Source organism: Sebastes fasciatus, chromosome 2 (assembly GCF_043250625.1).
Source record: "Sebastes fasciatus isolate fSebFas1 chromosome 2, fSebFas1.pri, whole genome shotgun sequence".
Lineage (NCBI taxonomy): Eukaryota > Metazoa > Chordata > Actinopteri > Perciformes > Sebastidae > Sebastes > Sebastes fasciatus.
In genome coordinates this window covers 15,454,525-15,517,502 of record NC_133796.1, presented here as the reverse complement: position 1 = coordinate 15,517,502, position 62,978 = coordinate 15,454,525, and the positions used below count along the sequence as shown (strand labels likewise).

General features: G+C 41.7%; 2 protein-coding genes across 5 annotated transcripts; both read right to left on the bottom strand.

Moving 5' to 3' along the window:
• Positions 1-2,374: 2,374 nt before the first annotated feature.
• atosa (atos homolog A) lies at positions 2,375-38,483 on the bottom strand. Its single transcript, XM_074610868.1, has 12 exons — positions 37,633-38,483; positions 14,221-14,405; positions 13,291-13,487; positions 12,914-13,039; positions 10,772-12,635; positions 9,087-9,212; positions 7,388-7,476; positions 5,257-5,347; positions 5,006-5,164; positions 4,774-4,842; positions 3,786-3,979; positions 2,375-3,681 (listed from the first exon to the last, which is right to left on the bottom strand). Exons 1-12 carry the CDS (start codon positions 37,661-37,663, stop codon positions 3,528-3,530), a joined length of 3,285 nt encoding a protein of 1,094 aa, XP_074466969.1. The 5' UTR covers positions 37,664-38,483; the 3' UTR covers positions 2,375-3,527.
• A 12,461-nt stretch (positions 38,484-50,944) lies between these two features.
• onecut1 (one cut homeobox 1) lies at positions 50,945-58,251 on the bottom strand. 4 transcript variants are annotated; one of them, XM_074610921.1, is made up of 3 exons: positions 56,989-58,251; positions 52,446-52,511; positions 50,945-51,380 (listed from the first exon to the last, which is right to left on the bottom strand). In XM_074610921.1, the coding sequence occupies exons 1-3, from the start codon at positions 58,100-58,102 to the stop codon at positions 51,091-51,093; spliced, it is 1,470 nt and encodes a 489-aa protein (XP_074467022.1). In that variant the 5' UTR covers positions 58,103-58,251; the 3' UTR covers positions 50,945-51,090. The 4 variants fall into 4 exon arrangements, with proteins under 4 accessions (XP_074467022.1, XP_074467030.1, XP_074467037.1 ...); XM_074610929.1 differs by having other exon boundaries at positions 57,004-58,251; XM_074610936.1 differs by lacking the exon at positions 52,446-52,511.
• Positions 58,252-62,978: the final 4,727 nt, after the last annotated feature.

Sequence of the window (62,978 nt, the reverse complement as noted above, 5' to 3'; positions counted from 1 at the left end):
GGAATTCCCATCACTAATTCGAGTCCTGCAGAGCGCGCACTCCCGCACAAAAATATACTACGTCATATGCGGGAGACACCATGCGCGTCCACGTGTTAGTGCACTCTCCTGCCGTGCACCCGCACATCGTGCTGGGGTCGGATTTACATTGATTGCGTAACATGCTGATCAGCTGTTAGAGCCATGTGCTGCTGTTGTAACACAAATCCAGATTTCAGTCAAATAATCCTCAAATCTGGAGGATGATGACTGATGTTGCACACACTGATGTTGCACACACTGATGAACACAGTGTAGTTCACGTAGTGTGTTGTGTGTTAGCGGCTTCTAAAAACCATCTCTATAGGCAAGCCTTTCTATAGGCCTCATCCACATGTGTGTTTGTCTGTTTTTGTTTGACCTGTTTCTCATTGTTTCTGTGTTTCATATTGTAATTTTTCCTTGTTTTCATCATTGTATGATGTTTCATTTGTGTGTGAAGCACTTTGTAACGGTGCGTTTTAAAAGGTGCTATATAAATAAAACTTACTTACATTAGAGACTGAAATATGCCTGTTGCTCTGCTCACATCAGGGCAGGCTCTATAGCTCTTCTCTAACCACTAACTGTCGAGATTTTATGGCCCTCTGACCCTAAATTTGTGATTTTATATTTTATCATGTCTATCCCTGTTCTCTTCCCCAGTTCCTGTTGTTTTTTATTTCCTAAGCCTAACTTTAGCCACTTTGACTAAAACCTTTTTGTTTCCTAATCCTAATATTTGGCTTTTTTTTTTAGGCCCAGCCCTGTTCCTTAACCCTTATCCTAACCAACCACTTCTTGTTTTATAATCCTAACTGTACCCTTTTTTTAGGGTTAGAGCGCCCACTGGCATTTATTTTAGTTTTTGACCACTAGTAGCGCTATGGAACAGCGTGATTATGAGTGGGTCCTCGTTTTGTCTGTATCGTACACACACACGAGGACGCACACGCATAAGCATGTGGGCGACGGGATGCATCATTTTCCCATTTTGTTCTGTGTTATTCTGCTGATTAACGGTTAGTGGAGGTAACTCACCAACAAATGTAGAAATGCGCCAACAAAGACAGTGAAGAAGAAGACTGCTAGTCAGTAAACATGGATGAGAACACTTTGCAAATGTTTTACAAGGGAGGAAATGCACTCAACATGTTCCTTACACCTCAAGGATGCACACCTAAACCTAACTTTAGCCACTTTGACTAAAACCTTTTTGTTTCCTAATCCTGATATTTGGCTTATTTTAGCCACAGCCCTGTTCCCTAACCCTTATCCTGACCAGTCACTTTTTGTGTCGTAATCCTAACTGTACCCTTTTTTTAGGTTTAGGGCGTCCACTGGCATTTATTTTATTTTATTTTATTGAGAGGTGCTCAGAAGGTTGCACCCCTAGGCGACCGCCTATATGGCCTATGCCTTAAACCGGCCCTGGCTCACATTGTGCTAAATAACATAGCATACATTAAAACAAACACTTCCGGGTCATAAACACACCTACAGCCCGACTTTGTCACCATGCAAAAAAATAAATAAATGATGCATTGAACAAATGTGCAGGTGCATTTAAGGGTCCAGTGGCCGCCATATTAAATGACTACCACCTACTGTATTCGCAGCTTTGTGTGCCAAACTGACAGCAGCAGTACTCTCCTACTACTGTCAGCTGTTGATGGCTGTTTATAATCTCATGAGTGTGAAGTAGTGCTGGCTTCAAGCTGCACCACCTGTGCTACACAGACTATTCATACCACTGAATATTAATAAAGTACTTTTAGGGGTGCAGTTTTGTCTAATAAGAGAATTTTCCCCCACATTTAGGTTTAATATTTTGGACAAACATGGTATTTATTGGTTTTCTTCTTTTGATCTTAAAATGTGTCAACTAAAAGCATGTGAAATTGTAAAAATACTGTATTTATACTCTAAAAATATTCTTATGTATCCATATGTTTACCAACATAACTCCCAAATGCCATGATAAATATGTTTAGTGTGGTGTGAGATGGGTTGCCTCATTGTTTTTTCCACTTATTGTGTTAATTATGGTAATAAAACCTAGACAGTTTTGTAACTTTTGCTTTTTAATTGAAATATCATCTGTAGATAATGAACCATTCTGGGCCTTCTCCAAAGTCAACCCTGTTACCTATTTCGGTCCCTTATCACAATCTTCTTCGAGTTGATATGTTTTTATAATTAATTCCAATAACCCAAAGCTGTGCCACAGCCCTGTTGTGTTTTTCATAATTTGCAGTGTATGACCAAATTTGAAAGGAGCAGCAGAAATCAGCATGTGACTGTATGGAGATGTGGTGGTGGTGGGAAACACAAATAACAACACAAAGAGACAAAGCAGCTTTCAAGATTGCTTTAGAAGATATATAGATATATATTTTTTTCAGATTTGAATATTAATGTCAAAAATACATACTATGATATACAGTTTGCACTACATCATCTTAGCATGACAGACGTCACAAGTAGTAACTGAAATATTAATTTAAATATTAAATAAACTGATGGTAAGTAAACTGAAAGTGAATGTGTAAACACTAAACTAAGATTACTCTTTCTATTGCAACACTTCCAATAAAGTGGTTCTGTAACAGTACAAAAGTATTAGAATATTACTATTTTCTGTTTCATTTCCAGTTATAATGAGAAAAAAAAAATCCACAGTGCACTTTTGATGTTCTGCTGTGATGCTTTCAGTTGAAAGCCTGATTGCTTGTTCAACTTCTTTAGTGGTCCATGGTGTGTGTTTTTTTTTTTTTTTGGGGGACGAGGGGATGGCGTTGCACCACAGTTCGCCACCCGCTTCCTCTTCCGTACGCGCTCCCTCTGCTCCGAGCTCATGAATCACAGGGTCAAAGCTGAGTTCACTTTCGGTTCAATCAATCTTATCTTCAAGGATTTAAAACAAAATATTTTACCAATAAAAAGGGGCCTTGTATTGTGTTTATAACTAAATTAATTCCGATTGAACACGTATTCATCGTGTCGAGTACAGGTCCGATTAAGGTTTTGATTTGAGCAAACAGAGTGAAGTCGCCTAAACTCTGCTGAAATAATTTAAGGGGTCTAACTGCTTCTGTAGACGATCACTGGTGTCTACTCTCCTGCCAGACGCTGGAGGGGATACAAACAACAGCAGGAAAAACAATGACCTATCATATCCGGTAAGGCCTTCGTAACCAGGAGAACACGATCTGAGACACACTATAACCGTAACCTTTGACCCAACCCTTTTGATCCAAGGTTGTGCACTTAAGAACATCATTTCTGACGAGTCTCCCAGGCTCTTAGCCCCCCCCCCCCTTGTCAGTTCTGGGTGACAGAAGGGATGAAACATGCCAGGTGAGTCTTGTTGACTGCTGTCCTTAAACTGCTTCTCTTTTAGAGCTGTTTATCCAGCCGTGGGCTGCGTGAGAGTCTATAGCTGGCATCAAGGTGTGATTGAAGCTTCGGTAGTCACCTGCCGGGTGGAGGAGGGAGGGAGTCCGGCCTCAGCAGCGTGGAGAGAACGCTGGGTCCATAGGGGAATCTGTGGAGGACTGGAGCTCGTAGGCAGCTCCGCTGTCCACCTCCATGGACTTCCTGGAAAACAGCAGACGGATGTCCCTATGGAGGTAGATCTTCCCAGACTTAGAACTCTGGAACCTGGTCAGGATTGGAGAGGACGGGAGACGAAGGACAGAGAGGATGAATAAGGGAAGAGAAACATCACCGCTGCTGGATATATTCCAAATGACAAGCCGACTTACCTCAGATGAACGAGGTAGCGCAAGGTGCGTGTCTGGCCGTGGGGCTTCCTGCTGGTCTGATTGTTTGTGTCACGGCGGACGGGAACAGAGAAGGTCCTCTGGCGCAGGAAGGTCTGGTGTCCAGCTGGCATGGCTCGTAGGTCGTACATCACAACAAACATCTTCACCACTGTCTTGTTGGGATTGAATAAGGTCTGAAAGGTATAACCAGATAGCATGGCAGGATTTAGACTTCAGGTTTCAAACTTTTTGTGACCCGAGTTCATCGACTCCATGCTGTGAAAGATACATAAAGTAAGGAAGGAGGTTAAATAATGCTCCAAAGTTACGCTAAATTTTGGCGAGGAAAAACTGGCATTGCCATTTTCAAAGGGGTCCCTTGACCCCTGACCTCAAGATATGTGAATGGAAATGGGTTCTATGGGTACCTACGAGTCTCCCCTTTACAGACATGCCCACTTTATGATAATCACATGCAGTTTGGGGCAAGTCATAGTCAAATCAGCACACTGACAGCTGTTGTTGCCTGTTGGGCTTGAGTTTGCCATGTTATGATTTGAGCATATTTTTTACGCTAAATGCAGTACCTGTGAGGGTTTCTGGATAACATTTGTCATTGTTTTGTTAATCGTTTTCCAGTAATAAATACATATAATTACAAGAGTATTAAATACTTGACAAATCTCACTTTAAGGTACATTGTGAACAGAAAAAAAACAGATTAATTTGCGATTAACTACGGACAATCATGCAATTAATCGCAATTAAATATTTAAATCAATTGACAGCCCTAATAAGCATCATTAAATGAATACAAATATGCCCTTGTTACATGATTCATTTCCCTCTATAACCACTAGGGGTTCCCCTTTCCCTTTGTTACTTGATGTAATTTGCTTTGTTCTCAGCCATGTGTGCACCATGATGCAGATATTTTATAGAAATAAATATTTTTAGAACATTTCATTTGCGGGAAAAAAACACTCACCACTTGAATGGTTCCTGATGGAGGTACGCGGTAGCCCCTTTTCCCCAGGGACTCCAGGTTTATCACACCCTGTAAAAAACACATGACAACCGCTGTGTCACTAATACACACCAGAGCTCACACACACACATACAGTATAAGGACAGTTGCAGATACAGCTTTTCAGCTCAAGGCTCAGTCAGACAGGCTGAAAACAGTATTATTGATTGACTAAAAAAAAACATCATCTCACCATATATGGTGAGGGAGCGTTGTCGTCGGATACACTGTAGAATGACACCTCCACAGGTAAGGTCAGGTGACTGGGGCAGAAGGACCCGCTGGCTCCAACCTCTGCTGTGAAACCCTCCACTAACCCTAAAGGCTCCAGGCGGTAGTTCAGCACACACTCCTAGGGGAAAGTTCAGTATTTGAATGACATTATATATTTTGTTTGATTTGATAACTGTAATTGAATTACTGAGTGTGTTTGTGTGTTTATACCTCAAAGTTTCCCAGCAGACTGAGACTGGCAGGTGGAGCGCTGGCACTGAACAGCTGCTCATCGGTGTACCCCTCTACCTTTGGACACACCCTGAAGGGTTAAAACACACACTGTTGATCAACTTGTTTTCATGATGAGATGTATGAAATAGCATCTTAAGTAGGTTTACGTGACAAGCATTCCTGTGTCTGAATAGACCTGTGTCCAGGGTGAGAATTTCATTTGTGCGTAAACAAAAGTAACATCAGCCATGACCTCAAGATGTTTGTTACTCTGACATCTTAATTTCCTGAAGGAACCGGCAGGCATTGGTCACACAAATCTTTAGTCACATATTTCTTAATCAAGCAAATTTCCTAGAATAAAAAAAAGAAGAAAATAATAAATGGAAGCATGACAACGGCTTTTACCAGCCGCAGCCAGTGGCTAAAATGAACTTTACACCCTAAAGCCAATCTCTCTAAAAACATCTGCTTTTATCAATAGCAGCACTGAGCTACCACCCACATTTGCTGTGTGTAGGCAGTGCCATGAAGCTCTGTGTATATGAAGCCAACTCACTTCTGTCTGCCATTTTGAGAAGAATGTGTGTGATTCTAGATGCAGCCACAGTACAGCAGAGCTTCAGCAGGTGGCAGCGTGTCAGCAGAACGGGGGGCTGACCTAACCTTAGCACTCAGAACAACGCTCTTTTTGTCTGATCTCTCAACACAGACAATACTTCTAAAAACCTGTTGCTGATTCGAGGCTATGTCAGCGTGTTGGGGTTTAAATATGGTAGCTGTAGCAAACCTCCTCTCTAATATAGATCTCTTATACACTGGTCCTGTGACTTTGGATAGCTTGATTATAACTGGTGGTAAAAAAACAACAACAATAATAACAGTGCTTGAAGTGGAAAAAAACAAGTGCCAGTACTCCCCTTATTCACATGTTGGCGTGTGTATCGGCCGGTATCTTATTCCTAGTTATTCATTATTTCTTTAAACATGTTATACTGTGTCAGTCATAATCAGCTGTGGTTTTATTGCTATTATTATACTTGGGCTATGCATCTTCTATAGGAGGCCTATAATACTCATTATTGAACATTATTGAACATTATAGGGTTAAGGTGGTGTGTTTAGTGTTAATAGTTAAAGTGCTGTCCTGTGTTATTTGTAGCCTATAGTAGGGCATCATTCAGGTTTTAGGTGTAGTGTCCCAATCAGGATGCTCAGGATGGATCAGCAGGATAAAGAGACACATTCTGAATTTCAGTGGTGAATAAAAGATACTAGGAGATATTGGGTTTGGGGGTCCTCCCACAAGAAAATTGACTTAAAACGATGCAATTTTACATCATTTTGGAGCACTATTATTACTAGTTAAATGATAATTTTATTATCTACACATATTATAGCCTTCGTCTGAACATTGAATTCTTCTGGAAATGTTTGACCTAAAATAGCAGATTCAGAAAACGTTTAAATAATGTTTCATTAATTATATTTGTTCACAAATAAAAAAAAAGATATGACTAACAGTGTACTAGTTGTTTTACAAAAAGGACGTGAACATTGTATTGATAAATTACAGCACCCCTCGTTCTCACCCCCCTCCCCCGAGCTCGTCCAGATGCTCCCTACATAGTTTTTATGTTCATATGGCTTATGAGGCGCGGCGCAAATACGCTGGCGATGCGCCGTTATGGATCGCCATTATAATGAATCTCCCAGAGAACCTGATATAGAGAGGGCAGAAAAGAGCACCGGCAATTTGTGAGAAGTGTCACGGTATGCCAAGGAATAAAAATGAAGAAATGCTGGTACTGCGTACCGGGGAGTACCGGCCCACTTCGAGCACTGAATAATAATAATAATAATAATTCAAAACCAGTTTGCCTCGCTGGCACTTACACATAGTAACAGCTGAAATGTTGCATAGTGAGAAAAACAAGTTTTTAAAATGATGACGCAAAGTATGAGTAACTTGATCCAGATGGTACTATAATAAACAGATGATGTGGGAGTTGACTGTCCTTTAACTGTTACTAAGACTCCATTAAACCTGTGAAAGTATCCAAACTGACAAACTGAGTTGGAGTCCGGTAGCTATAGTAACAAAGACCCCAAGTGAGAAAATGTGTACCTTTTCCCAGAGGCCCAAGGCAAACCCTTACAGCCAGCCAGAGAGGTGTCCAGATCAAAGTAGCCTGTTTGATTTTTCCTCTGAGGAACCTGCGGCAGACACACAAGACACGATTAACACAGAGACACTGTCATGGTATCCCATGTTAGAGCTTGGACAACAAGATATCTTATACAGTGGAAACCGCTTACAGAAATCACGTTTGACCGGGTCAAATTGATCACTATAAATGGATGATTATTATAACCGAATTTTCGTTGTTGTGCATCATTTCTAATGCAGATTACCATCTAATTGACATTTGTATATTTAGTGCATGAATACAAAGTAATGAAACAGGCTGCCTCACTATTTACTGGCTCGCTGCCAATTCTTCTGCCTTTTCCCTCACCGAGGGTGAGGCATTGACGTTTTTTGGCCGGCTCTGCGGCGCGATCGTGCATGCAGAACGGCGCCCCTTTACCGGGGCTCCTCGTTCTCTCACTCAGTAGCGGCATGGAGGGAGACGGGCGCCAGCCTGCATGAGCTGCCAGTGCTGCATTGCCGAGGAGCTGGTCGGCGGAATTTCACTTTGGGGGCATTACGTCACGAGGCATTATCAGCCCACAGGTGCGTTCCCCTGTGCGCATTTGTTTTACATTCAGAGAAAATTACTTCCCTTTTCCCGTCATGATATCAATGCGCACGCAGCATCAGCCTCAGGTATCCAGCCGGAGAGCAGACGCTCCGCGAGGCAAAGTATCAAGGGAGTAAAGTAAAAAAACTAAACTAAAATTTAACTATCGCTAGCTAACGTAGTTTTAAAATGTTTTTCCAGATGTTTTCATGTATGAAAAGTCCCAAAATAGACACTGTACGCAGACTACTTGATTACTATAAGCAAATTATTTAAACAGCATTTTATATAGGAGTGATTCTGTCCCAAGCTTTTTGATCCATATAAACGGCTGATCACTGTAACCCCAATCACTACAGGCAGTTTCCACTGTGTATTGAAAATGTAGGGCACACAATTATACAACAGGTTTTGTCTATTGTAAAAGATTCAGAAGGCATCATAAAGATAAACTGATTTCAAAATGTTAAAGTATGACTACATTTTGTGCAATGTTCGTAATGATGTGTGTGTGTGAAAATAATTCAGCTGTTCAGACTGAGAGCATCTGTGTGTACATTTTAGTGGTTACATGTGCAAGTGAGAGCGATCAGATCAGAAGGCAGGAAACTGTGATGATCTAGAAGTGTGGTAATCTGACTAACTCGGTGAAACGACTCACTGTGTGGTCGATGTGGCACAGATGAGTCACGTGCCTCACCTGCCTGTGTGTGTGTGTGTGTGTGTGTGTGTGTGTGTGTGTGTGTGTGTTTTAGTGTGTACATTAACCTTGGCTAACAAGTCAGTGGCCCAGCAGCAGCAGCAATAAAAACAGCTGCCAGATATTTCAAAGTCTCTTTACGACAAACATTCACAGGCTCTCCTTCTTACGTTGGTGAAAGCACTGTGAGTAATGCTTCAGATGGCGTGAAATAAAGGGTAGTGAGTGTGGTGTTATGGCAAACACAACCACATGGACAGTGACGACGACTGATTCAGTAAGTGTTTGTGACTGTGAGAAAGTGTCCTCTTAACAAATGCACAAAGCAGAATCTGACAATGACTGCGAGTTTCACTGTGAAGACGGGTGCGTGTGTTTCTTACAGGGCTGGAGAGCAGAGGCAGGCCAGTACAGGGGTGGAAGGCCTTGGTCGCTGTGGCGTCTAATGAGTGGCGATTCTGCTTCTTCCAGCTGTTGCAAGGGCGCAGCGGGGAGGGGCTTTGAGCTCGCTGGAGCGCAGAAATGGAGAGACAGTTAAGAGAGTTTGCAAGTAAACAGAAATAATCTGTATTTATTAAATCATGTTCTCATATATCATATGCTGTCTAGATTACCACACCAGTCCCATCTGCTCCCAGCAAAACACTCATTAAAACTGAGCAGTGTGTATAAATGAGGAGGTTCCGTCCAGTTTGACGTTCAATTTGAAAAATGTGATGCCTGTAGTGACCTATAATTTCTGAAATGAAGTGTGTAGATAATTCATTTATACCCTAGTTGGTAACACTTTATAATAACCATCATTTATAAATGGTAAATTGATAGTTAATTCAACTTAGTTAATAGTTATTTAACTAACATAATTTATGTTATTTTAACATTTTATTGTTGCATACATAACATTTTATATACAATATAAGTATTTGTTAAAGGTTAATAATTGGTTTTTAAACCATATATAAACATTATTTGGATGGCTATTATAAAGTTGCAACTGATGATTATAATACCTGGTTAATAAGTACCTTGTAGGGCATCTATAAACATTTAGATAGATAGTTAATACTTGGTCAATGGTTAATAATTGATTTCTGGTCCATCTATCTATGTGATGTTTAAAGATGTTTTACAAACTATTTCTTAAAGGTTTACAAATAATTTGGTAAATCACTAACCAACACCTAATATAGTATATAAAGTGTTATAATGTGTGCAACACTGAACTGTTAATAGGGTACTAATGTAATCAGAATGTAATTATCGTCTTTTATCAGCTATAATACAATATATCGTTTTTAATTATTTCATATTACACAAACTAATGATAAAAATAATATTTATTATAGCATTCCTAATAATTAGTAAACATTATTAATTATCATTTCATTGTTTGTTAACATTAAAATAACCATCAACTAAGTTTAATTAACTATCAATTTACCATTTACAAATGATGGTTATTATAAAGTGTTGCCATATAATTTCATTTAGGTTTCTTTTTTTAAATTTTAGAATATAACTTAAATGGATAGTTAAACATTTTTGGAAATAAGCTGATTCGCTTTTTTTTGCTGAGAGTTAGGAGATTGATATCACGATAAATATGAGGCTACCGCCAGCAGTCGGTCAGCTTAGCACAAACACTGGAAACTCTCAAGAAATCACTGCTCCCGGACAAAAAATAGTCGCGCACATAACCCTCGTAAAACCACAACTTTAGTTTTTCTAAAGATTAAACAAACAAAGTATTACTTATTAATTTGTGAGCTTTAAAGGTGGGGAGGATTAGGAGGATTTCGTTACTTTTGGGCAGAACTAGGAAGCCCCGTTTCCAGTCTTTGTGCTAAGCTAAGCTAACTGGCTGCTGGATGTAGCTTCATATTTACCGTACAGATATGAAAGTGGTATCGATCTCCTCTTCTAACCCAGAAGAAAAGCGAATAAGACTATTTGCCAAAATGTTGAACAAACCAAGCTTCCTTTAAACAATGGCATAATTGCACATTAGTAAATGGGATTACACTTAAAAGTATATAGATGAACAATGCCCGTTAAAAGAGTCCCTTACCAGGACAGTAGAAGGGGGTGTCATGTCTGGACTGGAGGCGATGGAGCATCCCGACATCGAGGGGGCCTGGTTCTCATCCTGCAGGGCAGAGGCCTGGGCTGGTGCACAGAACTGCATCTGGGACTGAAGCTGAGGCTGAGGCTTGCTGTGGTTGTGGCTTATCTTACAGTTCATGGCTGGACTGGCATCACTGCTAGTCCAACTAAAGATCTGAGCATTCCTTGGGCTGTTCTCGAGGACAGGGGAGGCAGGGGGGGTCTCATGGCTGCTGGGTGTCCTGACTCTGAGCTTTTCCTGCGGGGGAGTTCGTAAACGCTGGCCAGCCTGGGCGTGCGACTGGCCTTTGAATGAGGGTTCTTCAAGTGTAAAGTGAGCACCATTTTGGGCCCGGGGAGAATGGCATTCGGCCCCCGGGTCGACCCGGGGCTTGTCTGTGCAAACGGGCGCGTGTGTGGCAGCGGTGCAACTGCTGCCTCTGTGAGGTTCATGGCTGGGTATGTGGCCGTTGGCGTAGCCGTTGGTGGCAGTGTGTGAGGCTTGTGGGATGTGTGAGGTGCGTGAGTATGTGCGGACCGTGTGTGTGACTGTTGTCGTGTGCGTGTGGTGCAGATGGCTGCCGCTCCTGCTGTGCCTTGGGGACAACGAGGGGACAGACAGTCTCTCCTGGATGAGTCTAGTTATGTCTTGTACTGCCTGGGCGATCAGGGAGCTGTCTCTCTCCCCATCTTTCTCCTTCTCTTTCTCTCTCTCCCTCGGTCCATTCCTCTCCTCCTCTCGGTCTCTCGTCTCAGTCATTCTCAGCTTCCTGCATGCTGCAGGTTTAGGGGAGGAGCCCTCCCGTTTGCTGTAAGAGGTGTCAGTCATGGGTGTGTTGAAGGGGCTGGGCCACACGCGTCCCACACACTCATAGGGCGGTACCTCAGGCTCTTTGGTCTTACTGGCAGTTATGTCGTCATGGTTACTGCCCCACATGGCTTTGGGAGGGTTGTCAGAAGCAAAAAGGCCGGGAGGGAGTGGCGGTGCTGTGGGGTCGCAGAAGTTGAGCCTCTGTGCAATGCGGGCAATAACTTCCTGTCTCTCGTGCAGCAGGGATCCAATCAGGGGGTTTGTCTCGGTTGCGGACCTTGGGGAGGGGCACCGGGGCGGCTCGGCCAAGGAGAAATTCTTAAAAGTCCTCAGTGGCTCAGGGATGGGCTGCTTTGACTTATCGCTGCTGTTGGTGCCAGACCCATAGTCCTCTACTTGTGTGGGGTCAGATGAACCATTGAGAGCCGAGTACAGCCACTTCCCCGCTTTACTTGTGGGAAGTGGAGAGGGGGAGTGGGAGCGGGAGGGCGTTGGGGAGTGAGAGGGCCTGTGGAACAACGGGGAGCCCTGACGTTGGGGGATGTTGACCTGCGGAAGCTCTCCATTCTGATATGTGTGGTCCTCGCCAGGCTCCTGGCTCTTCTTGCTGTATGGAGGGAGGACAGCAGTGTGGGGAAGGCTATTGATGGGGATGTTGTTGATGGGGAGATTAGGAATGGGTAATCCATTGAGGAGAAGGCCAGACATGGAGTTGGAGCTCTTGCTGTACATGGTAGAGTTGTGAAGCAGGTTGTCTTTGCTGGGGTCTTGGCTCTTTTTGTGGGTGGGCAGGCCACCATGGCTGTTGAGGTTTGGGTTGAGGCTGGGGGTCTTGCTGTAAAGAGGAGGCAGGCCGGTGTGGATGCTGCAGGCCAGGGTGGGGTAGGTGGGTTGACGGGGGAGTGACTGGACACGGACCTGCAGTGCAACACTCTGGGATACATTGGGGACGGGGAAAATGTGTTCCGAAGGCGGCTGGGAGAACTTCCACACCAACTCCTCATCAGCAGCACTGATCCTGTTTGACAGAGACAGTGACAGAGAGATTCAATTGACACCCCATTGTTAACTCTTAAAATATTCAGGACTTGTCAGAGCCTCCAGAGATTCAGTTTTACTTCCTCTGATTCAATTTTCAAAACAGCACTGCACACAAGGTTTACATCTATATATAAACCTGAAAAGAGCACAACTTTAGATCAAGGTTCCTGCAGCGTTAATAATCTGGTCGAACAGCCGCAGTGAAAAGCCTTCAACCCACCAGAGTCAAAGTCTTCAGCGAGTGTTATGTCTGACCTGTACAGGATGTTTCTCGGGACGATGCCATGGGAGGCGCTGAGCCAGGCGCTGAGCTGGGAGAAGAAGACGTAGGAGCGAACAGCCAACAGCAGGGTCTTCTCCTCAATGAAACGATCGCCGCTTCTATTAAAAACACAGTTAAAAAGAGGTGGAAATGTGCCAGTATGTCAGGTTAATGAGAAAACAGTTCAAGGATGTGTGCGTTCCCTGTTCCTACACGTCAGTGGGAAAGTGGGCCAATTTGTAAGGCTAATTAACCATCTGACTGCCAAGCCAATTATCTGTATTTTTTCTCTTTTTTATTGTTATTTGATTTTTTTTCCTATATTATATTTTCATTTTTATGTGTGCTTGAGTGTGTGTATGTGACTTACTGTCTTGGAACTGGTTGCAGGGTCCATCTCTCCAGCAACAAAGCATCTTGTTTGATGACCGGGTCGCTGATGGGGTCACTCGGGGGGCACTCGTCACCATAGCAACAATCTGGCAGGAGCATGACCTCGATCATGATGGGGATGCTGTTCCTCCAAAGCAGGATCACCTCCGAACGGGTTCGCCTCGCCTGCCGACACTGGACACACGCACACACGCAGACAAAGGTGGAGGGTTAGTGCTCATTACTGAATGTCAACACCAGGACCTTGAACTTCAGGGGCAAAGCAGATGGGACCCACAAAGAGCCTCACTTAGAGCTGAATGTCTATATACACTGAGTTGCCAGTGTATCTTATTAAAACTAATGCAGTCTAATACAAACGCCCTGTTAAAAATCCTACCATTCATGAAGTATACAATGTCCAGTTGTTGTTAAAACTGTTTTACAGAGGTGTTGATTTGAATGGTCATTTTAGAGGCTTTCATTGCTTTGTGTTGTTAATTGATTTCCAATAATAAATATATACATACATTTGCATAAAGCATATATATTATTTGCCCACTCCCATGTTGATAAGAGTATTTAATAATTGACAAATCTCCCTTTAAGGCACATTTTGAACAGATAAAAAATGTGTGATTAATTTGCGATTAATCGCAATCAACTATGGACAATCATGCGATTAAATACTTTATATCACTAATATCTCAAAAACAATGAACAATAGGTCAAATGTGCATCCCATTTCACAAGTGGGCCTAAAAAAAAACATGCTCATGACTTGAATGACGCAAATGAAGCAACAAGAACAACAACAACCTCTATTGTAGGAAATTGTGAAAAGACTGCCTTCTGTTCACACTTTAGGTGTACATAGATGTGTGTGTGTGTGTGTGTGTGTGTGTGTGTGTGTGTGTGTGTGCGCTACCTGGGGCAGTTTGTCGCTGCATTCGTGCTTGTGAAGAGGCGGCATGGCCGACTGGGCTGGTGGACAGTGCAGCCCCTCGGTCCTGCCTTTCACAGAGTATTCCGGTGTCCTTCCCTCTGTGATGAGCAAGGTCAGGAACACCAGGAACTCCTCCGCATCATACTCGAAGAACTCCTCCGTTGCATCTAGGCAAGGCAGAGAAACAGAGGGTCAGCGTATCTTTTCAAATCATTTCACATCTAAAACAAGGAGCCAATCGAGGGTAAACTACTAATTTGCCTTTGCTGTGACAGATGCTGGGGGGCAATAAAAAATGCAATCAGAAAGCCATCTGTGTTGACATGATAAGCACACGAGTGCCTGAATGGTTTTCACCTAAGTAGATATGGCTATTTAACTTTGGCCTGAAAGATTTGTTTAGAGAAGGGGTGTGGGGGAAGGCGGCGGGTGGATGACACAACTTTTCCAGTTTGGCCACTTCAGAGGAATATATTTAGACCTCCCGTGTCAGCTGAGCAGAGGGGTGAAGCCTCACACTGTCTGCTCTCTCTCTCTCTAATACAGTACACACACATGCATGTACAATACTGACAGTGACGTCATTGACATAACAATTGCAAACAAAAACTCAACCAGAACATTAGGCTATTAAAGAACAGAGGAGTCATGCTGCACCACCCCATGCTCCACCAATTTTGCCAGGGTGGGGTTAGGCGGGACTGCCACGGTGACCAGGACCTGGCAGGACAGAGAGCTGAGTCAGCCATTTCACCATTCAAGAACAGACTATTCCCTTCTAAATCAACAGCAAGACTCAAATTATGTGGAAGCAGAAAGACGACTAACAAGAAATACTCAGCTGGCTGTCCCATTCAAATTACAGCTCATGCTGAGCCACGCCGCTGTGCACTATTATTCACAACAACCAATTTAATAGTGTTTTTTTACAAGGGGCAAGACGGGGGCTGTTGTATATTAAGCCACCAGTCAAATACTACTAAACTGTAGCTGCTGTGGCTCGTTTGTTCGTCTCCTGCCACAACAAAATAAACAAACTCCTGCTCCGTTTATGTTGTAATTGAAGCTTAAGATCCAAAGCAGGGGTATTTTTAGCAGAAGGTTGAAGAGCCCGTCTTAGCGCTCTATCTCCTGTGCTCCTCCAGAGAAAACTCCTAGAATCCCGCAGGAGGTCAGCTGATACACAGCAGCACTGAGAATCACAGCTTTCTTTCTTTGCAGCACACAAGCAAAAATAAAACACTGACGTAAAGAAGCTACCTGCCCTACAATCTCAAGGCCTCCTTCTGCCTTCATTTGGGTCAAACAAATATTAGGTCACAATTACGTTTTGATCATGTTGAGGATGTCAGGTCCTCGTAAAGCTACAAATACAAACACACACCCTGTCCTCCTCCCACCAGAGCCAGGCTGGCTAGAACAGATTCCCTCTCAGCTGGCTCTGCAGAAGTGTGAGCTACGAGCTGCTGCTGCATGTGTGTGTGTGCGTGTACATATCGCAGTCAGCCAGCCAGTCACGCACATTCCTCTCAGGGAACTCCTCCTACATGCCTTTGAGCTGCTGCTGCTGCTGCACGTGGAGAGAGGCGCAGTCCAACACAAAACATGAGGGAGGGAGGGGAGCGAAGGAGAGGGTAGGGGAGGGAGAGGGAGCGGGGGTCTGTTAGCCAGCTGTAGGCTGAATAAGCGCAGGGTGAAAGAGATGGAGGCTACATTCAGGGACAATCTCCTTTTCTTTACGGGCTGGAATCGGAAAGGCTTGAACAAAAGGGAGCAGGAGACCAACCGTGGAGGGGGGAAAAGGTAGCAAGAGGGAGTAATATAAGACAAAGGTCAAGACTCAAGGTCACAGAGTCCATCACCTTTGCATGATGGTTGGCTTGAATGAACTGGATATACAGCAGTGGGCGGTATAGAGAGGCTAAGTCACGCCCCTTCCGGTGGACCCCATGGGACCTTATTTCAGAGAAAATATGAACGGTAGTCAACGGAGAGAGATATATATAATAATAATACTTTTTTGATCCTGTTTGAATTGAGCCATGAATCACACATATGATGTTTGTCAATTTAAAACACAATTTTGCAAGCCAAGAAAGTCGCAGTTTGTCATTTAGTTTTGTTTGAAACCGCTCAGTGAACTACATCTCTCGTCTCGGACAATATACGCCACCAGCACTAGCTAGCTAACGTAGCTATAACCAGGCACAGATTAAACGTTATCTTACCAGATGTGTTTTATCCAGCAACTCCTGGTCTTTTTATCACCCGGGAAAAGACAGAACGAGTGAGACCCGTTGCTGGTGTGAGTACATCCCAGTAAGAAACATACAGGCATCGTAGCATCAGAGAGAGAGACGTCACTTACATGACTGGATTGGATGTGTAGTCTTTTCTAATTACGTATTTTCACAGTCTGATACTTCAAAAGTTTTTCAACAAACGCAAATGGTGCAATTCAAACGGGATAAAAAAAATATGTATTGCTCTCCATTGACTACCGTTCATATTTTTTTCCAAAATAAGGTCCCATGGTGTCCACCGGAAGTGGGGTTACTTAGGCTCTCTATAAGGTATACTGTATGTATAAGGCTCCAGTTCCTGGTCCTATCAGGGGATTTGGGCTCAATGAAGGAGGTGAGGAGCAAAAGAGAAAAGGAAGCATGGATGGGTGAAGGGAGGGATGTAAAAGAGTGATTATGGGAGCAGCGGAAAACAGCCTCTGAGAAGTGGTGTCCTACATATACCCCCCCCATTCTTGAACGTATACACACAGAGACCCAATTATGTGTGCATAGTGGGTGTCGGATTGCTGCTTTCTAGGAAAGGCAAACCCAGGAATACCCTCCTAAAGCACACATGAAGACACAGCAACAAACCCACCATCACCAAACACGTGAACCCACTGAAAACATACAGACACAAGCACACACACACACACATATGCAATGCAGGACAAAGGACTAGTGAAGGAGGCTTTGGTTAAGGGGCCCAGCCCATAGATGAGAGCTGTCATTCTTTAGGGCGTCGTGACTGAAAAGAACATTCCTATGAAGCCTACACATACACACACACACACACACACACACACACTAACACACACTAACACAAAGAAACACAGCCTTAAGCTGGGAGGTGATCAGGATGCAGGACAACACATGAAAGGCAGGGAAGTAGGAAACCTTTCCATAGACATGAAGAGAGAGAGAGCTGTGATCAACGTAGAAGCACATTATGTCCCTTTTCAACAACTTGAAATAATCAATCTGATTGTAATATTTAAGAAAAAACAGAGGAGTTTCAGCTTGATGCAGGGATCTTTAGAGTCAAACCAATGGTGCAAGTAGTTAATATCATTTGGCAATTTATTTATGTAACAATCTGGGTTGCTTACCAATCATTAAGCCTCACAAGCGGGGCTCAATGTTCAATCCTGCCTTTTGCTCCCCCTCCTCCTCCTCTCTTTCCCACTGGACCGTGCCCAATTTATTCCTGCCTCTCAATCGCTTTAAAATGTGAAATCTGTCTCTCATTAATTAATTTTTGTGCTGTTTGAATTAATGTGTGTCTGTTGAGATGTGTTTTCTTTCTTTCTCCAATTTGTTTTTGAGCTTTCTATGTCTGCACTGCACTGTGTGTACTTGATGTCAATTTAGTGTCTATTTTTTCAAACCTGTGTGTAAAGTCTAGTTATGTTATGTTAGGTGCTGTACCGAGGCTCCGGAGCGTGTGTCGATTAATCCAGGAAGTTTTCTGTGAAGCGCGTATCGAGGCTTGTATCGTCTTAGAAGAAAATAACGTAATTGAAGACGCCCAAAGCCGAAACATAGTTGAGAAATTATTGTTCCTGCATTAAAACAAATTAAGTCTCCCGTCTATCATTTTCCTCTAGTTACACAAGCACTTTCACTACCCTCTGCGTGGTTAAACCGCTGCCTCACATCTGTGAAATATCTGCCCGTTTTGATCAATAGGTGGTTTTGTGCGCACATGAAGCCTCGAGAGATGAACCCTCTTGCAAACCAATTTGCTGGAGAACTTCAATGCTTAATGAAGCTTCATCTCGCCATCACTAGTAAATTCACTAGACAATGGGAAAGAGTTTAATCATATACTTATAGGGACTTTTACTTTGAAAAATATCTAAATTAATAAATTAAAATGTTTGATTTTCAGCATGTATGCAGTCAAAGATGTCCTGAAGACAAATATATTAGTCATTATTTATTACATTTTATACACAGACCCTACGCTGTTTTGTACATCCTCATTGCGGCCTGCTGCAGTTTGTTTTGGTTGACAGATACGCAACGGATATGACGTCACATTATTCTTACTACAACAATAAAAGCGGTAACTTCCTTCTACCTCGGCATAGACTCAAATGAAGCAAATATATTGACTCTGGCATTAAAAAATCTCAAAATCGTAAAAAACGATTTGCGATACAGAGGGGAATCGTTTTTTCCCCCACCCCTAGTCCCCATGCATTCAGAGAGTTAGAGAAGTATCATAGCAAATACTAGCAATGCCTGAGAAATAATGCAAACAGAAAAAAAATATTTCACTCAGGAAAACATAATCAGGTTTAGGTCCACTGTTTGAAATAAGAGGCTTTGTGGATACATCCCGCACTTTACTGACCCAAACCCACGCACATAACACACAATGCAACACCGATCTGTCTCTTCTCCGTGTGCGTGTGACCTCTACTCCATCTCCCGATAATGTGTGATGTGAATTATGTAACAGGTCGGATTTAGATTCAGGCATCTTATTATTAGACCTGTGACTGCCTGCCACCAAGTGCAGCTGGAGTCCCGCCTACAGACGGGCTGGTTGGGCCTGTATACCCACACACACACAAACACCTCGGGCCAATAGATCAGTATAGAGTCATGTGGGATGAAAAAAGGCCTACAGGACGAGAGTGGAACGGTCAGCCTTGGTAGCAAACACAGTGTTCAGAGTAAACACGCCACACTGACACACACTTAGGAGTGATTCATCATTACCTAAGGCCTGTCAGAGAGGCAAATGAACAAGTCAAACATGTCAGTGCCTGGTCGAAATGGTTACGACAGTGATTGTGATTCTGAAGCTTGTAATTTGAATACATGGTGCTGGATTCAAATGTTTTACATTTTGTACGCAGTCTGTTTTAACAGAGAGACAGATGGGAAGACGGACAGAAGGAGAGAGAGAGAGGGACACATTCATATAAGCCGACCCATTAATCTGTGCTCTGCGGCCACACAATCGCTGCATGGTTGGCCCTCTTTCTATAGGAAAAGCTGCTCTGCTCTCTGCACACACACACACACACACTCAAACATTCACATATACTCACAGCTAATTTGAATGCTGTGTAAGTACCCATAAGGCAAAAACCACTCCCATCCTGCTCTGTTCAGCCGGTGCGGCTCATTATCATTTGTTTGTGACCATGTTTCATTCAAATGAGGCAGTGAGAGCACAGCTAGAGTCTTAGTAGTCTTTACTCATTAGTGTGTTGGTGGACTGGAGACAAAAGCCAGTGGCAGATGAGAAAAAGGGAGTCACAGATCAAGGTCTCAGCGGGAACAAAACACTGATGAGCTCACCTACGGCTGGGCGACTGGTTATCAAAGACTGAAAAATACACACACAGACAATATGAGGTAATATGCTGCAGGGCAGCAGCCAGGGAGAGACGAGACATGCTTCAGAGGTAGAGAGAGACAGAAGGTCTACACAGATATTGGATAAGACAGATGAGTAGTCTAAAGGGCAGATAGGAAACACACACTGTTAGTTGAAAAAGGCAGACAGGACGTCATATTAACGATGTTTCCAGTCTGTCACGTGAATTTCATGCAAATGTTTGATACCTTGCAGAAAAAAAAGTGAATTAGGTTGCATTTGCATCAGCAAAACTAATCTTTCTGAATGTCAAAATACATCCGCAACAAAAATAGTTTGCTAAAAAAACTACAAGTTGTTTCTGTTCTTTTGGGACAGCTCTTAAAGATGAAAACATAAAAATGTAACTTGGCAATACCAAGACCATAAATCACCCCGTCTGGCAGATTGTGGAGGACAAATGTATTAATTACAGAAAAGTCTAAAGCCAACTTTGAACTGTTGTACTACGAAACTGAACAAATCGTGACTTGGCTGTGGGGGTTTTCTTATTCAACATTTTGTTTTAAAAAAAACCTGCTCAAAGCAGACTGGAAAACACCAAGACAGACCAAGAGACAGAAGGATGAATAAGCTGAGTTTATAGGGACAGATCATCAACCAGAGGGTGTTCAAATTCCACTGAACTGTTGTATAAAATATCCAAGCCTTAAATCTACTGTCGAGCAAGACACTAAAGCCCCGGACTGCTCCAATGGGCAGGAGTTCAATTTCTCAAGATGAATAAATAATAAAACTAGAGAGAGAACAAAAGGTCTGTATAACTGGACCGATTCCTTAATGAAAAACAACGCAGCAAGGACACAAGGGGATTTTTAAGATATGAGGCTTAAAATTCTATTTTGGTCTCCGAGTTTAAAATCGTTTGAGGTCTTAAGTTGATATGATTTAAGACATTTGAATTTTTTGGGGGGGACCTGCAGACTCTAGATAACCAGCCTGCCTGGAGGCTGTGTGTTAAAGGCAGCTTCAGCGCAGCAGTGGCAGCAGTCTGCAGAGCTCGCTGAGGTGTGTCGGCTTAACACACAATGATATATCTGGCTCCTTCTGAATGGAACCAAACAGTGAAGATTCAACCTTCCCGACTGCAAATTCCTCATTCTGATCAGGTACAGCAGCACCGGATGTCCTCGATGGGAAACGACTCGGAGCGAAAGCTTTTTTTCTGCACTCGCACATCATTGCAAAATTGTGATGTTGTAATGACCTGACCTTGAATCATGCGTGGAGATGCATATGTAAATGAGCCTAAGTACATTTATGGTACAACAGGGCTGCGTGACACTGGAACTGCAATTTTAACTCATACCTCTATGCCAGTGATTCTGAAGTGAGGTCCGGGGACCCCCAGGGGTCCGTATCATTGTGCCGCATCATTAAAATAAAACAATTTAGCTTTGGGCCAATAGAAACTCTGATATGATTGTGACACATCACGTCAATCTGTCATGAATCAGTCACTTCACTCAGGGCGTAACAAACCGTTCCTGCTGCTGCTTAGCTTAGCTTATTAGCGAGCAAGCTAGCTGGCGAGCATGGAAAAATATTGGAGTCAGTTCACATCGTCAAGTGACGCTAAGCCCAGACTAGCAAAATTGAGAAAATAGGACAACAGTTATATCAAGCGACAGCGATGGGAGACCAAAATGTGTCACGTGTGTTCAGGTGCTAGCGAATGAAGCCATGAAGCCAGCCAAGCTAACGCAACATCTGATTACAAAGCACCTGGAATATCAGTGCAAAACAAAGCGGTGTTAACATGATTCAAATAGAAATGTGTTTCTGTTTATCACTATGAAACTGGACTGGAGTATTTAGGTTGAAAGGTTTTAGAATACAAATAGTTCCAATGGCATCTAAAAGTACAAAAAGTAAGTATTATGCTTAATTGGTGTTACGATTATGAGGGGGTGTTTGGAAAATGTTATCCCCTTTAAGGGATTCCTGGCCCCAAAAGGCTTGAGAACCCCTGCTCTATGCAACATCCTTCAACGATTCTGCCATATTTGCATTAGCAGGAATCTCTATTTTCTTCCCAAGTTGTTCCACAAATGACAAGATTGTGTTCTTCTCTTGAACTGTGCATAAGTAGAGGGAGCAGAAACGGAAACAAATCTAAATTTAAACACCAGTTCTACTTATTATTCTGTTGTGTGGGACTTTGTTGGATGAAAAGAGTCAAACACACTAATGTTCATACTGGTTTGCCATAATTGGAGCCAAACCAGCAAAAGTAACCACAAAATACAATATGGTGAAGCTGATGCACTGCATAAGGCTGCATAACAGTGTGCCATCATACTTATCGAAATTATCCAGGGCTCACGAAGATTACAGAGGCAGTGTTTTTATTTTCAAACCCTAAGAATAGTGAGACAAAATCAAACACTCAACTTTGAGTGAGAAATTTGAGATTTCATCACGAATTGTGCAGCCCTAACACACGCACGTTTTCGTACATACACACCGCTGCACTTCTATAATGAATACACAGAGGCAGAATGAGAGATTACACTGACAGTTCTTCCATACCAAATCTCTTTACTGCAGCCCCCGGTAAGATAAATATAGACACAACTTGGTAGCTCTCATTTTCTGTCTCTCTCTCTCTCTCTCTGATTTCAAAGGGAAGGTTCTTACAATCACTTATTTGATGACTTTGTGATGGTTCTGCCAGCAGCGGCCATGTTCAAAAAAAGGCTAATGTGGTGAATGCCTGAAGTCATACACTTTGGAACGATAAAAATAATTGCAAGACTGTGAGAAAAGTTCCAACAGCCACACGTAACCTGCTTAAATGCTGACACATATGCCAAACTGTGTCTCTTTGATTTCTACGTACGGTACTATAGTTAGTAGGCTAAGCTAACCCGCTTCCCATAGCACAGCACAAATAGCTCATGGATTATTTGAAAATCAAAAAGGAGCTCCCCTAAAATCCACCTGGCTGTGCTTTTGAAGTCTGCCTGATGTCCAGTCCACCATGTAGCTATCCCAAGACTATGAAAGCACATAGCCAGCTTCAAAGTATTCAAATGCACTGGTAGCAAAAGCAGGTGGCAGATTTGAAGTGTCAGCAGCTCGGGCCACTGCTTTTCACCACCATGGGAATTGTTTGCAATGCCGTCTTTTCTGTTTCAGGGCCAGTTCTGCAGTCTGACTATATTTGGAGACCAGCTGGTCTGTATCTCTTTTTATCCTATACATCTGAAGGATTACAACTGCGTGCTTATATTTTTCTTAAAGTACATGTTCCTAATCAACTCTCCATTTCTATGAGCAATTCACAACAAGAGTGTGGTTCCAAACATGCTGCATGTCCTGAAATATGCAAGACAATAAAACTTAACGGCCTAAAGAGAACGAGCGGTCTCACCATCAGTATGTATTGTATTTATCCTTTCACAACGCACATATGAACAATGTGTGCACAATCTGGTATATGTAGAGCAGCAAATTCTGTAATGTTCTGAGTATTCATTGACATAAGTTCATCTGCTTTTCAGGGAATGTTGTGCTTACGTAACACTCGGTATTTTGCTAGTTAGCATAACATTTTGTACTTGAGTCATAGCACCCTGAACTGACATCATGTCATGTGGTACATACAGATGCCCACAATACATGAGTGTTTTGAATGCAAGCAAAGTGTTTTTTGCTTTTCGGATTTCATGCTAGAATCTAGTGCACGATCTTCTAGACTGACATGGTGTTTACAACTCAAGTGCAAATTGTGATAGTTCTGAGGTAAGCTGACCACAGCTATTGTCTAGTCTTTCCATGTTCCTCATAGTGGTGTTAAAAGGCAGAGGAAATAAATCAGTCACCATTTTTGGCAGCAGACCAAGGAGGGAGAGGTCTTGCGATGTCTATTTTTGTAGTCGGCTGTCTGACAACGGCGTTGTCATGACTTCAAGCATATTGTGTCTTCAACTTCCCATGTCGACAACATGTAGACAGGCCAGCAATGCCCACAGGTTTGGACAACTGAATACATGTTAATTAGGTACAGGCTAGAAGATATATTTTAAGTGGGCAGATGGTCATCAGCTAAAATAAGAAGCCTGATATTATATTTGATCTCAACACCTGAGTTATTTTCAGCAACTATAGACATATTAGGCCATTTCAAAAAAAAAAAAAAATTGAAACTAAGTACGTCTGCGGAAAAACACATTAACCCCCACAAGCTACTGAAAAAGCATGAGAGTTATAGTATACTATCAATATGGCAAAGATTCTGACATAATATTTAGCAAACATGCTGACTACACTGGTAAATCCAAACAAAACATTAGGGGTTGGGAATCGCCAAAGACTCACGATACGATATTATCACGATATTTAAGTCACGATACAATCTTATTTAGCAATATGCTGAATATTGCGATAAGATATATTGTGTTATATTGTGATTTACTACCTTTTTTCAAGTGCAAATTATGCAGTTTGTCAGCATCTGTTTTATTTAATAAGATACAGTTCATCTCAGGGTTTTCATTCACAGATCTTGAGGTCAAAGGTCAAAGGTCAAGGGACCCCTTTGGAAAATGGCCATGCCAGTTTTTCCTCACCAAAATATTGCGTAACTTTGGAGCATTATTTAGCGTTCTTCCCGGCAAGCTAACATGACATGGTTGGTACCACAATTCCTTAGATTTATGATACCAGTATCTTCCCTCTAGCTTTAAAACGGAGCCCGCTACAACCTCTGAAAGACAGAGTATCCGAATCCGGCTGGCCGTCGGATTGTTAAGAGGTTAATAGTTATTAATAGTTATATAATTAAAGATCGATACTTGACGTCCGTGTAACCATATATTATTGCCACGCAAAATATTGTGATACTATGCTGTATTGATTCCCCCCCCCATCCCTACAAAAAACATCCACTTATTCAATGCACCTATGTGGGTTTTAAATGTTTCAATATTAATACATTTCCAGTGAAAGCAGAAACCGCAGTAGGATTTAAGACACAATTAAGTGAGCCCTGTGGCAAAGCACAGCAGCATCACTTGTCCTTTTTAAGTCCCGATATAAAAAGGAGGTGTTGCAGTAAATGAAAGGGGATACGTGGCCTCGGTCATTTCTCTCCCGGCTCACTGACCTGGGACTACGGGAGAACAGTGATCAACGATCACAACTGTTGGCCGGGGAAGAAAGGGGGGGAAAAAAAAGTGTTACCAAGGCAACGGAGACATTGTGTTAAACATTCCCGTCACGGTAATTGAAGAGTGTCTGTCTATAGGAATGAGCTGCACCAATATGCGTCTTTGTATGTGACAGTGAGCTGCAGCTTGACAAGAAAGAGTTTGAAGACAATTAATGCTCCTGTTGTGCTCTGCGAGTGTGACGTGCACTCGGTATACACAGCATAGGACTGTTTTGTGTTAGTCTATTGTACTCTGACTGTCCTTGCATTGTACAACGATACTGCCTGTTGTTTGTCTGTTTATGTGGTCATACTCGCTCTGTGGGTATGTTGAGCTCCATTTGTGTAGGTGTGTAATGTTGTTGGAAGTGTGTCTTGAATGTTTTGTGTCACTCTTTTGTTCTCCCTCTCTGTGGCAAAGCAGCGCAGGTTTGCTGCTAAATTACAAGTGTAATAGCAGCGTCAGCTGTGTTTCCATTGCGTTTCTTACCAGGTCACTGCCAGCTCACCTTTCCTGTTTTTGTCTGCCTTGTGTTACAACATTAAAAAACAATGGAAGTGATGGCGAAGTATGCCAAGAAACTGGTGTGTTTTTGCCAGATTTTAAAGAATGGTACGGGTCACTGGTAAAGAATGATTAATATTCAGTTTGAGGTGCTGAAATTTAACTGTTGTTTTAAATTACTGCTAAAAAACCCTGAGAATTCTACTTTTAAGTCGACTATCAGCACGTCTCATCGGTAAACTTAGGCCTTTATCTGTCAACACAGGAAGTTTTGTTATGGTCCAATATGATTTAACATAAGACGCTGCCTTACTCCAAACTTTTCCAGCTTCCTGCCGCTTGATTAACTCAAACGTTTCTTCAAATCTATGGACTTTGGATCTATGATGTGTGTGTGTGTCCCTCTCTCTGCAACACAAAAGGGGCAGATTCACAGCAGACGTAGCAACAAGCCCTGATTGGCTGAGAGGCCTTAGTACAGCTGAGGAGAACCCTTCCTCTGTTTTGTGAACTCAGCTGCTATTATTCTCCCACTGCCAACAAACAAAACACACACACACTCGACCCAGACTGACACACCACCTTGCCCTCTCTCTCACACCCATCATTGTCAGCTGTGAAGAAAGGCTGTTGTTTAGAAGCTGAGCAACTTGCATACTAGTGAAGTCACATGGTAAACAAGCTCTGGGACTCTGGAAAAAACTTTTCATCGTGAGGCAGCACTTAACAGACAAAACTCATCTCAGCTGATGTGGAAAAAATTAAATTTTAAGGCTCGGTCTGACCTAGGACCTGACTTAAGAGAGCAGCTATGTGCTATGTCTATCAATTAGTACTTCTTACGCTTTGACATGTCCTTGTCTCCCTTTTCCATATAATTTTCTGGTAAGTAAAAAGACAAATTCCTGTTATTGTTTTGTACTTGGCTTTCGAGCAAAAACATCTGATGTTTTTTCTAATATAGTTGTATGTAGCATTAGTAGATCATCTATTTTAAATCCACACTTACTGCAATAAACTTTTGTTGAGTTCATGCACAGAAATCCCCCTTAAATCATGTGTGCTGTTCAGCTTTCGAACAGTATTAGGTCAGTTCTGTATGATGAAAGCACCAGCAACAATGGCAGCCTATCACCACGGTTAGGTAACCATGGTTGAAGGAGTGCCAAGAGTTCATTGCAGCCACACACAATGCCAGCTGATATCAGTGAGAAGCACACCGGTAATATCAGCTGCTATAGCATTTAAATCAGATGAAAACTTGCATACTCTCTGCCAGCTACTGACCACAACGATGTAAATTAAAATCCCAGACCTGCTGAGACATCCTAGGTAAGGAATGAAATACAGTGTGCTTTCCAGCCAGAAACTGAAGTCCTTGAGTAAGGTACTTAAAGCCCCCATTATTCAAATGAGTTGCTTGGTGGCTGAAAGAGGAAGACTGGTTGCTCTGCTTCAAGGTGTAAATGCATTAGGCTGAGAAAATGTCAAGCGGAGTGAAGCTGAAAAAAATTATATGTGCTGTAAACTTTGAAAAAAAAGAAAAAGACCCATGAATACTCAATGAGGTAGGCATACTTGTGGCTAAAGGGACCTACAGTGTAAACCATGTGTGACATTGTTCATATCAATTCATCACACCTCTCGTTGCTAATTTGCCTCTCATCTTTCCTGAAATGCCAGAAAGATTCCCTTCAGACGCAGTGACCTAAGGTTTGTTGTGCCCTTTTTGACCTTACTTACTCGCACATGCTGTAGCTAGGCCCCCTAAGCCCCTGTTATTCAGGCAAGAGTGCAAACTCATTGTCTAACACCTGTTATGTAACGTGGAGTGGAGTGAGTACAGCAGCACTGGTCAAGGTGGGCAAAGTGGGAATTACTAAGCCCCAGTAGAGCCGGTCTGTAGAACCAAGTCCTGCTATATCAAGCCATAACAATGTACACTATTAGGTACAAACATTCACATTTTCATTTGATAGAAATGACACATAAAGCAGAGAATGCACATCACAATATTATTTATAAAGTTATTTATAATATTGGCAAGAAGGCGAAAACAATATCAAGTAGAGCTGCAATGATTAATCGATTAGTTGTCAACTATGAAACCCCAATTATTTTGATAATTGGTTTGTATCTTTTTTTAAGACAAAAGAGTCAAAATTCTCTGATTCCAGCTTCTTAAATGTGCATCATTTTCGTAAACTGAATGTCTTTGAGTTGTGGACGAAAGAAGACATTTGAGGACGTCATCATGGGCTTTGGGAAACACTGATCAACATTTTTCACCATTTTATGTCATTTTATAGACCAAATAACTAATCGATTAATTGAGAAAATAATCAACAGATTAATTGGCAGTGAAAATAATCGTTAGGTGCAGCCCTAATATCAAGATTTCTTTATGAGAATGAAAATGTTAAAGATGATAATTTCATCCTTCAAAATAATGTTCTGAAATGTACTACTCATATTTACTCTGTAGGCCACTTAATTCAACTGTGTGCATAGACGGGGTCCCCTTGGCCAATTCCTATCTCCTTAAATGGCAACATCTGACACTAAATCTTTACCATAGCAGTTTAGGTTTCAGCAAGCTGACTGCTGGCATCTCCGCGACACTAGGGCAGTAGGACAAACCAGCTTCTCCCTGTAACCAAAAGCGGCCCTGTACAACATGAATGCACAGGCATTTGACCTCTCCTGTGCTGCCGATGCCAATTTCTAGAAAGGGGAGTACAAATTGAGCAACCCGAGCGGTGTAGCTCCAAGGGCCACATGAAAAGTGTGTCAGTCGTGGCCCAGGCAGATCGAGGTGGTTGGTGACTGGAATTAACCGCTTGGGACAAAGAAGCACAAGGCCAAAGTCTGGACGTGGCTAGGAAAAAAAAACCTCACCTTATTCTTCTACTGAATGATTAATCTGTGCCAAAAGGCCACCAAACAGCTCTTGTTCACCTTCTCTCCTTTTCAATGCTTCTCACGTTTCATTAGTGTATTGTACCCCATGTATTTATCATTCAGAACCTTCTTTGTCAGGATTTGTTCAACTCAAAGTTACAACTCATTGACCCCTAAATTTAACAGCATTCATTAACAACATGTTTCCACATCAAAAACAAAAACCTAACCACTGAAAATCAGCTGAGAAAAAAGGATAAAAAAGAATATTATTAACCCAGTTTAACAGGACAGAGTGACTGTCAGCTGGTTTGTTGTGAGGATTAAGCAATACTGAGGATGATAAGGGGAATCGCCTCACTCAGTAATGAGGCCGGTTGTTGGCCTGAAAGCGATGAGATGAGACAATGGAGAAAAGGAAAGGGGATAGTTGTGATGAGTCTCAAATTAACTTAACCTCCCACTCTTGTTAATAAACTATGTGCTTAACGCCTCCACAATGAGCCCCTGAGGTACTCTCCGTAAACAGAGACTGGGAGTTTGTGTATGAGTAACCATGATTCTATTACTTTAAAGGAATAATTCATAAGAGATAGATTATCGCTCCATGGACATTAATTAGTTGACATTTTCAAAGGGGTCCCTTGACCTTTGACCTCTATATATGTGAATGAAAATGGGCAGATTCATGCAGTTTGGGGCAAGTCATAGTCAAGTCAGCACACTGACACACTGTCAGCTGTTGTTGTCCGAGTTTGCCACGTTATGATGTGAGCATAGTTTTTATGCTAAATGCAGTACCTGTGATAGTTTCTGGACAATATTTGTCATTGTTTTGTAGAGTTAATTGATTTCTAATAATAAATATATACATACATTTGCATAAAGCAATCATATTTGTCCACTCCCATGTTGATAAGAGTATTAAATACTTGACAAATCCCCCTTTGAGGTATATTTTGAACAGATACAACATTTTTGATTAATTTGCAATTAATCACGATTAACTATGGACAACTATGGGATTAATCACGATTAAATACTTTAATCGCTTGACAGCCCTTATTATGATCTTTTAGTGCTAGACCACAAAGGCACATTGTCAGCATGGAAACACATAACGCGATGAGGTTTGTGTTGTGTGTTGGCCTGGTGTGTGCACCTGATTTTAAGTGCTGGCTTGCATAAAACTCTTTGCAACCAAAGACGTCTGGTGTCTGGTGACACACCTTAAAAGCTGAAAAGGAGTCGACCCTCTTCAGAGTCAATCTAGACTGTCTGTCACTATCAACATTAACCAGCTGTAGGAAATCAGTGACTGACAAGGCACTAGTTTCTTTATTTCCTCATTAATTTAAAAGGAATTTTGTTGCCGTTGTGCTCCATGAACGCTACTGAGAGCTAATGTTTTAATGTCTTCGTCCAGAAATCGATATAAGTATACTAATAAATCTGTCAGGCCCTACCATCACCTATTTCATTCTTGTGTTTTAGACAGTAAGTCAACTGAGCTCTATTTCTGTCAATATGCTTTTTGTCAAGATATTATCAGCAGCAGATAGAGGTGCTGGAGGTGTTGAATGCTGAGGTGTTACAGTAGCTGAAATCTATGCGACGTGACTCAGAGGACAGGAGAGGAAAAAGAGAGGAGGGGAGAGGAGGATAGGATGAGTAAAAGAAGACCAGTGGAGCGAGGAGCAGGGAAGGTGATTCTATAGAAATAAAATAGGAGTAGAATGGACATTCCCATTCAAATCAACGTAGCAAAATGGTCAGAGTGGTGACCATTTCTATGTGTACCGTTGCCATTGCGACTGTTGTAGCAGGCTAACTTCTGTATAAACTAAACCCTGACTTACGGCAAGTCGCGGACTCACTGAGGTGAGGTTTTGCAGTAACGACTAAAACGATCAGTGGAGTAGTAATGTTACGAAGCATAAAAAGCTAGCTAGCTAACTAGCGGAAAGCTGGTTAGTTAGCTAGCTTGCTAAGGGGCCGTACACATACCGCGTATTTTGTGTGCTCAAATCCATTGTTGTCAATGTAGACACGCGGCAGGCACCCTCAAATGCGAGAGCGACTGCTTCGCCCCGAAATAAAAATAGTTCAACTTTCAGAACGCTGCAGCGCGCACTTCATGTCATGTGACAAGAAACAACCAATCACAGCCGGCAGTTATCTATTCTTACTTTCGTAAATATCAGTCTACGGTAAATATATGGAGGAGAAGTTAATAATTTTAGTGCAGGGCTACCCAGAGCCTTATGATCTGTCCCGCAGACTATTTTACTTGCGTCACCCTTTCCCTCCGAGGACGTCGCAACATCTGATTGAAAGCGTGAGCCAAATTGACACAGACAAATCGAGGGTAAAGCTACTGTGAGGGATTTGTGGTGCTGGAAATGCATTTATCTTTATTTTCACTTTGTATAGGTTAGTGAGTGAGGCTTCCTGCTAAATTACTGCAACTTCATCATCGTCGTCATCATCGCAGCACGCAGGTTTTGGTTGCTTAGTAAGCACATTGGATTCCACGCATTTTTAGACGTGGCATGTGTACGGCCCCTAATTTCGCCATGCTTTAAAGCTACATTGGTTTCAGAAAGTGAGCCGAACAGCTGGCTGGTGGACAGCGGCAGTGCTGGGTCTACGGCCCCTCCGTTTCACTCCCCACCGCTCCAGAGAAGCTACCTAGCTAACTAGCCAGCCATCAGTCTCTAGGAGCTGCGTCCGCTTTCTTCCCGGCGAGCTGCGACCACACTGTCTGACATGTGTTGTCACCATAACAACTATCAACATTTTCTTTTGTACTACTCAAATGACCACGGAAAACAGTTCAATATCCATTCTACTCCTGTTTTATTTCTATGGTTGATTCACTACAAGGTCGGAGAGAAAATAAATTGCCGGTACAAGGTCTCCCCTCCTTACAAATCGTACAGAATAACAATAATCACACATCCCCCGACATACTCCTGTGTACATACTGCTGAAAGTAACAAGAAGCTGTCATTTTGGTTTCTCAGTTATAAAAATATCAGGCATGGTGGAAGGGAGCATGACAAAGACATACTCCAAACCTTCGTGCCAGGCATGAGTGTGTTTTTTTAGGATGTGGTTTCTGAGCAAGGCGAGCTCGTCCACAGAATTTGAACTAATCTACTTATGGTATGTTAAATCAGGGATTAATACTAGAGTAAAAGGAAGGATGCACTATGGAGGACACAAGCAAATAATAGCCCATGGAGATGAAATCCCTATACTACAAGTTAGTACTTATAGCTTACACCCAAAGAAGAAGAAGAGGCATGAATGCATATCCGCAGACAAACAAAATATGCCAAAGACAGACAGAAATGAAGAATATACAGAGAGACATAGACATCGTCCCCACCACAACACCACCCCTACCAGGAGAGAACCAACAGGTCCAGATGGCTCTTCCTGTTCCTGCAGAGCTGGCTGCTGGTTGGCTAAGAAGAGCCACGGGGGCGGGAGGATGTGACGAACGCACCAGCGATGACATCACTTGCTCAGTGGCACCCTGGCAGCATGAAATGCGACCCATGCTGCTACTTTCAGCTTTAGCCAGTCCAAGTCTGGATGGTGTATTTTAGTGTGTCCGTACAGCTTGTTAACACTGAGCCTCAATGCAGAGTAGCTGCACTAAATATGTACACCTGTGTTTATGTCAGTGTGCGTGTGGATACAGCTCACTGTGTGACTTTAAGTATTAAGCCCGTAGAGGGTTACAGTGCACTTGTGTGCTAAATGTTACAGCATTATGTAAGAGCATTGCTGGACTGGGAGGACTGGGCGTCCAATCCCACATAACGGCTAGGCAAGGCTGGGCTACTTACAGTCAAACCTGTCACAACAGCATTGATTTAGGCTGATTACTCCGGGTGCCAGGATAGTAATTCACAGCTGAATGCCTACCCAGTATTGGTATTCATTGCAAAAGGCAGCTCTGAATCTCGGCGTACAATGGGGAGTCCAATATTCATGTTCAGAGCAGCTGGGTCAGCAAATGACCGTGGTGTTGTATTGAAAAAGCAATATGGAGAAACACTTATGTTGACTTAAACTAGTTGATGAAATGAATATGTAATGTAAGATTGTGTATGCCTAAATAGGAATATCTTTAGGGGAGGAAAAAAAAAATCTGACCTTTTAAATACATCAAATACAAAGTTATGGTTTATCTGTTTCTGTCATCTTATGTTTAATTTTCTAATTGTCATACATGTAATAAGTAATGACAAATGACAGGATGTGTTTTGATCAAGAAAGGGGGAAAGAATATATACCGATACAGACGAACTCCAACTGTGTCAAGAGGAGTAAAAACAGAGGAAAGCACTTGTTCTGGCTGCCTCCTCCTGCTACGGGGTAAATCACTGCAGAGGAGGAGGCAAAGACAACACCGGAGTAGACAGGTGCTGCACGGGACAACTGTGTAATTCTCTCTGGATTATCTGGGTCTCTTGTCAGTGAGAGTGTATATACTCTGATTCGCTGGCATGTGGCTGGGAAAGGTTTCGAAAGGGTCGGAACATTCCCAGAAAATTTCCAAGGGAATTTAAGCTTGGGAATTTTGGAATTTTTGCGCAATTTCAATTTAAAAAGCGTACTTTTCCATGAACTTATTTGGGTGGGGGGGGGATACACAGAAAAAAAAAATAGGTCTTATGGTATGTTTTGGTTAAAAGTATGCCCATTTAATTGAATTGTAACCATGCACTGCATTCAGCAGCACACTTTCCAATCGCATATGCAGCCCACACTACTGCCAACACTACTGCACTGTATGAGCCAAAAGACTACATGCTTTCATGTTTTGATTAGGCTATATTACTGGAGTGAATATATTTTTTAAATTGTATATTTCAGTTAACCAGCAGATTATAAATTAATGGATCAGGTCTGCTTATGATATGGTAAATGGTTTGTTTCGATCTGCATATGTCATGGTAAAAACAGCCTTAGATAACCCCTATATTTCCTATATTTTTATTCCAGTTAATGCCAATAAATTCCTGTTAATTCCCATGGAAAGTGAATATTCCCAGTGTTTTGCAAGCCTAGGCTGGGACATCTCAGGACAGCTGTAATCTGGCTGAGTGCACAGCAGAAGGCAGGCCGTGGAGTACGTTGGGCGAGAGGGGGTTAGGGGGGTGGACTTGTATCCAACTCCTCCTTAAAGGACTAATGACTTTAAACAGGAAGCACCACCATACAAAAACACAAATACAGAGAGCAGGAACACAGTGCTGAGGCTTGCCAGCTGACTGAGTCTCTCCAATATGACTAGCTCTGAGGTCATCTCTCTGTATACTGTTTAATGTGTGTGTGGAACAGAGAGAGGAGGAGAGCTGTGGTTGAGGGCATAAAGGAGGAAGCACCCAGTCACGATTCTTAGCTCTTTGCTCATACATTGCACCGTATTACCTCACATCACCATCATTCAAAGTCTTTTTTATTTGTAATGTCTCTTCAGTGATTTGGTTGTGAAGGAGACCACAGTTGAGTATAAACAGGTTATTTTTATGGTGTAGATTCCAGTGTGGTATCTGAACCAAACTTTGCTCTTCTACATGTGGAGATGGAAACACACTAAAACAAAATTACGTCTTTAAGGACACAAATAAAACACAGCTTTACCACACTTCAGCCAAAACAGTTTGAAACCCGATATGACGAGCCATGTTTTCCCTGACTGGTGTAACAGGTCCAGGGTTTTCCATAGCTGCTCTTTATGGGACCTGTAAAAGCTGTCAGCGGAGCCACATGGTTCAACGGTAGGTACGGTGCTTATTAGGGCCAATAGCGACCGGTTTGGGTACTCTCTGCTTACACTCACTCTCTCCTCACACCCGCACACACTCACGCCATCCTGACTCACAGCTCAACTCACAGAAAAACAAGGGGGTCAGATGACTCTGGTTAGGCCCCTGAGCAGAACACAAGTGTTCCTCTTCTACCTTTACAACAAAAAGCGTGGCTCACAAAGAGATGCTGCATGAACATGAAGAAAACTGCTCATCTGAAGTCTTTGTTTTCATCAGGAGCTGAGATCTTTGAAGACCTAGACTGACACTGCTTTGTTCTTTGGATACTAATTCTGATTCAGGGTTCCCATCTGATACCAGAGCTTCTTTTTGTTTTTCAATATGTACCTCACGGCATCGAACCAATTTGGAATGTTCTTCCATGTCTAAGATAATATAAGGCTGTAACTAGACAGCACTACTTGAGTGTATCTGGGGACATTCACAAACATTATTACACATCGGACTCAAACAACTGCATCGAAGACAATGGGGCCGCTCTATTCTATGTTTATATACATTACATACTGGAGTTTTAATTCCTGTTTAAGTTTTGACCAATATGTTGCTGCATTAAAAAGGTTTACACCTGAATTGTAATTCCTGTTATTAATGTTGAAGATTTTTCACACAGAAGGCTCTTCCCCTTTCTACATCCTCATCTCATCTGATCATTCCAGTACACGGATATTTTCACAGTGACATGGCCATCTGGAATGAAGCTAAGTGGTGAGGGAGAGTGGTGTGAAAATTGTCGGCAAACGTCGCTTTATTTCATGTACGTACCATAACAACGGCTTGTATATCCGCAGTCCTCGATCTTCCGGTTTCCCTTTTTGAATGATGAATACAGACTACCGCGATCTGCTGGTGTGGAGAGTTATTTCATCTCACGCAGGCGCAGAACGTCTGTGCTAACTGGCCGTCGGCTGTAGTCTTTGTGTCGTGTTCGAGTGCAACTGGTTGGCCAAAACAAAGGCAACGTGAGGCGACACACCAGGCAGCCTTCATCGCCGCTACTTCTCTGATGTCGGGTTGGTGTGTCTGGGGCTTTACACATAAAATAATGATCCTAGTCACTTCCATCGTTAGCTTATTAATTAAACACTGGTATCGGATTGGTACTCGGTATCGGGACTGAAAAAGTCAGATCGGTGCATCCCTATCTAGAAGCTTTATAAAATTGTGCTACAGCAGTGACTAAGAAACTTAATTTGGGGTGGTCACATCAGCCTGATATGACATCTGTTTATTAAGGTCAACATCAGCACAAATTCAATATTGAGCATCAGCAGATCCCATAGTCCCTTTCTCAAGGTGCTAAAGGTGGAGCAAGATCCAAGTTATGCCAGGAGGGTACAGCCTGAATCTATCACCTCATCACCCATTCAAAGCCTTGGCTTGACTTTCACACCCACCTGATCAGGAGGTCACAGCTCATGATGCAGGAGTTTTAGTGTTAGAAACACATGTCTGGACATGTTCAGCTCTCCCCTTCCAACTTAATTTAGCTAGGCTCTCCTAGGGAACCCTCAATCCAGCATCAACTGCGCTAAGCTTGACTTTGCTGTGGTCCAGGCTGCTAAGTAAACAGCCTCTCTCACCACTGCTGCAGTCCCTTTCTCTGAGAGGCAAAAGAAGAACGGCGTGTGGGCTATAAGCAGCCTGGTATCTCCGCCACAGGAACGGTACAGCATGTGCAAAATAACAATAGCCCCATCATGTCTGCCAGTCAAACTGGGTGGGAGCTACTGATGTGGAGCAGCTTCTACAGTGGCAGCAAGCTTTCATAATTAGAACATGACAGTGAGTGAGCCAACCTGACATGGTGACAACCCATGAAGGGTGAAGAACAGGCTCGTTGTAGTACTGTGCCTCAGGCATACAGCTTGCAGACAGTCTTATGTGCTGATATAAAGCAGAGTATTTGGTTGTAAAATCATCTCAATAACCAACCAATACTACAACATAAAACCAAAGGGCTCCTGTTCACAGTTGACCCAGCATGCCGTGCTGCATTATTAGGCTATAATTACACTGTACACAGTCAGTGTGCCCTTTACGCAGGCCAGCCACATCACACAGATGTCTGGGTCAGTGCTTCTATATAAAGGCCTAGGTTCCTACAGTCAAGACGAGGCGAGGCTAGGGTTAAAAGTCTAGGCCCATATAGGGCGCATGTTTACTGTGTGTTGTGGAGTCCCATTACCAGCATATTGTGCTCCAAGGAAGATCCCACTCAGGCCAGTCAGCAGCCCGACTGCAGTTTCATAACCTATGCAGAAACACAGACTATCCCTGATTGACTGCAGCTAATCTCGTCATGACTGAGGACAGCGGTCCTTCACCGCTTCCAAGTATGGTGCTATTGTGTTGTTGACAATAGATCAAGTCAGCTGTCACCCTGGATAACAAATAGCCATGTAAAAAATCAATGATTTAGCTCATATAATGAAGGGGGCTTACACAACACCTAATTTGAATCGTGTCAGGGACACAGATTAAAAGGCACCAAGCCTGAAATAACCTTTTTTTTTACAAATTAGTGCAATGACAAAAAATTTGCATAATCACGTTGAAACAAACAAGGGTGTCCCCTGTGTCCCTGTTTTACCTTCGCTGCTTCCAAGTATGGTGCTATTGTGTTGTTGACAACTGATCAAGTCAGCTGTCACCCTGGATCACAAATAGCCATGTAAAAAATCAATGATTTAGCTCATACAATGAAGGGGGCTTACACAACACCTAATGTGAATCGTGTCAGATTAAAAGGCACCGAGTCTGAAATAACCCTTTTTTTTTTACAAATTAGAGCAATGATAAAAAATGTGCGTAATCACGCTGAAACAAACAAGGGTGTCCCCCTCTGTCCCTGTTTTACCTCTTGCTGCAGACACAGCAACATGTAAACAGGTTGCAGAGCATAAGGCAGGAGCCTGATTTCCACAACAGAGGTGGGTTGTCAGGAACATTTTTTTTGCAGCAGGAAGACTGTCAAAACGAGAGCTGCTCTGGAAAAAAAAGGGGAACAGCATTTTTTGGCATGAGGATCTTGCAGGTTATATAGCTATAATGTTGATGCGGATGAAATGAGGAGGAGGGAGAGGAAGAAACATTCCCAAAACTAGAGCAGTGAATGTGTGTACATGTCCTCATTGACTCGGGTCAGGCTTTGTTAATTCACATAACCAGGATGACCAGCTGTTACATAACTCCCCTGGCCTGATTCTTCTCTCTCAGGGGGAATGGGTAGTCCAGTCCACTAAAACTACAAAATTAAGGAAATGCACAATGTGTGTTTTTGTTAGTGCTCCACATACCTCGCTCCGACTTCATGTTGTCCAGTGTCATCAGGTTGCCTTCAGAGGTCTCTTGCAGCAGGGTCTTCTTTTCTATCACACACACAGCCTCCTGTGACTGCTGTATTAGTAAAGCAATAATAATATCAGCTTTGGTAGCCTTGTTGTGTTGGTGCCAGCCAGCTGCCCCCCTTATCCAACAACAAAGCGTTGCTTTGTTAGCATGCTACTGTACGCTTCCATCTAGTCGCACTGTGTTGTCCACACAAAGACACAACTGAGAAGAGCCACAGTTAGCGTTACAGGAGATGTCAACGTGCTAGTAACTAGTTTATTTAACTAGCAAGCTGGCTACTCGTCTCAAATGCCACCACCTGAACCATAGTTACGTCGCGGTGCATGTCGGTGTCCTCTTCTCTCTCCTGTAACATTGGCTCCCTCGCAACGGTTGCTAACTCAGCAGCTAGGTAGCAAACTTAACCGTCACTTAACCGTCACTCAACCGTCACTGTTTGGTTATTTAATGGTGACGACGACCTCCCCAAAACATCCCCAACCCCCAATATATATATACTTAGCGCAGGTAGCCACAGCTCAAACGGATATGGTCCACTTTCTACCCATCCATATCCATCCATTTAACGTTAGAAAAACACGCCACCTGTGCTGACTTTCCTTAGCGACCTTTCCAACTTTTTTCAAACCCGACAACAAATAGCCAGACTTAACGGTTAACGTCCGCGTCGTCGTAGCAACGGGGGCAACGGTTGACTCAATGTTCTCAACGGCCCGTTTTGACTGCTTGAAACTAGAAGATTAGGTCGAGATGAAAGGGAACAGTGAATCCTCTCCTTTTAGTCGTGATGCTTACAGTCTGCTGCCTCCCCTCCTCCTCCTCCTCCTCCTCCTCCTCAGCTCACTTCCCTCCCCTCCACGGCTGCTTGTCAAAACAGATCAGTGCAGCTCTCCAGTCACGTGTCCCAACAACAGCCCCAGTCGTCACTTCCCTCTCTCTCTCTCTTTCTGTGTGTGTGTGTGTCACCACCATGGATGTATTAACCACCACACAGCCTTGCATGAACTCTCGCAGCCATAGCAACCGCAAAAAAGTTAGAAGGTTCGAACGGGACAAACACAAGAGATGATGGAACACTCTGTCTGGACGCTGATTGGTCAGTGGGATTCGTTGGAGCGTTCACGTGCACACATGAGGGTTCGATTTTTTTGAACATTCTGTTCTGTCTTTGCTGGGCGCTGTATGTATGGAGCCAAACATCCTGTGTGTGTTTAAAGGTAATGCTGTTGTTGTTGTTGTAGTTCAAAGTCTTGACTGACTAATAAGAGAGACAATAAAGCCAAGAGAAGTTCCTGGCAAATGTATTATTAGATATTAACTTTTGATTCTTTCTGACTTCTAAAATTAAGGGATGTTTTTGCTTGTGTTTATCATGGGGATAAATGCCCTATATGTGTCCTTTGTTATGTTGTTAAACAATAAAGAGCTACATTTTGTAATTTTCAATAATAATAATAATAAATAATAATACATTTTATTTGTCTAACACCTTTCCAAACATAGTTACAAAGTGCTTTACATAAGTTAAAATAGTGCAAACATCAAGATAAAAACAGAATAAAAACATAGGCTAAAATAAAATGTTAAATATAAGACTTGTGTACAAAAAGTCAACGATAATGCAATATAAATAAGGGATTGCCATAAAAAGGCCTTCCTGTAAAGGTAGGTTTTGAGGCGTGATTTAAAAGAAGAAACTGAGTTTACTAAACTGAGTTCCTCCAGAAGGGAGTCATATTACAGTTTCTCTCATTCGCTTTGGCTAAATTCTCGAATTCTCAATTTATTTTTTTTTAAAACAATAAGTTTCAAATCTCTGAAAGGGAATGTGTTGTTCACAACAGATTAGAATTTCTCATTCATTCAAGCAAATTGCAGGTGTTTTGGCACATGCGTGCAAAAGAGTCAGTACAACTGTCTATAATTTTCACAATAAACACCTGCACATGTCTTGCTGCTCAAAACTGATGAGTTGACTCTCAGTGAAATTGTCGTCGTGTTCAGTTCAGTTCAGTTCAGTTCAGTTCAGTTCAGACAACTTTATTTATCCCCAAGGGGGCAATTCATTTGTAGCATTCCCAGTCCATGCATCCATACATACATACTGTACATACAACAGACAACCAATAATAAGTTAAGTCAAAGGAAACATATTAAAGGCATGGGGCAGTTGGAGGGACAAGTTACAATAAGAACCATATAAATACATAGGATTATAGCAATAAAAGCCCCCCAAAAAAGAAACAATAAATAAGAACAACATATCTTAAAATATCACAACTTCTACACATTCTTTCATCGTTTGAGCCATCACAGGCAAAATTATCCATTTAATTATCGAAATCTGTCAGACACACATGATTATTCCATAAATATCTATGAGTAGGAGGTACAATTTGTTGTTCTTGAACTGAACTACCGCAAGTTTTTTAATTGTTGCAGGGATGTTGTTGTTTTTTGGCGTGGATGTCATTATGTGGCAAATCTTCTGTTCACTGTATTTGACTTTACATGAAAGATCAAAGGTGAATTTTCTGTTTACAGTACATGTAACACTTTGCTACACAAATAAATGTGTTGTATACATACAAATGTGCATATCCTTTTTCTGTGCAGCTACTATAGTATTGACTTTTCCCAGTAAACTTTGACCTGTTGTTGAAATGGGAATCGAACCAGCTCAGTGTGATACACAACAACCTTCAGGTAGACAAAACTGACATTCTGGTATAGTACAGTAAACAATCAGTGTCAATAAAAAAGTAGAACAAAACTGAGATTAGTGTATAAGAAATCTTTCCAGGGTTGTCTGCTGTGGTGAAAAAATGTCTTTTGACGTTTTTGAAACATTTTGAGTAAAGTGAGACAAAACATCTTTTCATTTTGATGGCATTGGTCAATTTACTGACACAATAACTCGATTTTGTAGCATGAATGAAGTGTTTTGGTTTAGCTACTACCTTTTGCAGACATACAATAGGGTTGTGATGTCCAATGAAACAGTTGTGACAGTTGCACTTACAGTTTAGAGAAAGTTAAGACTGTTTTGAAAAAATGAGTCAAAGTGAATGAGGAAAAACTATACACAGCAAAAGCTATGGGTTGATAGATAGATAGATAGATAGATAGATAGATTGCCTGTATTGATCCCCAGAGGGAAATTGCCGTGTTACTGCAGCAATTTACATAGATCACAAAAAAAAAGTGCATCACTCACACAAAAAGAAACAAGTACGAAAAACACTGTATTTACAAATCTCTATCTAATTGTACATACCAACTACTACTTCAAACTAGATAAAATAATTTAAAAAATACAATAAAATAGAATTAAAGATATATCTCTAGTAAAACATGAGTTGTGCAATTGAAGTAAAATGTGCCTTGTAAGTTACAAAATCAAAAATTCGAACCATGGCAGGCCAGTATTGAGCCAACCAGAAAAGTTATACAGACCTATATCTAAGCCCAAAGCAAAAGTAAACTTTAACATGTGAATTTAAGTGAAAAAAAAGTAAATCTAGAACCAGTGTTTCTACTCGGGTAAATCTATGGATGTGGTCCATTGTCATTTTGGTACAGATAAAAAAAGAACAGAGGGAGAGCTCTTTGTTTTTATCTTTTCTCTGCTAAAACCTCTTGGAACAAAGGCAAAGGCCAAAGTGAGGACAGGAGAATCTGCTTCACAAATCTGTTTGGCAGCTGCAGTTGCACTTTGTGTGTTTTTCTACTAGTATTATTATACTATCTTGGATAGGCTACTGGGAGAAAAAAGGTCACAGGCGTCAACATTTAAAGATAATAATAAGTAGTGGCTTCCAGAATATATGCTGTGAGTCTATTGGGTTGTAAATTGATTGAGTTGTCCTTTGTTTCTGACCCTAGAGACAAGTGACCCAGAGAATGTATAAGGTCACAGAGTCCACAATAACACTGCAAACATCTACCAGTTGATGATGGGCATATTTCTGGCAAGGGGAGCCAAGTTAACGAAGTTAGTCTACTGTCACTCATTTACACCAAAATTATGTTTAAGTGGAAAAACCACCTGTTGTGATGAGTCAAACAAAGCCTTATCTGCTAGTCTGTGATCCTGCACATGACAAAACCAACTCCCATAAGAAACCAGGTGGTGTTCTATCACAGTTTTATCTTAGAAACAGCTGGGTAAGGGGTGATCGGGTGGTTGTTGGTGGCGGCCAAGGGTTAAAGATACTGTGACAGAGCCTTTGTTCAGTTGTTGTCAAAGGGCTCAAAACTTTCTGAATGGTTAACAACAATACTGACAGTAGACCAACATAACATGCCAGTAATAAGCCTATATAGCTACACTGTTAAAGGGGAATTCTATGATACAACTTCTTTCACATATACTTTTATATAAAATTGTGTCGAGAGATATTGTGCAGTGAATGCAGACCTCTGTGGTTGAAATGCCTCACAAACCGAGACAGAATTTGTCATCGCTGACTTTCAATCCAATTTTAAAAATGACACGCTTGGCGTGTAGCCGCTTTATGAAGATCAGCCACTTTGAGTTTGCACTTGCGCCGAAACTGTAATTTGGTTCCGTTTAATTGTAGTTCTGCAACTAGCCAGTCACAGCCCAACCTATAAACAAAGAGGTGTGTTATTTTTAAAAGTGTGTGAAGGGAAAGCTGACGCTGTGGTTTGCATGAGCTGCAAAGGCCTGCAACACAGTTATGGGTTTTATGATGCAGAGATAAATCCGGAAGCTAACAGTAGCAACTCCTAGAAAGCTGTGACAACACCCTGGCTGATTTTAAAGAGATATGAGGACATTTAATTCACCACTGGAAGATCTGTGTTCATGTAAAGCTCATTTGGATTTAATATCTGCATCCATAGTGCACATTGTTCAGTGTAATTGGAATATCATTACAAGTATTGATGCTCTGATTTGTTTGTGTGAATGTTGGTAAATGCAAACAAAGAAGTTCTTGTGTTTGAAAAAAAAAAAATCCATGTCATAGCTCCATCTAGTGGCAGCTTACAAGTAATGCAGCAAATAAAAATAAATATACTACTTGTATTAGTTAGAATATCTGTCTATCTAAAGTAGATAGATGAGGTAAAAATGAGAAATGAGAAAAGGAAAAGAAGAGGGCAGAGGAAGGGCAACTCCAACAACTCCAGGGACTGAAAGACAAATGTTGTATGAGTAAGAGTGCACCTGAGGTGAAAGAGCGCAGACATGTTGCCAGGTGCTGGGACTCCCTCGGGTCACCGCCTTGTGACTCCTCAATCTTCATTGAAGGCAAGAACACTCATAAATAAGAGAATGTCCTTCATCCACGTGTCACACTGCAGTGCCTTCATTCAGTACACTTTGACCTACTTAAAGAGCTGAAAAGCCTCTATACACACTCAAACGTATACACACATACACGTATGCTCACAAATACACACAGAGTAGTTTATTGATTTGTAGCAGGTAACAAAAGTAAGGTGGATGACTGAGATGATTTTATATCACGGTCTTGTAAAGTCAGAATCATATTTTTCTTCAGACAATATTCACCAGGCTCCTCACACACAGTTTAGCTGACATATCTTACCTTGTTCATCTGATATCATTGCATCCTAAATGAAAAGTATTTCCAAGCATCGGTCTTGTTTGGCTTCTTTGACAAGTTCAACAAAGTTCTGGTCAAACCATCGGCCCACATAGAGGCCAGATCTGCAGTCCAGGGACTCAGTTTGATGAGGATCAATGATTTACCACTGACTCAGTGTTTAACTAACTCAGTGACTTTGCACTTGACCATCAATCATTTGAATTCAACTTCCTATGTTTGGAAATGTTGCCTGATGTCAAACAGTTTCACTAATATATTTGTGCTCCCCCTATTTACATGCAAATTGAATCGGTGTAATCAGAGTACAACATATCACATTTCGGTGATGGATTACTAAAACATGGATTTGTGGGGTTTAGCACCACAAACAGAAGAAACACATTGAAAAATCAATTTACTTTGTATTTGTTGTTGTGTTGCTGAGTTCAATCAATGAGATGATTTATGGATGGAAGTGTGGATGTCTCCGCTCGGCTTGATTCATTCATTCATTCATTCATTCAACTGAATGGGAAATATATTCAAGCTAAAATGTTGATTCAGATGGCTTTGCTGATATCATGCCGTATTTAAAGGGCAACGCCACCTTATTTTTCTACCATTCTGAATGGCTTCTGTCTATAGAGTGCTCCAGGGATGACGTACTGTATTTCTGGAGACCAATCAGGAAGTTAGCATCACCTTGGGTTCCCTCGACAAAAAGCCATTGGGATTTCTCCATTGCGTTTTGGATTATTGCAGAAAATAAGCTATGTGGCGAACACACGCTGAGTTAAAGGGGAACTACGCCCATTTTCAAAGTTCATGCATGTTATTCCTATGGTCTAAGACAGTCCAAAAAGTATCAGTAAACATGAACAACTCTCTCCCAAATCCAAAAACTAGAGTGCATTAAGTCAAACTTGTGATGTCATTGGGTATGAAGTGTGGAGCTGCTCCAAAGACAATGAATTGGGAGAGATGTTATAGATGACACTGAGAGCACCCAGGAGAATGTTCTGAGTGTATGGGAACATTTTCTGTTTCACAACTGACAACATTATAGTAGAATAAAGCTCATTTGGGTAAAAAACAAAACAAAATTCATTCTGTGGTACCATAAAATCAGTCTCCCATTCATTGTATATACGCTGTATGACATCACAAGTTTGAGACTTACTTTTCTGGTTTCTGGGTTTGAGAGAGAGCAGCTCATGTTCATAAATATTGACTGAACTTTCCTAGGCCATGGCATAACATATTGTAATTCTTAATTTAGGTAGTGTTCCCCTTTTACAGCTCTGTAAAAACCTACTTTTGCAGGTTGAGTCATATTTTGAATAAATACGCCTTTGTTGTGGGACTGTGGTCCATTGCAAAAATATAAACATACCATTTGAATAAAATTAACCCCTCTCCACATTTTATTTTACCTTTACAAGATACTGTGTTTTTTTTAAATTATGGATTGGTTTAAGCAGCTAAATATAATGTATGTATAGAAGTAAAGCCATGTGACGAGAATACATTGAATTAAGATTTTTTGAAGGAACACAAGTGCGTTATATTTTGCCCCCCCGGTGCAAATGAACCTTCTAACCCCGACAGCATGTAAGACCTAAACTATCCACTGATCTTCTGAAGCTACTTGTCATGCAGGTTCAACTCCAGGACCGACTCATATGCCTGCTTGTCTTGTCCTCTACTTCCTTATCTGATTTGATGTTTTATTGATTCAATTTGCCTGTCTGGGCAAAAAAAAAAAGACAAAACACAAGAAAAATTAAATAATAAGAACAAGAGCCAGGATTCCAAAGCTGGAAATACCAACAGTTTATTTTTTCTACTTTTTTGTGACTACAGAAATGTTGAAACATTTTGAACACTGAAAAAAGCTGGATGACATCATCACTTGCTTCTCAATTTTCTTTCTTTTCTTTTTTTTTCATTTGCTTAGCAATCACAACAGATGATATTGCACGGCACTGAGAAAGCAGTAGCAAAGCCTGGGAAACAGCAATGACAAATCAAGTCATGAGACATGGAGTTATACATCTGAGAGTAACACTGACAGTGTTGCTTCTCTGGCACACACACACACACACACACACACACGCACACGCACACACGCTCACACACACACACACACACACACACACACACACACACACACACACACACACACACACACACACACACACACTCAGGCACTCATGCACGCACACACACACACACACACACACACACACACACACACACACACACACACACACACACACCCCGAAAACTGAAGAAGCATTGTGAGTTGAGAAGGAGGTCAAAAGAAAGAGATCAAGGTTGACAAGAGCACAAGGCTGACGAGAGCAATGAGATTTTATTTTGAAATGCGAGTGCAAGATGAACTACTACTGAAATCTACTCCTAAATGTCTATGACAACAAATATGCTTGTTTATCAAAACCCTTCAAGCATCTTTGTGTATGAATAGCTGGAGGACACCCCTCTGCGGGTGAGAAACTAGTTCCCCAGCGTAAGAGATCCAGATGATTGTCTTAGGCGCCGCAGTATTGTTATGAGACTTGTAGCCAAGCTACCCATCATATGGGAACTCCTTATGGACAAAATAAATAAAACGGGGGGGAAAAATAGATCCACACTGCATCATCCATTCCCTCTTCAACACAGGCCTTTGTAACTGTTATGTAAGCACCTGTGCTGAAAAGCATCCACATTCTCCAAGTGACATAATGACTGCATAGCATGCTGTGATACTGTGCTGTCTGCATGACAGAGAGGAAGCAGCACTAACAGTAAGGCCTCTGACAACCCAGCTGATTAGATTTGGTATCAGGCCATTAAATAGAGAGGCAAAGTCTCGCCCCTTCCGGTGGACCACCATTAGACCTTATTTCTGAAAAAATATGAACGGTAGTCAACGGAGAGAGACAAATATTTTTTGATACCGTTTGAATCGTGCCATGAATCACACATATGATGTTTTTTTAATTTAAAACATGATTTTGCAAGTCAAGAAAGTCTCAGTTTGTTGTAAAACTGTTGAAGTTAAAGACTGTGAAATACGTAATTAGAAAGACTACACACCCAAAAGTCACATAAGTGAGGTCTCTCTCTCTGAAGCTACGATGCCTGTGTGTTTCGTACTTGGATGTACTCACACCAGTAACAGGTGTCCCTCCTTCTTTCTTTTCCTGGTAAATAAAAAGACCAGGAGTCGCTCGATAAAACACATCAGGTCAGATAACGTTTCATTTGTGCGATGTAGTTCACTGAGCGGTTTCACACAAAACTAAATGATACTGTGACAAACTGAGACTTTCTTGACTTGCAAAGTTATGTTTTAAATGTACAAACATCATATGTGGGATTCATGGAGCAATTCAAACGGGATCAATAAATTATTTGTCTCTCGCCGTTGACTACCATACATATTTTTTTCCGAAATAAGGTCCCATTGATCCACCGGAAGGGGAGGGACTTCGCCTCTCTATAGGCGTCATAAGAATCATAGATTTGAGTCATTAGGGACCTACTACACCCAATAGTAGGTTTTATCATCCATTCGCATGGTAGATCACCAAAAGAAGGTATAAAAGAACACAACAGCGACCTCTAGTGACAACGTAGCAGGGGCAGTAGGCCCCTAATGACCCACATCTATGGTGCTTATGGCGACTGATAACGCCTATTTAATGGCCTGACAACAGTCAAATTGGGTGCACAACCAGAGGGAGTCAAACTTACTGTTGGATATATGCAGCAATCAGCCACACACATGCAAACACACCATACAGATTTTAACACACAGTAAAGAAACACATGCAAATGAGCACACACACATAAAACTGGCACACCTCAGCAGTACTTGACATTTGAGTTGCACACACACTCATCCACAGACGGGAAAAAGAAATGAGCAGGTGATCGTCCCCATACACACTCACACACTGATTCCTTGGTTAAGGTTTTATTAGACTTTGCTCATGGTCATTACACGAGTACGTACCAAAAGAACAGATACTAGATGGAGCGAGGCGGCAGTGCCACGGCAATAAAAACAGACCCAGCTCCGCGACACAGCCCCTGGCAGACCGGCTGCCCAGCCTACGCTCCACCTCACTCCGTGCATGAGACAGCAAAGTGAGCGGGACTTGCAGCCCTCGTTTCAGATGCTTCAGATTGTACATTGAACAGGAGATCTCCCACATGGTAGAGTAAGCTTGTCTACACGGCCCTACGCCTTCTACATTCTATACCCGTGCGAATGGCAAATCAAAACTCAACAAGTCTACCTCACAAATGCCAGTGCTTTTCAACATTATACATATTTTTTTTCCAATTTTTTGGTTTGTTTTAAAAATCTTTGGATGTGCAGTAATACCCATAAAATAACCGTTTTGTTTTGAAAAAGTCAAAAGAATAGAAAAAACACACACACGTACACACTGCTTTTTGCCAGCTGTTCAACAAAGTAGCTCCTGTATAACTTTGTCTGCGTTGGCAAAATCAACTGTCTGGGTTTCTGGCAGTGTTTAAAACACACATTGAAATGCCGGCTAGGATTTAGCTGAAGAAGAAGAATACAAACTACTCCTTTTTTTATATCTAAGCGTGGGAAATAAGGCTGTAACATAAAACTGTCTTTTTTGTTTGTTTTTTTCCAAAAAACCTACTATATACAAATCTAGAGTTTCTACAAATGCATAAATTAAAGCAGTGGTTAACCATTACAAAAATGCAATTAAATTAAAATCACAACACAGAAGTAGAGAAAAAGGGAAAATATGAACACAATATCACAGCAGTTGGTTTTACCCTGTAAAAAGCAATAGTCTACCATCATAATATTGGCATAACCCAATGTCTGATAAAAAATATGCTTCTCCCTCCATCCCTTAAGTTTCATACATCAACCCTGAAACTTGTCCTCCGTGACTTGAAAACAGAGCACTTCTGCCAAAAAAAACAGCTTCAAAATAGATAATCATACAGCTTTTTGAAGTAACAATAACAGTTACCACACGAGTGGAGTTCTGCCTTACTCACAGATAGACGTCTCAATGCAGAACTCAAAGGAATTATTACTATGAGGTATTCAGAGACATTGGTAAAGACATGCACGGCCAGAGTGCTGAACCTTCCCACACACAGCAGAGAGACGAGGAAGGTCGGGGAGGAAGGAGGGATGGAGGGGTAGAAGAAGGAGGGCAGGGGAGAGGAGAAACAAAGACCTTTGGTTTAATCTGTAGAAGTGGAAATTCCTTTGGTATGTTTTCATTGCATGGTTGCGCTGGCGAAAGCACCACGGTGTGATTTAAAACAACAACAAAAAAAAACCTTTTCCTTGTTTCTTCAGTAGTGGCCCTTCTACAGGCTGAGGTATTCACAGAGTCAAAGGTGAGAGGTCAACAGCGGTTTAACACTTTGGTTCAAGCAAGGCACTCGTCCTGGGAGTTTTTAGAAAGATTGCAACACGTCTGCTTCTACTTTCAGGAACATGTCTGCCTATAGCTGAGTCAACAATTCTGCCCATGGCTATGTCAGCTTGTCTGTCTATTGTCATGTAAATATGTCTGGTGGATCAATATTATCAACCTATAGATACACACTAAGAGGCAGGGCCGGGTAGAAATTAAGCTGCGACAAAAAAGACACTCCAGCGGGGTCAAATTTACATTTTGAAATAAATCAGACTAAATGTATTATATATAACCACAATGTCAGCTTTTACATTTTTGTGATAGGAAAATGAATACTTTGGTACTGAGCACAAAGAAAGACCGATCACATTGCTACCGAGTTTGCCGTACCCCCGCAGGCACCTGCACTGCCGCTTGTGTGTATCTACGGCTGGATCAGCATATCTGCCTATAGCTACATCAGCATGACTATCTATGGAGCTGTAATCAGAGCACAGATGAAGCAAGAGCACGCATAGCAGGGGTGCATGGGTTGAGTGCAGGTGGGAGGGAGGGGGAGAAAGGGGAGAAGAAAGGAAGTGAGAGAGAGGAGACGAGGGGTCGGGGGAGGGGAGGAGACATACAACATCTTTAAAACACCACTCGTAGAGGCCGTGCAATGAGAAAAAATCTTTGGTTATCTTTGGTATCATCAAAGTGATAGAAATCACGTATGGAACTTGAGTGAGGTAGCATCTTTGGTTCACACTATAAAACATCAGCAGGTCTTGACACGTTTTCCTTTTTTTTGGTTTTTCCTTTCGGAGGTGAAGAAGAAGCCTTCTTCCTCCTCCTCGCCTCTCCTTCGGCGCTTGTTTGTGATGAATGTAGAGCTGCTAACCCTGGCCACGAGGAGGATGACGGCAAGGGGGCCAGCTCAATATATTTAATGATACGCCGCCCTGGGCCAGCCCTGTGTAGTGCTTTCCTCCTAGTGCTGAAATGCATAGCTTTGCCAGGGGAGTGGAGGCAGGTTGGGAGGTGGTATGTGTGTGTGTGTGTGTGGGGTGCTTTCGTATTCAGGTGACGAGGTGACATTGTGCCTGAAAGTGATTTGATCATTGATATCATCCCCTCCGCCCAACATCTTTGATGAGGAGATAAAATCAAATACGTATGAAGCACTGGGGGCTGAATGCCTATTATTAGAGTGGTGACACAGTTTGTCCTAAAAAAACAACATCTGTCTCCCTCACCGTGTCACACATAAAGCACGAGAGCCAGCAGCTTTTGTTTTCATCTTTTGCAGCGAAAACACACCGCTGAATGGATTAGTCTTTGGTTGCATTTGCAGGATCATTCTCTAGAGTGTTAATGAAGATATAACTGGAATATTTAGTTTGATTCAAGAAGGCATCTATAAGGCAAATGTCAATAGATGATTTTCAGGGTTGTGTCACATAATATTTCCATTTGCAGGGAAGGTATGACTCAAAATGTTGTATGGACCATAAGCAGTGACATTCTTTGTGGTGCCTAACTAACAGTCTCAGGAGGGTTAAAGGGAGGAAATGAGGTAAAATACTTTTAAGATTATCAGCTACAAAATATACTCTTTGGTCAAATTACTTCATAGCAGGTTCTGAAGTGGCTTCAGGGTGTTGAAGGCTTTGGTTTCACTTGTTTAAATTATTCAACGCTTCAGCATGTTGGAAGAAAGCACTACCTTGTGGGTTGAGGTTGGGGTTTTTTGGTGATTTTTTTGGTTTTGGGTTAGCAGTCTACGCATGGGCATCTCCCCGTCTGTCTGGAATGCTTGATAGAAAGACAGACAGCTGGACAGATAGACAGACAGTCCACCGTTGATCCAAACAAGGTCGCACAACAATCCAGTCGCTCCTGTAGGATTTTTTTGTCTTTAACGTTGATTGGCCAATCCCACCGGAGCTCCACATTCTGGCTGTTTTTCAAGGGTGTGGACAGCTGCAGATCAGACTGCCAACAGGCTGATTAAACCTCCATTTAGGGACCCATCATTAAAACCAACCAATCAGATTAAAGATAAGGATGGTGAATGATAGATTGATACTGGGTGGGGAGGCGTTGGGAGGGGTGTAGTAAAGCTAGAGACCAGTGAGTGTGTGTGAAGGGGGGGTAAAACTATAGTCTTTTTGCAGTATGTTACACGTAAATGTGTTGCTGAAAAAAACATTTCAAAGCAGGTCAAACAAGAAGTCTTTGGTTTGTTTTTTCATCTTTGGATACTATAAATATCAATATAGTACAGGTTTAAGGGCAAAACGTTGCTTCAAGGTCTTTTTTTAAGTTTCTCTTTGTTTCTCTTAAGTTTTAAAGCTTTTCCACCGAGGTTGAGTCAGTCCATGAGTTTGGTCGGATCAGTCCGTCTTCAGGCTTTGGTGCAGGCGTTGGGGCCAGAGTTGCCCGGGTGGCCGGAGCCGTCGTCCACCCACTTATCCAGGCTCCGGCGGCGTGCGTTCATGAAGAAGTTGCTGACTGTGGCCAGCTCCAGGCCCAGCTGCTGGGCGATGGTGATCTGCAGCTCTTTGGATGGACGCTTGTTCTCCTTGAAGATGGCGTGGAGCGTCCGCCGCTGCACATCTGTGAACACCAGCCGGGGCTTCTTGGACACGCTCCCCCGCTCGCTCCGGCCGTGGTCCTGTTCCTTACGCTTACATGCTGTGGAGGATGAGACAGACAGAGAGAGAGAGTGGGTTTGTGAGAGAGGGCTGATACTGCATGACAATCTTCTCTCCATCACATCTCTACTTTGAAAAAGTCCTGAATAAATCCATGGACTGACCCATGAACTATTTCAGTGGTTCTCCCCCATACCATCTTAACGTAGAGGTCTGTTTTCATTCTAACAGGGACACACTGATATGATTATTTAAAGCCAATATCAGATGTTTTCCAATCCATTCAGACCCAAACTAACTCTAATATAACAGGTTAAGGTTTTCATAGATGCTTATATCAAAATTCATTTTTACATTTGAGACCTCAACACTTAAATTACATTGCTAACATGACAAGTGTATTAAGTAACGTTATTCTACAAGCAAAGACCACAAACATGGTAATTCCACAACCAGGGAAGGCTTAAGGCATTGGCCATATAGGCGGTCACCTATAGGGCGCCACTTTCAGGGGGGATGCTGGTCGCCCTCTAAAAGAAAAATAAATAAATAAATAAATACAAAAATAGAAAATAATAAAATGCCAGTCGACGCCTTTCCTCATTTCCTGCATTGAGGTAACAAATGAACAAATAAATAAATAAATAAAATTTTCACCCCTGTAACTCCCTTTCTCACACTTTTTCCCCACTTATTTGTTAATAAAAGTGTAAATTGTAGTGAAACTGACAAAACACTTTTTAAGATACAATATCAGTGACAACTTGTGTATTTATATTATAATAAATACAGTTATTTATTACATTTTGTCCTAAAATCATTGTAATGTCTGATGTGGGGGGTGGATTTTCCCCCAAAAGGACTAGAGCCAGCCCTGTGCACAATCCAAAATATCAGCAGTAAAAGTAATGTTTGACTGATGCTAATTTTGCATCTGTAAATGATAACATCAAGAACCAAATGGGAAACAAGCATTTAAAGCATCTCTACAATCCAAACAAAGGTTGCAACAGCTGATTTAAATGACAATGGATGATTATTCTCTCTGGTTTAATTAGTAAAACCAGCTGCTGCAGTTTGAGTGAGATAAAAACAAGAATCCTACCTATAAACACTGGATTGATGCACATTTCGGGTTCACAGTATGTAGCCTGCTTTGTTGTTGTATAGCCTAGTGGTGAAAAGGAAACTGAATAAAAGTGTTGCCAAAGTCATATTTATCATGGACTCAAAAGTGATGACAAAATGTTGATGAGACTTTTTCCTGTCCTCTTTAAGACTGCATGTGTCAGATGTGACTTTATACAGAATCATGCAGCAGTCTGCAGGTTGGAAGCAGTGGTCATGGGTAATAATAGCAGAACTAAACTCTTCCGCATTTTGTCGGGGAACCCCATGTTGGTTCAGGGTTCAGAGCAGGAGCTGGTTGTGAAGATGAGCAGACAGCCAGACAGCCAGAGAGCCAGAGAGGCTGTCAGCCTGTCTGGGAACAATGAGAGCTGTCCGCGGTGCTGAAAACAAACAGCGCGCTGCAGTATAGCCTCGAACAGCATGTGGAGAAATGAACCACAGATCATCTAATACTGGAAAAGAAGAACTTGGGAATCCGTTTGACAGCAAATCCAACCTCCCGTCAACTGATCTCGTTGCTATTTCATTTCTTTCTTTTTTTTCTTTTTTTTTCTTTAAGCCCTAATACAGCCATCCAACCTGAGGCTGATCGGTGAGTATAGAGACCAGGAGGGGGCAGGAGTGGGCTGCTGGAGCAAAAAGGCCCAACATGGACTCACTCACTGCATGAACGGCACATTTTAAACACAAAGCAATTCTTGCAACCAGGTTAATTTTGCAAAATGCAAATGCACAAGGTGAATAAAACATTTTATTATTATAAAAAAAAAAAAATCAAAACACAGCAATGCACAAAAGAAACCAATTAAAAAAACAACTATGAAATACAGAATTTTGAACAAAATATGGAGAAAAATTGCCAAAATAATAATTTTAACAAAAAACATTTGTAGTGCATTTAAAGTGTTTTATCACTTCGAGTTACTAATATTTGTTTTAGTTTTGATAGCTTACTATCTGTCATTGCCTTTTAAATTCACACCCTAAAGTAGCAGAATGCTTCATGAGAAAAAGAGATTATATTACAAATAAGCACATTTATTAAATCAGTCTAGTTGAAGCTGATTTTCTAACCTCTTTTTAACACACTCTCTCAGGTGTGTGTGTGTGTGGTAAAGTACAGTGCAGCGACCTGCCCTCATGACCATAAACTGGAGTGTAATTGTGGGTTTGAACAGCCCGGTGTCTCCAGTGCTGGTAAATATTAACAGAAAGCCGGAGCTCCTCGTGTTAGGGCTGCTATAAATCAGCAGCAGTGAAGGCCACTCAGACAGCAGGAGCCACCACACAGTCACAGTCAGCCCGGCCCCTGGACCTGGCCCCAGAACAGGCACAGGAGGCCCGGCCTGACAGGCAGCTTTCCCAGGACCAGGAGGGACATAACAGAGGCCTCGTTATCACCACTAATCACACACACTCATACAAACACACACACACACACACACACACACACACACACACACACACACACACACACACACACACACACACACACACACACACACACACACACTGCTGCTGCTCCTGCTCCAGGCTAATCATTACAAACACACAGATAACTCCACACACTCAAACAGACTGCTGCACACACTGGGCCCACAGACCGAGAACAACAAACAGACCTCTGTGCTGCAAATGCTGCAAATATTCAACCCTCTAACTAGTGAGAATGTGGAAGGCCTCTTCTAAATTTAGTGTAAGCAGGTACTTACAATTTATAAAGCAGCATTGAACATTGTCTCTGGAATTACAGCTGATTTACTGAGTTTTAAATGGATCTCTCATTTCTGATTTCATTCATTCTCCTCTGTGCCAAAACCTATTTCCAAAACATTTTCCATCCTATTCGATTCTGTTCTCTATTTTATTCTATTCAAGCACATTCAGATGGGTAATTGAATACGTGGGAAAAGGGAGAAAAGGCCCGAGATTAATTTCAGAAGCCTAAAATCAATAAGTATATCACATCTACTTCAGATCACAGATCTAGCTGCACCTCAGGAACGACCGGATCAATAAAACGGCGCACAGCCTTATTCTCTCCAAATTAATTTAGTTTTTTAACTGTAAAAGAAATTCTCCTCTCACAGCATGTTTTTGGTGGCATTTTCCAACAAAAAAGATATAATTTTATATTTTAGAATTTTTGCTCATGAGAAGCTTTGTCATTTTTTATTTCGTATTTATTTTTTTTTCTCATAAAAAGTTGAGATAAAACGAGACATGCTTTAAGGAAAGATGAATAGGAAACATTAATGAAGCAGACATGTATTTTCCCAGTATACAGCCAGTATGAATTCCTCTTCCTTTAAAAAAGAAAAAAAAATCATCATCAATACTAATCAATAAGCTACTGATCTGATTATTGTTTCAATTATAAGCTGATCACACTAACAATCAATGATGATCAATGAAAATAAGATTTGTTTTTAAACATTTGTGATGCAATTTCTCATCTCCAACCTACACACACACACACACACACACAGAGAGAGAGCAGCAGCAGCAGATGGGAAAACTGAAAAGTAATCAATTGCGATTACACTCACGTGCACGCGCGCGAGCATTGCACGTAAACACACACACACACACACGCACAAACGTACCCAAAAATCACGCACTTTCCAGGTGGCCTCACTTTTCAAAAAGCCAAAAAGCCCAATGTGTAGCTCATTGATTAGGCCTATAAAACGTTAAAAAAATAAATCCATTGGATGTTTGTGAACGCGCATGCACGTGCGATTTGGGCCTCGATGCGCGCCCTAATTGACTCGTGCGTACCTCAGGGACAAATTAATCCAGAGGCCTATCGGTTAATTAGAGAAACCTCAGTCAGGTCAGGGCTAGTTTACGACCAAAACAATAAACACATGCTTCTACTTTATTCTATTATCATATAATTATAACAAAGTGACTTCACTGACTGAATAATGCACGACTTTTCAGTTTAAATTTAGTTTATCAACAGCATGTGCAGGCACACTTTTCTCTCTCTGTCTCTGTTTACTCCAAGGGCAACACCAAAAAAGGCTGATCAGTTGCATCTCCACCAAAATAAACACATTCCTAACGATTTCTGGGCCAAGGATCAGTTTACGCACACACAGTCCAGCGGTCGATATTTTGAGGTAAAATGACATGAGCACTTGTTTCACACAAACCCCAAAATCAGTGTAGAGACAGAAAAGGGATGCGTATTGATATCAGGACACTCAGGGTTTTTGGTGGTGCTAGAGCATCAGCTTTGGTGAGGCACTTTAGCAGCTTTAACACTGTTATAATGTTGGATCTGACCATCCAACAGATCTCCTCTTTAATTTGGAGGCCTCATCTAAAGAATCCAGGGTCACCAAACCCCATAAGGCATGACCTAGTTCCTTCTTGTATCTAAAACTATTTGACTTCCAGCGTCTTTCATATCATCAAGTGGAGACATCATGTTATTTTACTAGAGAACTATCAGAGGGGATTTGTCCTGAATGCTACCTGTGATTTTACATTACTCTTAAGATTCCTGTAGAATAGTTTTTCTCTCTCTGTTATAATAAAAAACTACAAGTTTTTATTTCCCAGCCCACTTGACCCCTTGTTCAAGAGGTCAAAGGTAGCATTCAGGTCTAATGCTCCTCTGCTTTCTCTCAGCAACACATTCAGAAGATGAAAAACTAAAAAGGGGTGTCTTTACCGAGGCTTCGCTCACCTGCGCCTAAGGCATGACCCAGTTCCTTCATGCATCTAAAACTATTTGACTTCCAGCATCTTTCATAACATTAATGGAGACAAGTGGAGACATCATGTTATTTTACCGGAGAACTATCAGCCCAGAGGGGATTTGTCCTGAATGCTACCTTAATGTGATTACTTTTAGATTCCTGTAAAATGTTTAGTTTTTCTCTCTCTGTTATAATAAAAACTACAAGTTTTTAATCCCCAGCCCACTTGACCCATTGCTCAAGAGGTCAAAGGTAGCATTAATGGAGACAAGTGGAAACATCATGTTATTTTACTGGAGAACTATCAGCCCAGGGGGGATTTGTCCTGAATGCTACTTTAATGTGATTCTCTTAGATTCCTGTAAAATAGTTTTTCTCTCTCTGTTATAATAAAAAACTACAAGTTTTGAGTCCCCAGCCTACTTGACCCATTGCTCAAGAGGTCAAAGGTAGCATTAATGGAGACAAGTGGAGACATGATGTTATTTTACTAGAGAACTTGACTTCCAGCATCTTTAATAAAAGGTATCATTAATGGAGACAAGTGGAAACCTCATGTTATTTTACCGAAGAACTATCAGCCTTGAGGGGATTCGTTCTGAATGTTACCTTAGATCTTAGATTCCTGTAAAATGTTTAGTTTTTCTCTCTCTGTTATAATAAAAACTACAAGTTTTTAGTTCCCAGCCCACTTGACCTATTGCTCAAGAGGTCAAAGGTAGCATTCAGGTCTAATGCTCCTCTGCTTTTCTCTCAGCAAACACATTCAGGAGATGAAAAACAAAAAGAGGAGGTTGTCTTTACCGAGGCTTCGCTCACCTGCGAGCCTGAGCGCGCTCATGCGTTGGAACTCAGGCTCCTGCAGCCACTTCCACATGCGCCTGAAGGTTTCTCTGCCGGACTTGAGCTTGGACCAGGGTTTGGGGTTCCTCAGCAGGTCGGACAGGGTCCCCTGGGACCTGCACAGCACCCGCTGGGCAAAGATGGCCTGAGGGATGCTGTAGCGCTTCAGCTCCGTGGTGATCCTCTGCGCCACCTCTTTGGTATTCACCTCCTCCATCTGACCACCACCATTAACACCTCCACCTCCTGCACCTCCACCTTGCTGCCCGGGTCCAGAAGCCTGCTCCCGGCTGTTCCCCCCATGCAGCCCCTGGACGTGCCCCTGGTGTGCGTGCAGGTGGTGGTGATGATGATGATGGAGGCCGTTGATTTGCACCATGCCTGCAGAGGAGCTCATGTGCTGCTGCTCCGTCGTGTGTCTGCCCAGCATGGCCGGATGATGCGCCTCAAACCCGCTGGGTGTGAGCATCTTCTCACCGGGCATGGCTGCACCGGGATGCGCGTAAGGAGGAGGGATGCTGCCGGCCTGGGTGGTGTGGATGCTGGCCAGACCTGAACCAGACAGCGGGGACAGACTCTGGCCCATGCAGGGATCTTTATGATGATGATATGATGGATACAGACTGTTCATAGGAGCCAGACTCCGGTCCTCACGCATCAACGTGAAGCTGCCAGTGACATTCCCAGGGATCCTCTGGTGATGGTGAGGATGATGGTGGTGAGGATGGTGGTGGTGATGGAACTTGTCGGATACAGTGGAGATGGGAGGTAAAGGCTGCAGAGGGGTTAGGGTGGTGTAAGTGCTGCTGGAGCTCATGCCAGGGGGGGCTTCACACATGCTGATGGCTGCTGGATGCAGACTGTGTCCGTGGTGTCCAGGGTGGTAGTCTCCTCCTCCGGTGTCCAGCAGGGTGGCCATGCCCATGGAGCGGTGGCTGCTGCTGAGCCCCCGGGCGCTCGAACGACCGTGGCCGCTCAGCAGCTCTCCGTGACCGGCCACGGACACCACGGACTCATGGCTCACTAATCCTCCGTGCAGGTCGCCAATATTCTCCATCGACAGTTGTGCGTTCATGATCCTGCATGTGGACAAACCATGTATGTGATCTTAGCTGATGTCCAAGAAGATCCTCACTGTCCAGTTAAAACTTCTTTTGTTGCTTTTTTCTTCTTCTTCTTGCAGATATTGCCTCCTTATATTCGATATTTTTGCAGTGTAGAAACTCCTTTTTTTTTCCAGAATCCCCTGTCTTTTTTTTTCTTGTGTTATTTTTGTTGTTGTTTTTTTTTTTTATTCTCTTTATAATAATTCAAGCCCCCCCACCGCCAACCAGCTGTCCTCGCGCTCCGGTCGGGTGCCGCGCCATCTCTCTAGTTGTGTGTCTCCAGCTCCTTTTCCACCGCAGCACAGAGACAGATCACCGTCCACACACATGCGCACTGGTAGCACACATCTCCTCCAATACTCTCTCTCTCTCTCTCTCTCTCTCTTTCTCTCTCTCAAACACACACACACACACACACACACACACACACACACCGCCCCATTGCTCTGACGTCAGCTACCTTATTAAGGAAGGGAGGTATCAAACCACCTGCTAAAAGCTATATTCTCCACCATGATAACACCACTCTTTATAGTGAAATGTTTTTAAAAAAAATGCAAAATAGACGGATCTCTTAATAAAACCTTCACAGAATCGACATCATGGAAATGTATAGCACCTATAATGTCCAGATTGCCCATTTCTTATTTAGAAAATGTTGTCATTCATTATAGGGCTATATAATGAGGCTTTATCTTCAGTCCTCCTTAAATTATTAAGTGCAAATGAAGTAAACTTCCGGGTTCATTTGGAGTTGATTTTTAACTAGTGAGGTCTGGGATTCAAAAACCAACCAAAAAAACTCCAAATGAAAAACAATCAATTCTTCTAAAAAAAAAAAAAACAGAAAAAAGAAGCTTCAGAAAATTACAACAAAAGCATAATGATTTAATTAGCAGCTATAAAGTTATATTAATGTGCACCACATATAGATCCATTTTTTCATTATCAGGCTGCACCTCCCCACCCCCCCACACAAATGCCAAATATGTGGCGGTTTAACCAAACGAAGACTGCAGTACCTTCTCTTTTGATAGAAAAAGATGAGCAGATGTGTCTATTGTTCAACCATTAGGCTTAACGAACCAAGCCCAGCAGTATATATGTGTGTGTGTGTATGGATGTTGCGCACACGCTTGTGTCCTATTTGGAGACCCTTAAGTTTGAGAAAAAACTTGCCTATACACATGGACGTTACAAATCAGAATCAGAATTAGAATCAGAATCAGAATGGTGTTTATTGCCAGGTGTAAGAGCTATACACTAAGAATTTGCTTTGGTTTTGTTGGTGCAAGTTAAACAGTATGATATCAAAAGAATAGATAAAAACGTTAGAATAAAATAAGAATAAAAAAATTTAATTTCTACCAATATACAATATACAAAATAAGCTATATACAAAAATAAACATGATATAAACAGATAGTGCAAACATGTTATTCATTTAAATAAGATAAATAATTTTTTTTTTACAGGAAACTTCCAAATAATACAAATTCACACCCACACTGTAAACAATTGCTGTTAATTTACAGCAGGATTTCAACAGTATTAAGCTGTTATTGCTAAAAACAGTGCTTTACAGTTGATACAAAAGAAAACCTGTTAAATTACGCTTAGTGTAGGCAGTTTTTTAACTGAACTATAATGCATTCTTAAAAAACAGCACTTTACTGCTGATCAACTGTCTAAAGTATCATCAGTAACAGTTTCATGCAGTATTTTTTTAAAATTCTGGGACCTGATCTGCACATGCGAGGCTTGTACATTGTACATGATTGTACAATCAGTGAATTAGCTTTATTGTTCTTCACTCACATGTTGTTATGGTTTGCATTCTGTGCTTGTAGCCAGCTATAGACAGACATTTTGGGAAAAGTGTCAACAAGTCTATTATAGCCTTTTTCCTAACAAGTGCCTTTAATTGTATTTAGTGTGACTATTCCTATGTCTGTAACCTGCTAAGTCTATTCATCTAGGCAAAAGATTATGTTTATTAAAATGTATGTAAAAAATAAATAGTGCATTAAAACAAATCAGTAAGATAATGTAAAAGAAAGGTGAAAAACAGCTATATAATGTATCTTTAAACAGTAAATTAACTGTAAAATACTGTGAAATTAATAAAAAAAAATTATTTTTCATAAACAGTACAAAGCTGTAAATTTCAGCGACAGTATACTAATGTTAATTTTACAGTAACATAAAGGCAACCCTGCTGCCATCAGTTCTTTACTGTTATTTTACTGGGAAATTCTTAACAGTGCAGCTTTCTCTATAAAATCCAAGGTCGTGGAGGAAAATGACATGCTGACACATAACATGAGTGGTGTACCAGTGTTGTTGTTGTTGTTGCATTATGTGTCAAACTCCCCCCAAAACCTGCAGCCCGGATGAAAACCTACAGCCCCTTTGCTTCCATGTCAGAGGCCGTTTATCCTGATAGAGCGGTCGGTCGTTCAGTGCGTCCTCAGCCGGCCGAGGTGACAGCTTGCAGCGGTCAGTGTCCTGCTGGACCCCCCGCTGAATGAGGGGACATGTCAAAGGTGACGCTTCAAGACTCCCAAAGCCAACATCTGCGGGGGGACAGATTAACCTTTCAGACTTTTCCCTGTCCCTGGACCTGCTATGGGTGGGGGGCCCCTTGCATCTGTCAGGGTCCACCACCACAATAGAGCCACGACGCTCGGTTGAACGAGTTAAATAAAAGAGAAGAAGGAAAAAAAAAAGAAGAGAAGAAGTTAAACTGTCTCTGATGTGAAGTCAATGTCAACGGCGTGTGTGTGACGTGTGTCGAGACAAAAGGGACACTAATTCCTCGAAGTGTGGCTGTCCAACCGTGTATAGTCCTGTGGACATAATAGAGGAGGCAAATAGGGCTGACAAGACAAGAGGGAAACAAACACACTGGGAATATTACGCACATTTTAAAGGTCCCATATTATGCTCATTTTCAGGTTCATACTTGTATTTTGTGAATGTATTAGAACATGTTTACATGCTGTAATGTTCAATTTTTCTTTAATTTTTCCTCAAACTGTCTGCTGAATATACCTGTATTTACCCTCTGTCTGAAACGCTCCGTTTTAGTGCATTTCAACGGAATTGCGTTGCTAGGCAACAGTTTGGGTCCATGTTTACTTCCTGTCAGCTGATGTTATTTACATACACTGCAACCAGGGAAATAAACTGGGACACATTCAGAATGTTTACGTTTAAAACCGTGTAATGACCTATATATATATTGTATATTTGTGACATCACAAATGGACAGAAATCCTTTTGAAACGGCTTGTTTCAAACACACAATTTCTGAATACGTGCTGTGTGTATTTCTCCGTATTTTGAGCGTTTTGATAGTGTAACAGTTTTCATAAAGCACTTAAACCTGCTTTATAATATAAAAGACATGAAAATCTCACTTTTTACAATATGGGACCTTTAAATCATGCTCCATATTATGGGTACACTTTAAATTTGTTTTTAATCTTAATCTACATATTACATACAGTTTTACCTTATATTCTATAAAATTAAATAACTTTTTTTTCTGATGATATAACTTTTATTTTTCCAATTGAAGGCCACTTAATTCTTATTATAAGAGACGCAGCGACAAGATGTAGAAAGACAAGAGGAATATGAAGGCTGAGGACACTATATAGCTGCTGAACCATAATCATGGTCACCTGCACTTTACGATCCATTTATTTGTCTACATCTTGATTTGAATGTTTTTATGTTTTGCTTTTAATGTTTGCTTTTACTGCTAAGAGCTTCTAAACTGTTTTCTTTTCGTTGTTTTCAATGACAATGACAATAAAGTCTATTCTATTCTATTCTATTCTATTCTATTCTATGTAAAGGCCACGGTTTGGCCTTACATGGCAGCAAACCTCATCTACACATTCTCATACGGATCGATAAGCTCCTGCCATGTCTGCACGACCTGAGCTGTGTGTGTTTATGTGTGTTGGCTCTCTCTCTCTCTCTCTATATATATATGGACATTGTGCCGAGATATAAGGCCTGGCATTTGACATTTGCTTTGCAGAGAATATAAGGGACACGGTTTTCTGAGCACCTCTGAAAAGAGGATACATTTTAAGATTCAATGCAATTAGTACAAAAGGATAAAAACAGAGGCCAACAAGTATAGTGCCCCCACAGATCCATACACGTGTTATTATGTTGAACAAATAATTATGAAAATTATATACAAATACATGTATTTTAATGTTAATCTGAAGAGAAATAAAAACCTGATATTTAGCAAATCGGACAGCACAAAAACAGCAAATTCCAGTATAGAATATGCATTTTCTTCAAAATAAATAATAAATGATGGGACCTGTTGACTTTTTTTGTATTAAATGAAAGATAAATGTGCCCCTGATATAAAATTGACCATTGCTTGAAGTGAATATTTAGTAAAAATTGATAAATACAGCCCATGGACATGACATGTACCCCTAATTATAGAATCACTCACATGCGAGGATGTGGATATATATATGTATAGTTTGGAGAAAAAAAATAAGTTCTTTCGTTTTTACGCAAAAGAAAAGTCTGTGCCAAAGGGGCACCTAAAGGCACCTGAAGGCACCTGAATGCATCGTTCCCATTATACTTACAGGTCTCTCACTAATTATTAATCCCACAGCAGCATATCCGAGCAGAAACAATATAATGCCTTGCAGAGAGGAGGAGGACCGTGGATCAATATTTCTGCAGCTCTGCAAAGTGACACAGCGTTGCAAGCGTTATAGATGTTCAAAATGACAATTACAGCTTGCTTATAGGAATAAGCCACTGCTAAATGGCATCTGGTGAAGCTGAACTTTT

Bases quoted from the DNA above. Each gene is read 5' to 3' on its own strand.
- onecut1 (XM_074610921.1), bottom strand. From the start codon at position 58,102: ATGAACGCACAACTGTCGATGGAGAATATTGGCGACCTGCACGGAGGA. The intron at 52,512-56,988 runs GTAAAGACAACC...TTTCACCACTAG, and splicing joins CGCAGGTGAGCGAAGCCTCG to GCTATACAACAACAAAGCAG. The intron at 51,381-52,445 runs GTAGGATTCTTG...CATCCTCCACAG, and splicing joins CATCAATCCAGTGTTTATAG to CATGTAAGCGTAAGGAACAG.
- atosa (XM_074610868.1), bottom strand. From the start codon at position 37,663: ATGACACTGGACAACATGAAGTCGGAGCGAG. The intron at 14,406-37,632 runs GTATGTGGAGCA...TGCCTTGCCTAG, and splicing joins CAACATGAAGTCGGAGCGAG to ATGCAACGGAGGAGTTCTTC. The intron at 13,040-13,290 runs GTAAGTCACATA...TGTTTTTAATAG, and splicing joins CTGCAACCAGTTCCAAGACA to AAGCGGCGATCGTTTCATTG.